The sequence below is a fragment of the Coregonus clupeaformis genome, chromosome 10 (genome assembly GCF_020615455.1).
Source record: "Coregonus clupeaformis isolate EN_2021a chromosome 10, ASM2061545v1, whole genome shotgun sequence".
Lineage (NCBI taxonomy): Eukaryota > Metazoa > Chordata > Actinopteri > Salmoniformes > Salmonidae > Coregonus > Coregonus clupeaformis.
Genome location: NC_059201.1, coordinates 6,138,465 through 6,210,553, shown reverse-complemented (window position 1 = coordinate 6,210,553; position 72,089 = coordinate 6,138,465). Strand labels below are relative to the sequence as shown.

At 44.2% G+C, this 72,089-nt stretch overlaps 2 protein-coding genes across 4 annotated transcripts in view; one reads left to right on the top strand and one right to left on the bottom strand.

The window, feature by feature from the left end:
• Positions 1-26,928, top strand: part of arhgap9 (Rho GTPase activating protein 9) — a 51,839-nt gene extending 24,911 nt beyond the window's left edge. The window contains exons 5-24 of one of the 3 annotated variants that reach the window (XM_041887359.2): positions 1-75; positions 325-491; positions 9,282-9,410; positions 9,671-9,781; positions 10,752-10,841; positions 14,028-14,087; positions 14,637-14,795; positions 15,367-15,468; positions 15,750-15,811; positions 15,917-16,004; positions 16,118-16,213; positions 17,073-17,171; positions 17,595-17,712; positions 18,352-18,471; positions 19,508-19,606; positions 19,968-20,045; positions 20,772-20,825; positions 21,531-21,662; positions 24,251-24,356; positions 25,977-26,928. The exon at positions 1-75 is cut by the window's left edge and continues 144 nt beyond it. In XM_041887359.2, the coding sequence (XP_041743293.1) occupies positions 1-75; positions 325-491; positions 9,282-9,410; positions 9,671-9,781; positions 10,752-10,841; positions 14,028-14,087; positions 14,637-14,795; positions 15,367-15,468; positions 15,750-15,811; positions 15,917-16,004; positions 16,118-16,213; positions 17,073-17,171; positions 17,595-17,712; positions 18,352-18,471; positions 19,508-19,606; positions 19,968-20,045; positions 20,772-20,825; positions 21,531-21,662; positions 24,251-24,356; positions 25,977-26,169 (2,138 nt within the window). In that variant the 3' untranslated portion in view covers positions 26,170-26,928. Of the gene's footprint in view, positions 76-324; positions 492-9,281; positions 9,411-9,670; positions 9,782-10,751; positions 10,842-14,027; positions 14,088-14,636; positions 14,796-15,366; positions 15,469-15,749; positions 15,812-15,916; positions 16,005-16,117; positions 16,214-17,072; positions 17,172-17,594; positions 17,713-18,351; positions 18,472-19,507; positions 19,607-19,967; positions 20,046-20,771; positions 20,838-21,530; positions 21,663-24,250; positions 24,357-25,976 lie in introns of all 3 variants that reach the window. The other 2 variants (XM_041887358.2, XM_041887360.2) reach the window with 2 other exon arrangements.
• A 9,712-nt stretch (positions 26,929-36,640) lies between these two features.
• On the bottom strand, positions 36,641-47,644 carry LOC121575754 (zinc finger E-box-binding homeobox 2-like). Its single transcript, XM_045223214.1, has 9 exons — positions 47,569-47,644; positions 45,566-45,862; positions 43,861-44,082; positions 43,140-43,315; positions 41,667-41,775; positions 40,148-41,490; positions 39,749-39,985; positions 39,366-39,549; positions 36,641-37,375 (listed from the first exon to the last, which is right to left on the bottom strand). The coding sequence occupies exons 1-9, from the start codon at positions 47,642-47,644 to the stop codon at positions 36,735-36,737; spliced, it is 3,285 nt and encodes a 1,094-aa protein (XP_045079149.1). The 3' UTR covers positions 36,641-36,734.
• Positions 47,645-72,089: the final 24,445 nt, after the last annotated feature.

Genomic DNA, 72,089 nt, shown 5'->3' with positions numbered 1-72,089 from the left:
CCTCCTCCCCAGGACACTTGCTGGTCCCTGGGGGCCCCCAGACCTCCATGGGCCCCTCGGCCCCCATCCCCCGTAGTAAGATTTGATTTGATTTGATTTATTTTATACATTCTTTTTTATTTCCTTTTAGTCATTTAGCTGACGTTCTTCTGCAGAGTGACTTACAGTTAGTGCATTAAACTACGTTTAGTAGGGAATAGCAACCACATATTACAGTCAGTGCTACAAGACCCTTCTTCAAAATAGCCGCTACTTAGTACATAGAAGGCTGCAGCAGCCGGAGACAACAGGACAATTAAACAATAATCGATTGTGGTCCTCCAGCTAAGAGCTTCAGCAACCTGCCCCAGAACCCTTACGAGGAGATCGAGGTGGGGGAGATGGGGGTCGGGATGGGACTGAGTGGACGGCGCACACCCATCGGGGGTGTTGCCAGGTCCCTTAGCCAGTGGGACGTGGCCGAGGCCACCCGCAGAAACAGCCATCTGCAGGTAAGAGTGGGCCAAGAGGGCCAACACACAAACACACAGGACAGGACACACACACAGACAGGACACAAACACACAGGACAGGACACACACACACACACAGGACACACATAGAGACAGGACTCACACAGACATACACAGGACACACACACAGACAGGACACACACACAGGACAGGACACACACACACAGACAGGACACCCACAGAGAGAGAGAGACACATACACATACACACACACACAGGACACACACAGGGACACACACAGACATACACAGGACAGGACAGGACAGGGGCGAGAGCTATGCTACTGTAATTAAGATAGTTTGGAACAAGACCAGGGATATAGTGCTGGCGCACCCTCACCTTTTTCCAATTTGAGAAGACACGGAGCTGGTAAAAATATTTCTGGAAAATTATTTCTGAAGCTGAGATCACATAATGATGAATGAGTATTTTACATAACAGAACCGAATATAATAGCATAGCATAGTAGGCCTATAACATGACTGTTACACCAAAAACACCTAATTTCTAGTGAGATTTTAGGATGGTTAGCCGAAGCTGAATAGTCACATTTCTTTTCTCATGTGCCAAAAGTCAATAGGCAGGATATATGCTTTGATTGAGACAAAATACAAGAAAGGCTAATAGTTTGTTAACACTATCTTCTCTAATTCGCTCACCAAACCGTAATTCCAGAAGATCTAAATGCATATTCCCATGACACTAATTGAGATCAATCAAACGATTGGCGTGGAGATGCAGTTTTGTCATTTCACTGGTAAAATGTGAAGAATTATCATTCACGATTGACAGTGATATTGGCCTATTTTGAAGTTAGAGATGCCTAACTTGGTGATTGAGGGTTTTAAACATTTGAGACAATATGTTGTGGGCACAGGCAGACGTTGCAATTGGAGGATGCATTTTATGCATATTCATATTCTAGAATGATATTTAATAGGCTACATCTGTCATATTCTAGAATGATATTCAATAGGCTACATCTGTCATATTCTAGAATGATATTCAATAGGCTACATCTGTCATATTCTAGAATGATATTCAATAGGCTATATCTGTCATATTCTAGAATGATATTCAATAGGCTACATCTGTGTCACGATCGTCAAGCATAGATGTGGACCAAGGCGCAGCGTGTGCAAAATACATCTCTTTATTATGGAAGAGAGAAAAACACGAAACCGAACACTATCCAAAACTTACAAAACAACAAACGACCGTGAAGCTAAATAACGTAAGTGCACAGACAAGCAACAAACGTTCAACTTAGACAATTACCCACAAACACATGATGCCCATGGCTGCCTTAAATATGGCTCCCAATTAGAGACAATAAACCACAGCTGTCTCCAATTGAGAACCAATCTAGGCAGCCATCAACATACAAACACCTAGACAAGACATTACCCCATTAAACCTACAAACCCCTAGACAAACCAAAACACATACTTCACCATGTCACACCCTGACCTAACTAAAATATTAATGAAAACAAAGATAACTAAGGCCAGGGTGTGACATAACCTCCCTTAAGGTGCGAACTCCGGGCGCACCTGCATAAAGTCTAGGGGAGGGTCTGGGTGGGCGTCTGTCCACGGTGGCGGCTCTGGCACTGGTCGTGGTCCCCACCCCACCATAGTCACTACCCGCTTTCGTAGCCTCCTCCAAATGACCACCCTCCAACTTAACCCCACTGGATTAAGGGGGGCAGCACCGGACTAAGAGGCAGCACCGGACTAAGGGGGCAGCACCGGACTAAGGGGCGACTAAGGGCAGCACCGGACTAAGGGGCAGCACCAGGATAAGGAGCAGCACCAGGATAAGGGGGCAGCACCAGGATAAGGGGCAGCACCGGGCTAAGGGGCAGCACCAGGATAAGGGGGCAGCACCAGGATAAGGGGCAGCACCAGGATAAGGGGCAGCACCGGGCTAAGGGGCAGCACCGGACTAAGGGGCAGCATCGGACTGAATGGCGGATCCTGGCTGGCTGGCTCTGGCGGATCCTGGCTGGCTGGCGGATCCTGGCTGGACGGCTTGCCCTGGCGGATCCTGGCTGGACGGCTCCCTCGACGGCTCATGGCTGGCTGACGGATCTGGCTGTTCATGGCTGGCTGACGGATCTGGCTGCTCATGGCTGGCGGAAGGCTCTGGCTGATCCTGTCTGGCGGAAGGCTCTGGCTGATCCTGTCTGGCGGAAGGCTCTGGCTGATCCTGTCTGGCGGAAGGCTCTAGCGGCTCCTGTCTGGCGGAAGGCTTTAGCGGCTCCGGTCTGGCGGACGGCTCTGAAGGCTCAGGGCAGACGGGCGGCTTATGCAGCGCTTGGCAGACGGACAGTTCAGACGGCGTTGGGCAGACGGGCAGTTCAGGCGCCGTTAGGCAGACGGCAGACTCTGGCCGGCCGAGACGCCCTAGAGGCCTGGTGCGTGGTGCCGGAACTGGAGGTACCGGGCTGAGGACACGCATCTCAGGTCTAGTGCGGGGAGAAGGAACACGCCGGGTCGGGCTGGCGACGCGCACCGTAGACTTGGTGCGGGTGGCAGGAACAGGCCGGACCGGGCTGGCGACGCGCACCGTAGGTTTGGTGCGAGTGGCAGGAACAGGCCGGGTCGGGCTGGCGACGTACACCGTGGGTCTGGTACGTGGAGCAGGAACAGGTCGGGCTGGGCTGGCCACGCACACCGTAGGCTTCGTGACGTGGAGCAGGAACAGGCCGGGCTGGGCTGGCGACGCACACCGTAGGCTTTGTGCGTTGAGCAGGAACAGGCCGGGCTGGGCTGGCGACGTTCACCGTAGGCTTCGTGACGTGGAGCAGGAACCGGCCGGGCTGGACTGGCGACGCACACCGTGGGCTTGATGCGTGGAGTAGGAACAGGCCGGTCCGTACTGGGAACACACACCACTGGCCTTAACCGGGGATCAGGAACGGGCCGGACCGGACTGGTAACACACCTCAGTCTCTTACGCCGTGCCTCAACTGCTTCCCTCCCTCTACTCGCCAATGGCTCCCGTAAACCGGTAGCCTTCTCTCCACGTCTCCCTGTGGCAGCCTCCTGCTGCCCAGCCGCCTAAGCCATGTGCCCCCCAAAAACTTTTTTGGGGTTGCCTCTCGTCCTTCCGACGATGGCCCTGCTGACGCCGTTGCTCCTCTCTCAGTCGCCTCTCCACTGTTTCACACCATGGCCGTCGATCCATTCCATCCAGGATTTCCTCCCAAGTCCAAGACCCTTTACCTTCCAAAATCTCCTCCCATGTCCAGACCCTTGGCTCCTGGACACGCCGCTTGGTCCTTTGATGGTGGGTAATTCTGTCACGCTCGTCCAATGAGGGAGACCAAAGCGCAGCGCGTTGAGCGAACATGACTTTATTATATTAAAGTATTGAACACCAAAACAACAAACAATGACGATACGTGAAGTCCACAGTGACAAAGACTGATACGGAACAAAAACCCACCACCACAAGGTGAAAACACACAGTTTAAATATGGCTCCCAATTAGAGACAATAAACCACAGCTGTCTCCAATTGAGAACCAATCTAGGCAGCCATCAACATACAAACACCTAGACAAGACCTTACCCCATTAAACCTACAAACCCCTAGACAAACCAAAACACATACTTCACCATGTCACACCCTGACCTAACTAAAATATTAATGAAAACAAAGATAACTAAGGCCAGGGTGTGACAATCTGTCATATTCTAGAATGATATTCAATAGGCTACATCTGTCATATTCTAGAATGATATTTAATAGGCTGCATCTGTCATATTCTAGAATGATATTCAATAGGCTGCATCTGTCATATTCTAGAATGATATTCAATAGGCTGCATCTGTCATATTCTAGAATGATATTAAATAGGCTACATCTGTCATATTCTAGAATGATATTCAATAGGCTACATCTGTCATATTCTAGAATGATATTCAATAGGCTACATCTGTCATATTCTAGAATGATATTAAATAGGCTACATCTGTCATATTCTAGAATGATATTCAATAGGCTACATCTGTCATATTCTAGAATGATATTCAATAGGCTGCATCTGTCATATTCTAGAATGATATTCAATAGGCTGCATCTGTCATATTCTAGAATGATATTCAATAGGCTACATCTGTCATATTCTAGAATGATATTCAATAGGCTGCATCTGTCATATTCTAGAATGATATTCAATAGGCTACATCTGTCATATTCTAGAATGATATTCAATAGGCTGCATCTGTCATATTCTAGAATGATATTCAATAGGCTGCATCTGTCGGTACACATTTCTATTGAGAAATTATGTCATTTTAAAAAACAGTTGCGCTCCCGCACCTAAAAAAATTTGCACTACACCACTGAAGAAGACACACTCAGACAGGACAAGGGATAGACTAGTGGGAACTTCGATAGCGTATGTGCTGTAGCCAACTCTTCTATCGCTGTCATGCATGGAATAATGATCAGATGATATAATAACAACTATCCCTAATCTCTCATGATAGACTGTTTATGACTCCCGAGTGGCGCAGTGGTCTAAGGCACTGCATCGCAGTGCCAGCTGTGCCACTAGAGATCCTGGTTTGAATCCAGGCTCTGTCGTAGCCGGCCGCGACCGGGAGACCCATGGGGCGGCGCACAATTGGCCCAGCGTCGTCCAGGGTAGGGGAGGGAATGGCCGGCAGGGATGTAGCTCAGTTGGTAGAGCATGGCATTTGCAACGCCAGGGTTGTGGGTTCGATTCCCACGGGGGGCCAGTATGAAAAAGAAAAAAAGAATGTATGCACTCACTAACTGTAAGTCGCTCTGGATAAGAGCGTCTGCTAAATGACTAAAATGTAAAAATGTAAATGTATGACATTACATCGAGTAGCTGGCCAGCACGCACGTGAGATTAGGTAAAACACCAAGATTATCCCTCATCGGGTACAGATGATGAAGGTTGTCGTGAAACAAACATGTTGGTTTGTGATAGAAAATAAACAATTTGGCTTTTCGTTAGAGCCAAGTATCCGTTCACTGGAAAACCAGAATCAGCCACTGCCAAGTTAGATAAGAGACTAGAGGTTCCAAAAGCCACTGTCTGTGAGTCAACATGATTGTTGTGATTTGAACAGAGTTGACATCTAGCCTTTTTTTCTTTCTGTACACGCCATCTCTCTTTCTACTATCTCGCTTATTATCCCTCATTCTCTCTCTCTCTCTCTCTCGCTCTCTCTCTCTCGCTCGCTCTCTCTCTCGCTCTCACTCTCGCTCTCTCTCTCTCTCTCGCTCTCTCGTCTCTGTCCGAGAGCTCTCCCCCTCTCTCCCTCCATCTCTCTCTCTCTCTCTCTCTCTCTCTCTCTCTCTCTCTCTCTTTCTCTCTCTCTCTGAGGTCCTTTCTCCCTCATATCTCTGTCCGAGAGCTCTCCCCGTCTCTCCCTCCATCTCTCTCCTTCTCTCTCAGAGGGCCTTTCTACCTCCCTCCTTCCCTCCTTCCCTCCCTCCCTCCATCTCTCTCTCTCTCTCTTTCTCTCTGAAGGCCTTTCTCCCTCGTGTCTTTAAGCTCAGTAAGCAGGATTAGAGCAACATCCACGTCACAAGCCGCTATTTTCCACACACTGCATCACACACACACACAGCTGGCCGGACTGGTTCGAGGAGCGTTGGCCACTACACCACCTCAAAGACATCGGGCTTCATCCCAAATGGCACCCTATTCCCTATATAGTGTGCTACTTTTGACCAGGGCCCTATGGGCCCTAACACTAAATAGGGAATAGGGTGTCATTTGGGACGAAGCCCAGCTCATAGAACATTCCTCACATTGGAATGTTAATGCTGTCTTTAATATAAGCCACAATAAAAGTTACTGCCATCTCCCAGAATGGCCTAGATAAAAGTCCTGTCATCTCCCAGGATGGCCCAGATAAAAGTTCTGCCATCTCCCAGAATAACCCAGACAAAAGTCCTGTCATCTCCCAGAATAGCCCAGATAAAACAGAATGGCCCAGATAAAAGTCCTGCCATCTCCCTGAATGGCCCAGATAAAAGTCCTGTCATCTCCCAGAATGGCCCAGATAAAAGTCCTGTCATCTCCCAGAATGGCCCAGATAAAAGTCCTGTCATCTCCCAGAATGGCCCAGATAAAAGTTCTGCCATCTCCCAGAATGGCCCAGATATAAGTCCTGCCATCTCCCAAAATGGCCCAGATAAAAGTCTTGCCATCTCCCAGAATGGCCCAGATAAAAGTCTTGCCATCTCCCAGAATGCATAAATGTACGCACGGATACACACACACACATGAATACATGCATGCATGCAAGCACCGACCCACACACACACACATTATACAAGGGTTTAAACAGATCAGGCCTATAGTGAGAGGGGAGGTTAGAGTCAGCTTTAGGTGTTTTGTGTCAGTTGAAGGTAAAACAGCAGTGTGGAAAAACACGTAATTTCCAGAAAACCACAGACACCTCCTCTCCTCACAGGTTACATCGGGTTAAGATACAGGAAACACACACACACACACACACACACACACACACACACACACACACACACACACACACACACAACCCCTCCCTTCCTCCCCCCATACATAAAAGGATTGTTGCGGGGCCTCCCGAGTGACGCAGCGGTCTAAGGCACTGCATCGCAGTGCTAGAGGCGTCACTACAGACCCGGGTTCGATCCCGGGCTGTGTCGCAGCCGACCAGGAGACCCATGAGGCGGCACACAATTTGCCCAGCGTCGTCCAGGTTAGGGGAGGGTTTGGCTGGCCTGGATGTCCTTGTCCCATCGCGCTCTAGCAACTTCTTGTGGCGGGCTGGGCGCATGAAACGCTGTCTTCGGTCACCAGCTGTATGGTGTTTCCTCCGACACATTGGTGCGGCTGGCTTACGGGTTAAGCAAGCAGTGTGTCAAGAAGCAGTGCGGGTCGCGACTTGGCCGGGTTGTGTTTTCGGAGGACGCATGGCTCTCGACCTTTGCCTCTCCCGAGTCCGTATGGGAGTTGCAGCGATGGGACAAGACTGGAACTACCAACTGAGGAGAAAAAAAGCGTAAAAAATGGATTGTTGCACAAACATGCATTTAAACACAGTTGAGTGAACAATTACATTGTTTTGAACTTGAACTTGAATCCAGCCTCCATTGCTAGTTCAAAATCAAATTAAATATTTTTCGTCACATGCTTGGTAAACAACAGGTGTAGACTAACAGTGAAATGCTTACTGACGGGTCCTTTTCCAACAATGCAGAGTTAAAGATACAAATAAAATAAAAAATGAAATACTGACACGAGGAATAACTCATAACAAACAGCACTGAGTCGATGTGCAGGGGTATGAGGTAATTGAGCTAGCTATGTACATATTGGTAGGTACTTGTAGTATTTATAGAGATGCAGTATTATGTGATATTACAAAACTAGTTTATTTATTTATTACCAAATGAGTTTATTTATTTATTTATTACCAAACTAGTTTATTTATTTATTACCAAACTAGTTTATTTATTTATTACCAAACTAGTTTATTTATTTATTTATTACCCAAACTAGTTTATTTATTTATTAATTACCAAATGAGTTTATTTATTTATTTATTACCAAACTAGTTTATTTATTTATTACCAAACTAGTTTATTTATTTATTACCAGTACCAACTAGTTTGGTCTCAGGTGAGTGTAATGTATTATAGGCCTGTGTGCGTGTGCGTGTGCGTGTGCGCGTGCGCGTGCGCGTGCGTGTGTGTGCGTCAGTGGGCAGTCAAGAAGAACCACAAACTGAAGAGGATGTGGCTTCAACAGAAAACAGAGAGAGAGAGCGAGAGAGAGAGAGAGGAGAGCGAGAGAGAGAGGAGAGACAGAGAGAGAGAGAGAGAGAGAGAGGAGAGAGAGAGAGAGAGAGAGAGAGAGAGAGAGAGAGAGAGAAAGAGAGAGAGAGAGAGAGAGAAGAGAGAGAGAGAGAGAGAGAGAGAGAGAAAGAGAGAGAGAGAGAGAGACAGAGAGAGAGAGAGAGAGAGAGAGAGAGAGAGAGAGAGAGAGAGAGAGAGAGAGAGAGAGAGAGAGAGAGAGAGAGAGAGAGAGAGAGAGAGAGAGAGAGAGGAGAGAGAGAGAGAGAGAGAGAGAGAGAGAGAGAGAGAGAGAGAGAGAGAGAGAGAGAGAGAGAGAGAGAGAGAGAGAGAGAGAGAGAGAGAGAGAGAGAGAGAGAGAGAGAGAGAGAGAGAGAGAGAGAGAGAGAGAGAGCTCTCGGACAGAGACGAGAGAGCGAGAGAGAGCGAGAGTGAGAGCGAGAGAGAAACCGAAAAGAGAATGAAAGAAACCGAGAGAAAGACGGATACCCATCCACCTCAACATGTAGTCAGCGAGGCCTAAGGACTGAGCTTGTAGAAAACCTTCATTTACATGCACCAGTGACTAGCTCTAGTGAACTGACTGCTACGTAACATAATATAGGCTATAGGAGGCCATCTGTTGCACTGAAATAGATTGAAAAGTAAATCTGTAATATGGTAAATCATCTTTCCATGAAAGCTGTAGTGATGAGGCTATACGATGCAGCTTTATCCCCATGTTATGTAACGGTAGTCATTCTATTAATGACAGCTGGGGCTGAGTGGCACGTGAGACCTGTAGACTATACTAAACTGTATGATACATACACACACACACATACACACATACACACACACCCTAACCTAACGTTTTCCCCATCAAACTGTGTCCAACGTCATGTAACCTGTTATTGACCTTATACAGTATAACCTCCTCTCTCTCCCCCACCAGGTGTCTCCCCAGTCCTACATTTCCCAGCAGTCTCTCCTGGAGTCTCCTCTATACTCCGCCATTCACCAGGTGAAGAGGCGGAGCCAAGTGGAGCCTCCCAGCCCCGCCCCCGGCCAGCGACCCCTGCAGGTCATTTTGTTTGTTGTATTTCACAGTTTGATTCTGATGAAGGCCGTTGACGATGGAAATGTCATGTTTTTAACTTTAAATGTTTTTAACTTAAAATAACTAATACATTTTAAGTTTGATTGAGAGTCCTTTCAAACAGTAATTTAAAAAATGCACTTAGCAAAGTTGATGTGCATACATAAAGCTATTGAGGAAGACACAAAAAATACACAAAATGACACAAAAAAAGTCCAATACATATTTCCGTTGTGCCCCTGCAGGTGCTGGACCTATGGGAGCAATACTCGGACCCTTCCATGGGGCGATGTTTCTATGTCAACACCGTTACCAAGGAGAGGTCCTGGAAACCCCCCCGCAGAGCCCGTGAACGGGTAACAGACATAACAGGGATATACAGATCACAGGGTCCTATGTTAATTTACAGATATTCAGATCACAGGGTCCTATGTTAATTTACAGATATACAGATCACAGGGTCCTATGTTAATTTACAGATATACAGATCACAGGGTCCTATGTTAATATACAGATATTCAGATCACAGGGTCCTATGTTAATTTACAGATATACAGATCACAGGGTCCTATGTTAATTTACAGATATACAGATCACAGGGTCCTATGTTAATTTACAGATATACAGATCACAGGGTCCTATGTTAATATACAGATATTCAGATCACAGGGTCCTATGTTAATTTACAGATATACAGAACACAGGGTCCTATGTTAATATACAGATATACAGATCACAGGGTCCTATGTTAATATACAGATATACAGATCACAGGGTCCTATGTTAATTTACAGAACACAGGGTCCTATGTTAATTTACAGAACACAGGGTCCTATGTTAATTTACAGAACACAGGGTCCTATGTTAATTTACAGAACACAGGGTCCTATGTTAATTTACAGAACACAGGGTCCTATGTTAATTTACAGAACACAGGGTCCTATGTTAATTTACAGAACACAGGGTCCTATGTTAATTTACAGAACACAGGGTCCTATGTTAATTTACAGATATACAGAACACAGGGTCCTATGTTAATTTACAGTTATACAGAACACAGGGTCCTATGTTAATTTACAGATATACAGATCACAGGGTCCTATGTTAATTTACAGATATTCAGATCACAGGGTCCTATGTTAATATACAGATATTCAGATCACAGGGTCCAATGTTAATTTAAACAGTACACGTATTGTGAAACAGTACAACTATTTTTGGGGACAATAGAGTCTATCAACACTTTTTTTTAATGTTGCCAGCAATGACAAATAGTAGGACAGATGTGCTTTCAAACTAACACCTATACTCTCTTCCCTGCTACAGGCTAGTCCGATGCAGCCACAGACGGTCCCAAGGGACGCCAACCACCTGTCTCTCCCCATCTCAGGCACAGAGAATGGCAACATGAACAGGGTAGGTCCACATGGCAACATGAACAGGGTAGGTCCACATGGCAACATGAACAGGGTAGGTCCACATGGCAACATGAACAGGGTAGGTCCACATGGCAACATGAACAGGGTAGGTCCACATGGCAACATGAACAGGGTAGGTCCACATGGCAACATGAACAGGGTAGGTCCACCTACAGCTTCGTTTTCCTCACAGTATCTGACGTAAAAAAAAAAAAAAAAAAACTGTTACAAGGACTTAATTAAGTGTTGTAATGTGAATGTGTTGCTAGTGTTGTCAACCTCGTGACCATGAACTAATGAAACAGGGAGATGTAGCCTGCACACAACAGCAGGCGGGACCGGAAATGTTTTCTCTAGTGGGGTTTTATTCCTTTATTGCTACTGATTTGTGATTGAGGTATGTTACATGGATGATTTGCAGGTAGAAATGGTAACGGTATAACCTTTTAAATGCTTCCAGTGCTTCAGTATTTTAGCGGCAGAATATTTTCACACGTGGCTTTTTTTGGCGGCACCTTTACCCGGGCCCTTTTAAAGGTAGTAACTCGTAATGGGAGAGTTCAGTGAAATAAATGTATTCAGATATTTGTTTCCTTACTTTGTGAGCAGTCTATGGACTGCTCCTAATCTCTCCTGGACAAATTCTGCGCATAAACTGAATAATCTATCGTGACAGGATAGAATTCACAGGAAAACGAGCATCAGCATTCCGATGTTTGAGTTTTTGTAAACAGATTATTTGGACGTACCAGGATTGGGCGAAGGCGGTGCTTAAACTTCGACAGCTTCGCACATGTGGTGAAATTAGTTTAGAAATTGTATTTTGCGTGTGTGGAGACTTTGCAAACCGGAAATCCCAATTTCTAACAGGTATAGTTAGCGTCTTCGGACTGAAACCGTTACTTTACTAAAGTTACACATCACACTACTACAACAGTGTTACTGTTTTGGAATTAAAATGTTGAATATATTTCCGTAACATCATGTGTTGTGTGCTCATTGTTTAACCATTGATATGTTCTAGGGGCCATTTTGAGACATTAAGGAGCATCAGGTACTGCTGGAATGTCTACCAATGGCATGTACATCTTTTTGTGAGAAATTACACTGGTCACTCAAAACAGTTATAAAGTATTTATAAAGTATAAATAGCCCACACTTTAGATGAGGCCACACAAAAATACTTAACTAGTAAATGGTTTATAAGGACCTATATTAAAGATCTTATGAATGATCCTATGAATCGTTATTAAATACTAAAAGTTGTTTATAAATGTGTGATTAACTAGGTTACTAACATTTACAAATGTGGGAGTAGTGATTAATAAATTATGAATAAACTATTTACTAATCCATTATAAATGCTTTATTATGTGGAGTTATTATAAAGTGCTACCATTTATTCATTCATTTGTTAATTCCTCTGAAATGGCTTGGCGTTTAGCTTATCTCGGTAACAGTAAGAAGTTGATGCGTGTTGATATAATGTAGACAAGGAACGCTACCCAGACACTGAACCAGAGCTTTATGGACACCAAGACTCCACAGGTTGTCAGGATAACACTTTGGCCCTGCCCAGAAACAAGCCCTGACACGCTAGGCGCTTGTGGAGATCTGATAGTGTTGGATAGTTAAAATTCGACCTAGCTTATCAGTGGGCAAGGTGGCGCTAAATCCATACTACGTATGCCTATCTATTCTACAGTGTGCCAGGTGAGTAGGAACCGTGGGTTGTACAGTGTAACAATGAGCAATTACAACAGTTGTTATAGTGTACTTACATGAGTAACCACACAGTGTTGTAAAGTGGGATTGTGTCTGGGCTTCATCCAACTTCAACTCCAACTGACCCGTAGTGCTAGTGTCACCATGGTGACTACAAAGATAAGAGCAGTCAGTGAATTAAAATAAGGTCTCTGTAGATAATTATACTGTTGTCCTTGTTGTTACTGTTAGCGGTCTTATATTGTTGATATGATAATGTATCTGGGTACGTCCCAAATTGCACCCTGTTCCCTATATAGTGCACTACTTTTGACCCTTAGCCTAGGGTGCCATTTGGGATGCTCAGTCTAGGCACATGGCTTCCTGGTTGTGCATAGTGAGAGCGATGGTACATGCTGATAATGTTAATGTTAGGTTCCATATAGAAAGAGGAAGTTTGTGCCGTGAGAGAGAGAGAAGGACAGAGAGAGGTGAATTTCAGGTTGTGGTTCCTTTGTTCAGATGAAAAGGTGCATTGTCAGGAAGGTACACTACATCTGACAGTGGCGTGGACTGACTCTCGTATTGATTACCAAGGGAACATTCGTTTTATAGTTTGGTTTGGTTTTCATCTGGACTCTGATACAGGTGATATAGGCTACTGATGAACAGTGTGACTGTAAGTTCCGTTTTTTTTATTGTGTGTGTGGATGGGTGTGTGTGTGTGTGAGGGAGAGTGAGTGTAACACAGCACTAGCTAATGTATATTTCATCAGTTAGCTTCTACTTTCTTAGACAAAAAGGTGCTCTCTAGAACCTAAAAGGGTTTTTCGGCTGTCCCCATAGGAGATCCCTTTGAAGAACCCTTTTTAGTTGCAGGTAGAACCCTTTTCGGTTACACGTAGAACCCTTTCCACAGAGGGTTCAACATGGAACCCAAAAGGGTTCTAGCTGGAAGCAAATATAGTTCTACCTGGAACCAAAAAGGGTTCTCTTATGGGGACAGCTAAAGAACCCCTTTGGAACCCTTTTTTGTAAGAGTGTAGTCTCACGTTAGTGCTTGTGTCTTCACATTTGCTAGATAACAGACTAGTATGACTGACTGTACAGTACGTCTATGTGTCCCAGTTTGTGACAACAATAAACACGTCAACAAGTTATAGATTTCAGCTGTGATAAAGCTATCTGTGCTTTTCACTATGGGCAACAGCTAATGGGGATCCTAATAAATATGAAATACTAAATACTATTACTGAACTGTGGTGAGGTGAGCATTCTCAGGGATTTTTCAGATTTGTCTGGTCATTGTGAAATATAGTATCAACTGACATGTTTGGAAAGAAAGTGTATTTATGCCTTTTTGTGTTGCGTAATGTGTTGGTCATTCTAGACCAGTGTTTGCTGTAATTTGCCTTTGTAGTGAAGCAAAATACAAATGGACTGTGGACTGTAAGGAAATAGTGTTCTTCCTCTTCTTCAGCTCTCTCCAGACTTCCTGTACGGTGGGCAGAATGCTGACAGTGGCTGGGAGCTGGTGCAGGTGAGATTTGAATGGAATGGAATGTAGAGATTAATGGAATGTGTACAGGGGAAATAACTTCCTGGCAACAAAACAAGGAACTAAAAGTTTAACAATACAACAATAATATCTACATAAACTAATTTCTCCAACGGTGCTATCAGAATCAATCAGCATCCTTTAATTACTTTCTTACATATCCTCTAATAATGTCTGGAATGGATCTAATGGAATGGCATCAAAAACATGGTTTTCATGTGTTTGATACCATTCCATTCCACTCCATTCTACCCATTCCACTCCATTCTACCCATTCCACTCCATTCTACCCATTCCACTCCATTCTACCCATTCCACTCCATTCTACCCATTCCACTCCATTCTACCCATTCCACTCCATTCTACCCATTCCACTCCATTCTACCCATTCCACTCCATTCTACCCATTCCACTCCATTCTACCCATTCCACTCCATTCCAGCCATTATTATGAGCCGTCCTCCCCTCAGCAGCCTCCACTGATATACACAGAGTAGCTGACCTGCCCCTCTCTGTGTTCCTGCCCTGTAGAGCATGCAGAGAGCAGTGTCCTCAGACACCATCAGCACCACAGCTTTCAGTACAGAAGAGTCTCAGGGGGTTGTCCAGCGACGTCACTCTGCCCTACTGCATCATGGGACAGAGCAGCTCAGCCACGCACGATCCATAATACTGCCCGAGAACGGCAAGGTATACACAGACACACACACACACACACACACACACACACACACACACACAGAGCCAGGTAGACAGACACATGCTAGCAGAATGACGCAGACACACACCTATTGTTGTCCAGATAGTCAATTCCTGTTTTACTTCTGGGGGGAATGGTGTTAACAATTGTGATTACCTTTGTGCAAAGGAAGGAAGCAAAGTCTTCTCCCTCACAAACGGAAACTCTAGGCCAAACCCCTCCCTTCCGCTAATTTCACGTGTTTATCATGGCCAAAAAATACATATTTGTTTTCATCAATGTTTACGATAGAGCCAATTCTGACTTTGTGGCTGTATTAACTAGTGGAAACCGTTTATTATCCATATGGGCTTAAAAATCACAGCACCAGTTTAAGCACCGCCTTTGCCCAATCCTGATTCGTCCAAATAATCAATGACAAAAACCCAAAACCAGGAATTACTGGTGCTTGGAATCACATAATTCTACATGGGCCTTGACAGATTCTCACCGTTTCATGTGTCCATGAGAATCTATCCACGAGATATTTGTCAAGACCTAACATGTATGTGTTGTTCCTAGCTTGGCCGGCAGTGCAGAGACCGCTCCTACCCTGGGACCAGTGTGGTGGTGGAGCCTCCGTCTCCAGACAGCTCTCCAGACAGCAATGACAGCTCCACACCAGTGAGACTCACAACCCAATGTCCCCAATGTCCCCAATGTCCCCAATGTCCCCAATGTCCCCAACTGTCCCTCTGCCTCCGCTGTCTCCCAACTGTAACCCCTGTCCCACTGTCCGTCCATGCTTCTAGTGACATTTGGCAACTCTTTCCCCCTGGGTTGTTGCTGTAAATTACAATGTGTTTTCAGTTCACTTACTGTGTGCACCAACGTAGTCATCAGAGCAGCCTGTGAATTATCCCTCTGTATCACCAGTTAATCTCCCCCATCTCTTCCATCCTCAGGAGCTGGAGAAAGCAGGTCTGCTGAATAAGACCAAGATAGCAGAGGGAGGCAGGAAACTGAGGTAGACTGTCCGTGATACGAGGAGGATATAACCTTCTACATCCTGTATCTGCTGTAGAGGTTTGGAACCCTGTGTGTGTGTGTGTTCTCCTGGTGTGTGTTTTAGGAAAAACTGGAATCCGTCGTGGGTGGTTCTGGTTGGGAACAGTCTGGTGTTCTTCAAGGATCCTAAATCACAGACCCCCTCCAGCTGGGTAAGACAGTCATTGAGTTTTAACTATCATAGATCGAGTTGAAATAACTGTTGTTGTTGTTGTTGTTTTTTACGTCTCAAGACTGATTTCTTATTTTGTGTGTTGCTATCCAGAAACCAGGCAACAGTCGTCCGGAGAGCAGTGTAGACCTGAGAGGAGCTGTGGTGCAGTGGACCAATGACCTGTCCAGCAAGAAGAACGTCTTCAAGGTCAGTCACACACCAGGAGGCAGGGATGTCACTCAAACCATCATTTTCTTGTTTGTATAAAATTTCAATGACATTTTTAAGACACTTTATTTCACCCTGTATTTTAGGGAAGTCAAATGTGTCTATTTAAGTCTCACTGAGAGAGAACCGTTTTAGTGGTTTTCTGTGAGAAAAAAAACATTCTCACCTCCTCTTGAGAGGAAGCTCAGTATCTGAATGTAGGCTATGTGTTGTAGCAGTACTCGTTGAGCACCAGGGTCAGGCTATGTGTTGTAGCAGTACTCGATGAGCACCAGGGTCAGGCTATGTGTTGTAGCAGTACTCGATGAGCACCAGGGTTAGGCTATGTGTTGTAGCAGTACTCGATGAGCACCAGGGTTAGGCTATGTGTTGTAGCAGTACTCGATGAGCACCAGGGTTAGGCTATGTGTTGTAGCAGTACTCGATGAGCACCAGGGTTAGGCTATGTGTTGTAGCAGTACTCGATGAGCACCAGGGTTAGGCTATGTGTTGTAGCAGTACTCGATGAGCACCAGGGTTAGGCTATGTGTTGTAGCAGTACTTGATGAGCACCAGGGTCAGGCTATGTGTTGTAGCAGTACTCGATGAGCACCAGGGTTCGAGACAATTCAATTTCAACTCAGTCAATTCAATACATGCCTTAAAATTCCAGTTCAAGAATTGAAAATCGGCATTCATTCTCAATGCAAATTTTGTAATTCCTGAATTGTAATTTGAATTCATTTCCCCGAATTGACTGAATGGAAATTGAATTTTTGGAAGAAGTAGTAGTAAGTAGTAGACTACCTGGGAAGTAGTTTGTGATTTGGGACTAACCCACGGTCTGTTTGTGTGGTAGCTGAGGACAGTGACAGGGAATGAGTTCCTACTGCAGTCAGAGACAGACTCACTGATCAGAGAGTGGTTCAACACCATCCACAGTGTCATCGACAGACTGGTGAGTCTCACACACTGTGTGTGTGTTTGTTGTGTGTGTGTGTGTGTGTGTGTGTGTGTGTGTGCGCGTGTATGTGTGTGTGTGCATGAGCTCTATAACTATTTGCAACAGATATTCAGCCACAGGATGTTGGTGGCACCTTAGCTGGGGAGGACGGGCTCGTGGTAATGACTGGAGTGGAATCAGTGGAATGGTTTCCATGTGTGTGATGTCATTCCATTCGCTCCGTTCCAGCCATTAATATTGGCCGTCCTCCTCTCAGCAGCCTGTATTCAGCTACTCTAGGAGGACAATGGAAGTTCAGTAAAAACCGTTCATAATGATCAAACACCAACTTATTTTAGCGTCTAGCTTTCATCAGGGTGCTTACAGATAGTTAACAAAGTCGTCTGGTACAAGTTGAAATTCTCTTCTCTTCTATAGGATCGGGAGAATCCCCTGGACAATGTCCTGTTGTACTCTCTGAGGAGGGCGGGTAGTGTAGATATGTTGGACCCCAGTGGAGACGAGGAGGACAGAGGAGGGGTATATAAAGCATCACGTGAGTCTCTCCTCCATCTCCTCCATCCAAGGGTACTGTTGCTGTGCTGTGGCTGCCCGTGTGCTTCCTCCTGTGGTGTATGTGTGTGTCTCACGGGGGTAAAAAGCAAAAAGAGACATTTCACATTTCTCTAAAATTGACAATAAAGTTGGTCTATCCTTTTTTCTTGTTCTTCTTGTTACTGGTGCACTCCCTCCTTCTCTCCCCCCTTCACTCTCGCCTTCACTTCATCCTTCTCTCCCCCTTCACTCCCTCCTTCACTTCCTCCTTCTCTCCCCCCTTCACTCTCTCCTTCACTTCCTCCTTCACTCCCTCCTTCTCTCCCCCCTTCACTCTCTCCTTCACTTCCTCCTTCTCTCCCCCTTCACTCTTTCCTTCACTTCCTCCTTCTCTCTCCCTTCACTCTCTCCTTCACTCCCTCCTTCTCTCCCCCCTTCACTCTCTCCTTCACTCCCTCCTTCTCTCACTCCTTCCCTCTCTCCTTCACTTCCTCCTTCACTTTCTCCTTCTTTCCCTCCTTCCCTCTCTCCTTCCCTCCCTTCTTCTCTCCCTCCTTCCCTCTCTCCTTCCCTCCCTTCTTCTCTCCCTCCTTCCCTCCCTCCTTTATCTCTCTCCCTCTTTGCCCCACTCCCGGTGCAGTCCCTCGTTCTGCTTCCAACGTGGAGAACTCAGAGAAGAAGCGTGTTCGGAGCAGACTGAAGAGGTTCATCCTCAAGAGACCTCCACTACAGATCCTACAGGAGAAAGGACTCATCAAGGGTGAGATCACTGACTGTCTCTGTCTCTTTGTTTGTCTCGGTCTTTTACTCACTCTCTCTCTCTCTCTCTCTCTCTCTCTCTCTCTCTCTCTCTCTCTCTCTCTCTCTCTCTCTCTCTCTCTCTCTCTTCTCTCTCTCTCTCTCTCTCCTTCTCTCTCTCTCTCTCTCCCTCCTTCTCTCTCTCTCTCTCTCTCTCCCTCTCTCTCTCTCTCTCTCTCTCTCTCTCTCTCTCTCTCTCTCTCTCTCTCTCTCTCTCTCTCTCTCCCTCTCTCCCTCCTCTCTCTCTCTCTCTCCCTCCCTCTCTCTCTCTCTCTCTCTCTCTCTCTCTCTCTCTCTCTCTCTCTCTCTCTCTCTCTCTCTCTCTCTCTCTCTCTCTCCCTCTCTCTCTCTCTATCTCTCCCTCCTTCTCTCTCTCTCTCTCCCTCCTCTCTCTCTCTCTCTCTCTCTCTCTCTCTCTCTCTCTCTCTCTCTCTCTCTCTCTCTCTCTCTCTCTCTCTCTCTCTCTCTCTCCCTCCTCTCTCTCTCTCTCTCTCTCTCTCTCTCTCTCTCTCTCTCTCTCTCTCTCTCTCTCTCTCTCTCTCTCTCTCTCTCTCTCTCTCTCTCTCACTCTCTCTCTCTGTCTGTCTCTGTCTTGCTCTCTTTCTGACTGAGATCACTCAGAGAATGAGATCACTTAGAGGTAAATCCTAACATCTGCTTCAGTTGAATTTCAACGTAGTTTCCCATTGACATCAATAGATGACTACATGGAAAGTGGAAGTTAGGATTCTCCCCTCAGTGATGTCATTCTAAATGCTAAATCCCTCTGAGAGTAGTGGCAGCTCAATTCCAGGGAACTGGAGATCAATTCAATTCCTTGACATTTCTGTGGTGTTTATTTTCATTGAATAATAATAAGGTGGTGTGGTATCTATGAATGTGTCCGTGGCTCTCACGACCTCATATCTCAGTTTTGTGAGTGTTGACTGCAAGTCGCTTTAGACCAAAATCATCTTTAGTCTTCTAAACCATGCTGCTGTTGTTGTTGTTATTTTCAGACCAGGTGTTTGGCTGTCATCTAGAGATGCTGTGTGAGAGAGAGAAGAACACGGTGCCTCGCTTCGTCAGGCTCTGCACTGAGGCTGTGGAGAGGAGAGGTACAGGCCATAGACGTTAAACAATGGGTACAGTACAGCTTCTGGCACTCCCCTCTGGGTTCCGTTTGGCTGTAGGCAAACAAATCTTTTGTGGAAGAGATGAGAATGTTCACTGCACATTTACAACACCTTGAACTGGTTTATTATTGATAAGGATTTTATGGGTTTTAAGGGTTTTAACCGTCTGTGGTTGTTGCCAGGGTTACATGTAGTACCGGTGTGTTGTTGCCAGGGTTACATGTAGTACCGGTGTGTTGTTGCCAGGGTTACATGTAGTACCGGTGTGTTGTTGCCAGGGTTATATGTCCTACCTGTGTGTTGTTGCCAGGGTTACATTTCCTACCTGTGTGTTGTGATTCAGGTCTGGAGACAGACGGTATCTACAGAGTGAGTGGGAACCTGGCGGTCATCCAGAAACTACGCTTCCTAGTCAACCATGGTGAGGGAGGGAGGGGAGGAGGGAGGAAGGGAGTAAGGAAGAGAGTGAGGAGGAAGGAGGAGAGGGAGGAGGAAGGGATGAAGAGAAGGAGGAGGAAGAGAGGGAGGAGGGAGGAAGAGAGGGAGGAAAAGAGGGAGGAGGAGAGGGAGGAAGAGAGGGAGGAGGGAATAGGAGAGGGAGAGGGAGGAAGAGAGGGAGGAGGGAGGAGGGAGGAGGAGAGGAAGGAAGGAGGAGGGAGGAAGAGAGGGAGGAGGGAGGAGGAGAGGGAGGAGGAGGAAGGGATGAAGAGAAAGAGGAGGAAGAGAGGGAGGAGGGAGGAAGAGAGGGAGGAGGGAGGGAGGAGGAGAGGGAGGAAGAGAGGGAGGAAGAGAGTGAGGAGGGAGGAAGAGAGGGAGGAGGGAGGAGGAGAGGGAGGAAGGAGGAGGGAGGAAGAGAGTGAAGAGGGAGGAGGAGAGGGAGGAGGGAGGAGGAGGGAGGAGGAGAGGGAGGAAGAGAGGGAGGAGGAAGGGGGAGAGGGAGGAGGAAGGGGGAGAGGGAGGAAGAGAGGGAGGAGGGAGGAGGAAGGGGGCATGTTCTGAAATGCATCCTACACTACACATTACATTTTTTTAAAGCCCAGAGTGCTTTATAATGGACATAATTTAGGATTCCACTCTGAACGAGGATATCCTGATTCAGACCTGCTTGACCTGGTAAGCTAAATGACTGTTGGTTGTTTTATTGCAGAGCGAGCGGTGACTACAGACGGACGTTATATGTTCCCTGCGGAGTTGGTACAAGGTAGACCGACAGGTGAAGACTGTAGAGCCAAGGCCACTCACGGTTTTCATCCAAATGCCTATCTGCATATCTGTGTGCACTGTACTCACTGCATACATGCAAAAACACATGTTTGTTTGTCTTGAAGCTTTCCATTTGTCTATTGTGTTGTCTTTGCATCAAATTTTGTTTGAGTAAACTATAAATCCAAGTGGCGTGTGTGTGCTTTACACAGTCCATTGGTGTCACAAAGTGGCTAAAACAGAGTACTGCAGCTTGTGTTTTGTGAAACGCCTTAGCCCAGCTCACCTGACCAATGTTTTGCGATACTCATTTGGACAGCAGATAGAACCTTAAATCAAACTCTTGAAGAAACACCGTTATTGAGTGTACAAATGTATTTGTGGCACTTTTGAAACATTGTTTTGAAACATTGTTCAGGAGGGTCGTATTGTGTTTGCCTTTCTGGCTGCCCTCAGACTATCGCTTCCCTTTCACAGTTTCTTTCTTTCTGCTATCGCTACCAGCCTACGAGCCTGCCGGCCGACCTGTCAATCAAAGTACTGAGAGCGTTTTAACAGTCAAATTCACACGTCCCTCCCTCCACCCCTCCCTCCCTCCACCCCTCTCTTCCTCCCTCCCTCCCTCCCTCCTCTCTCCCCCCCCCTCCCTCCCTCCACCCCTCTCTTCCCCCCTCCCTCCACCCCTCTCTCCTTACTCCAATAGAGAAGTTGAACCTGGACCAGAGTGAATGGGAGGACATCCATGTCATCACAGGAGCCCTAAAGCTGTTCTTCAGAGAGCTTCCTGAACCCCTGGTTCCTTACGGCTTCTTCACAGACATATTAGAGACTGTCAGTGAGTATATACCCTTTCTATTACCTACCTACCTACCTACCTAACTGCCTACCTACCTACCTACCTACCTACCTACCTACCTACCTAACTGCCTACCTACCTACCTACCTACCTACCTACCTACAGTGAGGAAAAAAAGTATTTAGTCAGCCACCAATTGTGCAAGTTCTCCCACTTAAAAAGATGAGAGAGGCATGTAATTTTCATCATAGGTACACGTCAACTATGACAGACAAGATGATAATTTTTTTTCCAGAAAATCACATTGTAGGATTTTTTATGAATTTATTTGCAAATTATGGTGGAAAATAAGTATTTGGTCAATAACAAAAGTTTCTCAATACTTTGTTATATACCCTTTGTTGGCAATGACACAGGTCAAACGTTTTCTGTAAGTCTTCACAAGGTTTTCACACACTGTTGCTGGTATTTTGGCCCATTCAACCATGCAGATCTCCTCTAGAGCAGTGATGTTTTGGGGCTGTCGCTGGGCAACACGGACTTTCAACTCCCTCCAAAGATTTTCTATGGGGTTGAGATCTGGAGACTGGCTAGGCCACTCCAGGACCTTGAAATGCTTCTTACGAAGCCACTCCTTCGTTGCCCGGGCGGTGTGTTTGGGATCATTGTCATGCTGAAAGACCCAGCCATGTTTCATCTTCAATGCCCTTGCTGATGGAAGGAGGTTTTCACTCAAAATCTCACGATACATGGCCCCATTCATTCTTTCCTTTACACGGATCAGTCGTCCTGGTCCCTTTGCAGAAAAACAGCCCCAAAGCATGATGTTTCCACCCCCATGCTTCACAGTAGGTATGGTGTTCTTTGGATGCAACTCAGCATTCTTTGTCCTCCAAACACAACGAGTTGAGTTTTTACCAAAAAGTTCTATTTTGGTTTCATCTGACCATATGACATTCTCCCAATCCTCTTCTGGATCATCCAAATGCATATTCTGGATAGCAAACTTCAGATGGGCCTGGACATGTACTGGCTTAAGCGGGGGGACACGTCTTCCACTGCAGGATTTGAGTCCCTGGCGGCGTAGTGTGATACTGATGGTAGGCTTTGTTACTTTGATCCCAGCTCTCTGCAGGTCATTCACTAGGTCCCCCCCGTGTGGTTCTGGGATTTTTGCTCACCGTTCTTGTGATCATTTTGACCCCACGGGGTGAGATCTTGCGTGGAGCCCCAGATCGAGGGAGATTATCAGTGGTCTTGTATGTCTTCCATTTCCTAATAATTGCTCCCACAGTTGATTTCTTCAAACCAAGCTGCTTACCTATTGCAGATTCAGTCTTCCCAGCCTGGTGCAGGTCTACAATTTTGTTTCTGGTGTCCTTTGACAGCTCTTTGGTCTTGGCCATAGTGGAGTTTGGAGTGTGACTGTTTGAGGTTGTGGACAGGTGTCTTTTATACTGATAACAAGTTCAAACAGGTGCCATTAATACAGGTAACGAGTGGAGGACAGAGGAGCCTCTTAAAGAAGAAGTTACAGGTCTGTGAGAGCCAGAAATCTTGCTTGTTTGTAGGTGACCAAATACTTATTTTCCACCATAATTTGCAAATAAATTCATTAAAAATCCTACAATGTGATTTTCTGGAAAAAAAATCTCAATTTGTCTGTCATAGTTGACGTGTACCTATGATGAAAATTACAGGCCTCTCTCATCTTTTTAAGTGGGAGAACTTGCACAATTGGTGGCTGACTAAATACTTTTTTTCCCCACTGTACCTACCTACCTTCCTACCTACCTACCTACCTACCTTCCTACCTACCTACCTACCTACCTACCTACCTACCTACCTACCTACCTACCTACTTACCTAACTAGCAAACTAACTAACTAATGAACTAACTGCCTGCCTACCTACCTACCTACCTACCTACCTACCTAACTAGCAAACTAGCAAACTAACTAACTAATAACTAACTGCCTACCTACCTGCCTACCTACCTACCTACCTACCTTCCTTCCTACCTACCTACCTACCTACCTACCTACCTACCTACCTACCTACCTACCTACCTACCTACCTAACTAGCAAACTAACGAACGAACTAACTAACTAACTAACTAACTAACTGCCTACCTACCTACCTACCTACCTACCTACCTACCTACCTACCTACCTACCTACCTACCTAACTAGCAAACTAACTGCCTACCTACCTACCTACCTACCTACCTACCTACCTACCTACCTACCTACCTACCTACCTACCTACCTACCTACCTACCTGCCTACCTACCTACCTACCTACCTACCTACCTACCTACCTACCTACCTACCTACCTACCTACCTACCTACCTACCTACCTACCTAGCAAACGACCTACCTACCTACCTACCTACCTACCTACCTACCTACCTACCTAGCAAACTAACTAACTAACTAACTAACTAACTAACTAACTAACTAACTAACTAACTAACTGCCTGCCTACCTACCTACCTACCTACCTAACTAACTAACTAACTAACTAACTAACTAACTGCCTGCCTACCTACCTACCTACCTACCTAGAGTTAGAAGGTTCTGATCTGGAGTGTAATGAGTGTGTCCTACTGTGTGTGTGTTCCAGAGATGTCAGACTACCTGGATAAAGTGGACCGTCTGAAGTGGCTGGTACTGAGCATGCCTCCTCCCAACCAAGACACCATGAGGTTCATGTTCAGCCATCTCAAACGGTACGAGACACCGCACCTCCAAGGGTTCAAAGCCCCTGTCACAATACCCAGTGTACCCTCAAAAATCTGACACATCTAACCACAATCTAATTCCATTTCACCATCTTTCAATTGTGCTGAATGTCCTTCATATGTACATCTGTTGTTTCAGAATCAGCTTTTACTGTTTGTAGAAAAATAATATGCAGCAGGTAATACGACTGACCACCAGAGGGGGTAGTACCCTCGTTCTAAGCAGTTGTCATCCAGCATGTGAATGAACAGTGTGAAGAAGTCTTAGTGAGCAAGGGCTGTGGGTACCAGGGTTATATTTCAGAGAGGACTATGAGGGTGAAAGAGTGAAGGATTTAGGAGAAGTTAAAGACAATAATAACACTGTTCTGCTTCTGCTACTTTATGTTGCTGTCCCCAGGTCTAAAAGACTGACTGTGTTGTGTTCCTGAGTCTGATGTTTGTGCCAGTTTGTGTCTCCTATGAGTCAGTATGTCTGTCAGTCACTGTGTCTCTGTCTATTTCTCTCTCTCTCTCTCTCTCTCTCTCTCTCTCTCTCTCTCTCTCTCTCTCTCTCTCTCTCTCTCTAGCTATCTCTCTCTCTCTCTCTCTCTCTCTCTCTCTGGTTCTCCTTTTTTCATCTGCCGCCTTAAATCAATCCATCTACTTCTCTCCTCTCCTCTCTAAATCTACCTTTCTCTTCTCTTCTCTTCTCTTCTCTTCTCTTCTCTTCTCTTCTCTTCTCTTCTCTTCTCTTCTCTTCTCTTCTCTTCTCTTCTCTTCTCTTCTCTTCTCTTCTCTTCTCTTCTCTTCTCTTCCTCACCTCCTCTCCCCTTCCCTCCTCCCCCTCGCCTCCCCCTCCTCCTCCTCATTACCCCTCTGCCCATCTCCTTTCTCTCTCCTCTGTCCCCTCTCCTCCTCCCCCTCTCCTCCTCCCCCTCTCCTCTCTTCTCCTCCCCCTCTCCTCTCCTCCTCCCCTGGGATCTCTGTGGCTTGTCTGCTGGAAGGAACAGCAACACCACCGCCGCCACCACTGGAACCGCTCTCCTCTCCTCCTCCTCTCCTCTCCTCCTCCTCTCCTCTCCACTCCTCCCCCTCTCCTCTCCTCCGCTCTTTTTCCTCTTCTTTTTTAATGTGGACGTTTTTAGCAATTGCTGGCTGCCTCTGTGGCTCCTCCCCTGGGATCTCTGTGGCTCCTCCCCTGGGATCTCTGTGGCTCGGTGGGAATGGCATTTTTCAAAGAATGCCTCATGCTGTGGCTTTAACCCATTCCTGTGTATGTGTCCAATCACACACACACGCTTGCACACACACACACACACACACACACGTACACGCACGCACACACACACACATGGTCCACACACACACCAATGTCCCGTGAATAAGCACCAGTGTAGCCACTCTCCTGCTGCTCTGTGAATCAACAGGAATAATACAAATGAACAAGCAGTCTCTCAACAGTGACCACTGAGATGAAGCCGTGTGTCATTGGTGGTCACTGGAATGACACAGATGGAGTCAGGCTAATCCACTGTAGACCCCGTAACCATAGTGTACCACCAGTAATCTCTCTCTCTTTCTGTCCCTGTCTGTCTCTTTCTCTCTTTCTCTCTCTCCCTCCCCCAGGGTGATGGAACATTCTGACTCTAACCGGATGTCGACCCAGAACATCGGCATAGTGTTCGGTCCCACCCTGATGCGTCCGGAGAGGGACAATGTTAACATGGCCATCAACATGGTCTACCAGAACCAGGCCGTGGAGCTCATCCTCAATGAGTTCGACCGCATCTTCAGACCCAACAACTATACATCCCTCTGACATCCATTCAGCCCAGAACACTGAACCTAGAACCCACCCAGCCCCAAGGGCTCATTCAGCCCAGAACACTGAACCTAGAACCCACCCAGCCCCAAGGACCCAGTCAGCCCAGAACACCGAACACTGAACCTAGAACCCACCAGCCCCAAGGACCCAGTCTAGAGCCCATCCAGCCCCCATCCCAATCGGCCTGAACCCAACTCAGTTACCTGAACCATCTTTGGACCTAACCGCTCTGGTACTGTATCCTCCAACACCCAAACCCAAACCCAGCCCAGCCTGAGCCAAACACAGAGACCAGAACCAGAAACACCGTGAAAGGACACCAGCTTTTCCTTATGTTCTCCTTACTTACCCCCCGTAGTAACAACCAGTGGTAAAAACATACTGTAGGTGGGTAAACTGATCGCCGGTCGCAGTGAAAAAAGTAGCGCTCCCTTTACTTTCAATGCACTGTTTGGCTAAATAAAAAAGGTGGGTAAACTGCACTTAGTTGCGTTGACCCTCCACTACACCCCCTGGTATCAACACCACCTTAACTAACCTCATCCTCATCGGCACGGAGAAAGACATGCAAAGACATGGGAGCAGGAGGAAAAGCCAATATGGACGATGTACAGTACGTTTCCTCAGCTCCTGTAGTAGTGTAGTAGCAACTACAGCCTAACTCGCCTCCGCCAAACACAACGGCAACAACAAGCTGTTTAATCTTTGTGCCACCGTCCTATAAACTGTCTTCAATAAAGTTATTTCAAAGTTTTCAAATTTGCTCCTTGTCAGACTTTGTGTCATGACTGGAGAATGAATCCAGACTTTAGTTTGGTTATAATGACAGAGCACCGGAATACTTATATTATGTTACCTCAAATCAAATTGTATTGATCGCGTACATATATTCTGCAGATGTTATCGCAGGTGTACCGAAATGCTTATGTTTCTAGCTCCTTACAGTGCAGTATACCTAACAATACAAAACAATAAACACAAATACAAAAAAAATCAAAATTAAGAAATGTCAGAGTCCGGAATATAAATACTATATAAATATATATATTATAAATTATCAATATACTGTATATTGAGTATACAAAACATTAAGGACACCCCCCCCCCCCCCCACCCTTTTCCCTCAGGACAGCCTCGATTTGTCAGGGCATGGACTCTACAAGGTGTCGAAAGCATTCCACAGGGATGCTGGCCCATGTTGACTCCAATGCTTCCCACAGTTGTGTCAAGTTGGCTGGATGTCCTTTGGGTGGTGGACCAATCTTGATACACATGGGAAACTGTTGAGCGTGAAAACCCCAGCAGCGTTGCAGTTCTTGGCACCTATTACCATACCCCGTTCAAAGGCACTTAAATCTTTTGTCTTGTCCATTCACCCTCTGAATGGCACATATACACAATCCATATCTCAATTGTCTCAAGGCTTAAAAATCCTTCTTTAACCTGTCTCCTCCCCTTCATCTACACTGATTGAAGTGGATTTAACAAGTGACATCAAGAAGGGATCATAGCTTTCACCTGGATTCACCTGGTCAGTCTATGTCATGGAAAGAGCAGGTGTCCTTAATGTTTTGTCTACTCAGTGTATAGACTTAGATCAGATGCTGAATCCTCCTATATAATCCAAAGACTAACATGAAAGTGTGTGTATACAGTGCCTTCGGAAAGTATTCAGACCCCTTCAATTTTTCCACATTTTGTTACGTTATACAGCCTTATTCTGAAATTGATTAAATTGTTTTTTCCCTCATCAATCTACACACAATACCCCATAATGACAAAGTGAAAACAGATTTTTAGAAATTTGTGCAAATGTATAACAAATTAAAAACAGAAATACCTTATTTACATAAGTAATCAGACCCTTTGCTATGAGAATCGAAATTGAGCTCAGGTGCATCCTGTTTCCATTGATCATCCTTGAGATGTTTCTACAACTTGATTGGAGAGGACCTGTGGTAAATTCAATTGATTGGACATGATGTGGAAAGACACACATCTGTCTATATAAGGTCCCACAGTTGACAGTGCATGTCAGAGTAAAAACCAAGCCTTGAGGTCAAAGTAATTGTCCGTAGAGCTCCGAGACAGGATTGTATTGAGGCACAGATCTGGGGAAGGTTACCAAAACATTTCTGCAGCATTGAAGGTCCCCAAGAACACAGTGGCCTCCATCATTCTTAAATGGAAGAAGTTTGGAACCAACAAGACTCTTCCTAGAACTGGCCGCCCGGCCAAACTGAGCAATCGGGGAGAAGGGCCTTGGTCAGGGAGGTGACCAAGAACCCGATGGTCACTCTGGCAGAGCTCCAGAGTTCCTCTGTGGAGATGGGAGAACCTTCCAGAAGGACAACTGTCTCTGCAGCACTCCACCAATCAGGCCTTTATGGTAGAGTGGCCAGACAGAAGCCACTCCTCAGTAAAATGCACATGACAGCTCACTTGGAGTTTGCCAAAAGGCACCTAAAGGACTCAGACCATGAGAAAGAAGATTCTCTTGTCTGATGAAACCAAGATTGAACTCTTCGGCCTGAATGCCAAGCGTCACGTCTGAAGGAAACCTGGCACCATCCCTACGGTGAAGTATGGTGGTGCCAGCATCATGCTGTGGGGATGTTTTTCAGCGGCAGGGACTGGGAGACTAGTCAGGATCAAGGGAAAGATGAACGGAGCAAAGTACAGAGAAATCGTTGATGAAAACCTCCTCCAGAGCACTCAGGACCTCAGACTGGGGCGAAGATTCACCTTCCATCAGGACAACGACCCTAAGCACACAGCCAAGACAACTCAGGAGTGGCTTTGGGACAAGTCTCTGATTGTGGTTGACTGGCCCAGCCAGAGCCCGGACTTGAACCCGATCTAATATCTCTGGAGAGACCTGAAAATAGCTATGCAGCGACGCTCCCCATCCAACCTGACAGAGCTTGAGAGGATCTGCAGAGAAGAATCTGAGAAACTCCCCAAATACAGGTGTGCCAAGCTTGTAGCGTCATACCCAAGAAGACTCAAGGCTGTAATCACTGCCAAAGGTGCTTCAACAAAGTACTGAGTAAAGAGTCTGAATACTTATGTAAATGTGATGTCTGTTTTTTATTTGTAGTACATTAGCAGAAATTTCCCCAAAACTGTTTTTGCTTTGTAATTATGGGGTATTGTGTGTAGAAAAAAATAATATATTTTATCAATTTTAGAATAAGGCTGTAACGTAACAAAATATGGAAAAAGTCAAGGGGTCTGAATACTTTCCGAATGCTCTGTATACAGTATATGTATATAATGGTGTGTATGGACAGTTTGTGAAAAGGTTTATACAGCAGTAGTTATATAGGATGAGCCATGGCTAAAATACAGTATATACATATGAAATGAGTAAAGCAGTATGTAAACATTATGAAAGTGACCGGTGATTCCATGTCTATGTACATAGGGCAGCAGCCCCTGAGGTGCAGGGTTGAGTAACGGGTGGTACCCGGCTAGTGACAGTTACGAAGTTCAATTACTGTACTGTCTGTGTAGACCTTTGAATCCCGCTGGTATTATATATATTTGATTTGTGTATTTCAATTTTCATGTTGAAAACCTACCGATTTTATTTTGTGAAACGTTTGTAGATAAGTGTAATATTCTCCCATCAACTTAGAGTAGGGTTAACCAACCCTGTTCCTGGAGAGCTACCCTCCTGTAGGTTTTTTCGCTCCAACCCCAGGTGTTAGTAACCTGATTCATCTCATCAACCTGCTAATGATTAGAATCGGGTGTGCTAGATTAGGGTTGGAGCAAAAACCTACAGGACGGTAGCTCTCCGGGAACAGGGTTGGGCGGTCCTGACTTAGAGCATTTTGGAGTGTCCCCTACTGAAACAGATGGACCCTCGCTGAAGTTAAACGTAAAGTAACAAACGCTGTGAGACAACAGAAAACATAACAACTTGATTGTAAAATGTCCTTCCATGAAAACCGTTGATTAAATGACTTCTACTTCTTCTGTGGTTCAACTGGTAATTAAACTACAGTTTGCTGTAGCTTGGTGGTAGCTGAACTAAATTCAAATCTTGGTAGTGTTTTCAGTAGCTAATTATTTTTATTTTTTGCCATTTAGCTGTGTGGCAAACTACTGGAACTAAGCAGTAGTTTTTTTGCAAGAAGATAATAAAATATGGGTGAAATAAGCAAAAATGTCCTTCTTTTTTTTCCAGACCTGTCTAATTCTCACTTGAAACAGTATTTGTGTTTAATTCTACATTTTGTTAACACCTGGCCCCAGGGTGATATGTTCTTGCAGTTTGCAGTCTATGACATTTCAGATTTAAATATGATAATATATCACGAAGTAGCTTGGCTGTAGTGAATTACTTTTTCAAAGTAGCTTTAGTTAAGTAAACTATATTTTTCTTAAGGGTAGTTTTAGTGTAGCTTAACTTCTTCTAGTGTGAAGTAATTGGTAGTTTGGTAAACTATGATTTCAGAGTAGCTTCCCCAACACCGTTCTTCTGCTTATTAATTTCAGGCTTTGGGTTAGAGTGTTGTCTGTTGTCGAACAGCAGACCTGGGTTTAAATACTATTGGAAATCTTCAAACGCTTTGAGCGTTTCCTCTAACCTGACTGGAGTGCCAGCCTGCCATGTGGGCGGGGGTTTACAGTATTGGGACTTGTCTAATTGGTCCATTAAACCAGGTATGCTCATTCAACCACAGATAAAGTATTTGAACCCAGGTCTGTTCGGGAGCAGTGGGTTGAGTTAGCGTGAGAGATTCTAGACGTGTGGAGGTATGTACGTCTCTTCAGAGACAGCTAGGGCAGACAGCTACCCTGTGATTGGTGGAAACACTGCTTTTAATAAACAGAACTATAGAGGAACTAGAAATGCACATGTATAAAGGGATACTTTGGGATGTTGGCAATGAAGCCCTTTATCTACTTCCCCAGAGTCAGATGAACTAGAGGATATCATTTTTATGTCTCTGAATGTAGTTTGGACTTCCTTCATACTGGATGCAGAGACATAAAAATGGTATCCATGAGTTCATCTGACTCTGGGGAAGTAGCTAAAGGCCCCCCAAAATCCTGAAGTATCCCTTTAAAAAGTGGATTTCCCCCAATTGAACTCCCTCTGAGGGTTTGGTAATACTGAGGGTTTGGTAATACTGAGGGTTTGGTAATACTGAGGGTTTGGTAATACTGATGGTTTGGTAATACTGACGTTTGGTAATACTGAGGGTTTGGTACTATTGAGGGTTTGGTACCAGAACACAGAAGACCTGTCATAAACACTGAGTGTTTGGTAATACGGAGGGTTTGGTAATACTGAGGGTTTGGTAATACTGAGGGTTTGGTAATACTGAGGGTTTGGTAATACTGAGGGTTTGGTAATACTGAGAGTTTGGCAGGAGAAGACAAAACAGAGCAAGAAAGCGAAGTAAAGAGAGTGTGTGTTGGATTTTGATGTTTTATTTGATATATTTATTCCTTTTTATTGTCATATTATTGCACATCTCATGGATGGGAGGAGGGAAAAGGGGGAAATATTTTTCTGTCACCAGCAGAGTGAAGTAGAGTCATTATAATGTTTAATAATGGGAAGAAAGCTTTGTGTGTATTCCAATCATTGTCAGTGCATTGCCAGAGTTGCCCCATTCCGTTTGAGTGCTGGTTCTAGTTTTTGTTTATTGCACTGAGGACCACACAACAGTTTTGGAGTAGGATAACACATATCTATGACCTGAAATGACTGCAGATGATTAGATTCCTATCTGACTTCTAAACAGCCCAAAGTTAGTTACAATTATACATATTGTTTTAAAACCTTGAATTACTATTTTATTTACTCCTAAAATACTCATATAACAAGAGTTCCTATTCACTGTTTATGTGTAGAGACAAAACTATTTGGGATAAAACTAATGACATATTTTATCTCATAAAACACACTGGCAGATGCTTAAAAAATAAATCATTTTAAATATGCAGAAAGCATTTATATTTTGTATATAACTGTAATTATCAACCGTTTATGTTTTTTCTCACTCCAAATCGTGCAAATTTACAGAGATTTATGTGTTAATAAAAACCAATGGAATAAAACTATTGGCAACATTATTTCCTGTGATGTTTTTTTCTTTTTTTCTCAGGCTTGTGGTGATGATCAGTAATGTTAGAATCAGCTGAGAGAGAGAGAGAGAGAGAGAGAGAGAGAAATTGTTAGGCTCAAACATTCACTATTCTAATCAAAAGTTTTTGTCATTAACTATTGCTAGATTCTAAGAAATTATGCGTGTCCCAACTCTTTCAGATACTTTGGAATGTTGACTTGACTTTTCAAGTATTTCACATGACATTTCATTATATAAATGTATGGTATTTTTTTGATCTATTTACAGTTGAATGTTAACTGTTAAATAAAGAACTTCCCAGCTGTTACCAGGCAACTATTAAAGCCGATATGTGCCTGTGGCACAAGCCACGTGTTTCAGGGTAGAAACTATCTTCTCCACTATCTCTGAATCATCATGCAAATGATCTACAAGAAGTCACCCTGCAGCAGAGAATTGAGGAGGCCATATAGGCTTATCTAGAAGCCATTTACCTGAAGAGGAAACTAGTGGCACCCTGACCAGAACACAGAAGACCTGTCATAAACATAGCGTGATTGGTATCTCTGAAGCTGATCATGTGCATTTTTTTAGTCATTTAGCAGACGCTCTTATCCAGAGTGACTCACAGGAGCAATTAGGGTTAAGTGCCTTGCTCAAGGGCACATCGACAGATTTTTCACCTAGTCGGCTCTGGGATTAGAACCAGCGACCTTTCGGTTACTGGCACAACGCTCTTACCCACTAAGCTACCTGCCGTGCATGGAGAGTAAACTTGCATAAACTCAGTTTTAATATTTGTGAATAGGTGTCAGGGACATATGTAATTGTAATAGAAGTGTTTGAAAGAATACATGAAAAGGACAAAGCAATACCCACATTTTTTATTACAAATATATCCACAGGTTAAAAAAATTCTACTAAATGTAATTCAATACAAAATGCATAACTGAGTTGATAAAAAAAAAAAAAAAGCTTGATACAAGTTGTGCCTATATCAACTCAGAGTTTAAAAAGTATATTTGCTTTCTTTGTCCAAGAAAATACAATTTCTTTATCCCAAAAAAATATATAAAAAGCTGGTGGCATCAGGCAGCTGCAGGCTTGCAGCACCAGTTAAACGCTACAGAATCAGATAATTCTGACGTTGGTTGAGTTGTGCATGACTACCTACACCTACTAAATACTGACATGATGAGCTTTCAGTTCATAGTGATAGAGGAAGGCCAAGGGCTCGATTCATTCCGTATCGCTATAACGCGCCTGCAATTTAAAGGTAATTTCCGATTGAGCCGACATATGCAGCGTCAACCGTGAATGTAGTCTACACGAAAGAAGTAACATTGCCTTTAAATTTAAATCGCGCTATATTGGCGATATGGATTACATCGAGCCCTAAGCGGCCACGCATAGAGTTATCCAATACGTTGAATAAAAATTCACTTTCTGCATACAAATTCAAAAGGATTTAATTTAAATTCAATTTCTTTTGGCACTAGTATGGCTCCAGACAGGTAGTCAGTCCACTGAGGATTTTGGTTTGGTCACACCTCAGCTCTCTGTAAAGTCTTATTCCACACACCAGAGCTTTGTCAGATTCACAGATGACTCACGTGGGTGAATATATCTGAGGTAGTTTCACATTGACAGATAAGAGGAAGTATGAAGATGATACATGTTCTAGAATCTGTCCTGGGTCTTGATTGACCCTGTCACCGTGGATACACCCATAGAAATAGAGTTACTGATAGCTCTCGGACAACATCAATTTGAACAGGCATGTCCAGTTATTTGAACAGGCTAGTTATTCTAATACTATGGCAACACCGGCATTGAAATGTGTGACACGTTGCTTCCATTAGGGTGTCGTATACAGCGCCTTCAGAAAGTATTCATACCCCTTTACTTATTCCACATTTTGTTGTGTTATAGCCTTCATTTTTGTCTCATCCATTTACACACAATACCCCATAACGACAAAGTGAAAACATGTTTTTAGAAATGTTTGCAAATCAATTGAAAATTAAATACAGAAATATAAAATGTACATAAGTATTCAGACCCCGTGAGTCAATACTTTGTACAAGCACCTTTGGCAGAGATTACAGCTGTGAGTCTTTCTGGGTAAGTCTCTAAGAGCTTTCCACACCTTTCCACACATTATTTTCACAATTCTTTAAGCTCTGTCAAATTGGTTGTTGATCATTGCTAGACAACTATTTTCAGGTCTCGCCATAGATTGTCAAGCAGATTTAAGTCAAAACTGTAACTAGGCCTCTCGGGAACATTCACTGTCTTATTGGTAAGCAACTCCAGTGTAGATTTGGCCTTGTCTTTTAGGTTATTGTCCTGTTGAAAGGTGAATTCATCTCCCAGTGTGGTGGAAAGCAGACTGAACCAGGTTTTCCTCTAGGATTTTGCCTGTGCTTAGCTCCATTCCATTTCTTTCTTATCTGAAAAACTCCCCAGTCCTTACCGATTACAAGCATACCCATAACACGATGCAGCCACCACTATGCTTGACAATATGGAGAGTGGTATTAAGTAATGTGTTGTATTGGATTTGCCCCAAACAAAACACTTTGTATTCAGGACAATTGTTTTTGCAGTATTACTTTAGTGCCTCACATAGAGTGAGTCCATGAAACGTATTATGTGACTTGTTAAGCACATTCTTTACTCCGGAACTTATTTAGGCTTGCCATAGCATTAGGGTTGCCATAGCAAAGGGGTTGAATACTTATTGACTCAAGATATTTCAGCTTTTCATTTTTTATTAATTTGTAAAAAATTTGAAAAACGTAATTCCACTTTAACATTATGGGATATTGTGTGTAAGCCAGTGACAAAATAAATCTCAATTGTATACATTTTTTAAATTCAGGCTGTAACACAATAAACATTTTGAAAAAATCAAGGGGTGTGAATACTTCCTGAATGCATGGTAGTACAGTACTGTACTTACAGTATATTACATAGAGACAAATATTACATTAAAAAAAAAAAGTAAAACATTGTGAGGCAGTGTAAGTTTCATTTTCTCCTTCATACTCTCGTTTTTCCCATGTGTGTAAAAATACTGTAAAGTACAGAGAGATCATTCACGTACAAGGTTTAAGATGGCTAGCGGCTATCCCACATTTAAAGGCACAGTCCATTTATTGACGTCTTGTATAAAAGCCAGCAAGCATTTGTAGAGTGGCTGGCTTCCCTGTTGATCTTTTAAATCAGGGGTGTCAAACTCAATTTCTGGAAACGTGTTTACATTTTTTTTTTTTTTTGTGCCCAATTTAGACCTAAACAACCAGGTGAGGGGAGTTCTTAACTAATCAATGTGTTCGATCCCCGGGACCACCCATACGTAAAAATGTATGCACACATGACTGTAAGTCGCTTTGGATAAAAGCGTCTGCTAAATGGCATATTATTAATATTATATTATTACATAACTTTACTATATCAATCAAGTACAAGGGAGGAGTGAAAATCCACAGACACTCGGCCCTCCACGAATTGAGTTCGACACCAGTTTTAGATACTGTATTAGCAATTCATTAGTCACTATGGAAACCCCATGGAAGATCTGTATTTGTATGGATATATATTAGTGTCAATATTTCTCATTTTATAATTTTGGCACTAATCTATCGCCATACTAATGCCCATAATTAATGCACAGCTTGACCACAGTCATTATGGATATATACTGAAGCAAATTTGTGGCTTTGGCACAAAATAATACATATTTAATCCTTTATTTTAATTGAAATAATAGTTATTACTTATTGCTTATTAATTTTTTAACAAACAACAGAGACCTCTTCGTCTTTGGAGAATATGATGTAACAAATATAAAACCTTCAAAAGTGAATACTTATATTGGCAAATAAAGAATAATTTATTATACTGATAAGGCAACTGGAAACAAATTGAACAACACTGCTTGCTACAGAACAACATGAAAAACATCACCTTGAGGTTCATACCCATTCAGCCATACCCAGTCACAAGCAGGTAGCGGTCAACTGGTAGCTGTTGTGACAGATGTGTAGGGGTCAATATTGTGGCTTCTCACATACTGACCAGAGTGGATATCATACCATGGCGCTTACTGTCTACTATATTGACGCTATCTGTTCATGTGGTCCTTACTTTGGTTGTGTTCATATTGCTTTGTACAGTGTAGGTTTTGCTTCATTTTGAACAGCGCATGCTTTTATATATTCTCACAAGGCTCTCAATCAGTCTTTGCCCCTGATGCCCCCCTCCCCTTCCCCCCCCACCAACAAAAAGGCACTTCTATTTTCCCACTAGCACTGACTTTGCTGATAAATACTTTGTTGAGGGAAAATGTACATGATACGATTAGTTGTAAGTCGCTCTGGATAAGAGCGTCTCCTAAATGACTAAAATGTTAAATGTTTGCACATGTAGCTAGATGCATTGTTTTGGCGTACTTGTCCGCTGTTGTCATTGTGACAGTGGAGCTTCTGGGCTCAGCTCGTATATGTATGTGTTCTGGTCTCCATTTTGTTCCAACACGTCTCTGTCCCAGTGATGGTTGTTCTCTAGTCTGTAAGTCTCTAGACCAGAACTTTCTCCCTCTCCATTGTCTCTGTCGACCTGCTCTCGGTCTCTCTCATTCCCCACAAGGCTAGAGCACAGCTCCAACCCCAACCCTTCACCAGACCCTGATCCTGACAAACTACACGCCTCCTTCATACGGCCTCCTTTAGTCTCGTCTGTCTCGTCCTCCTCTTCCTCCTCCTCTTCATCTGCTCTCCCTCCTATCCCCCCGTCCAGACTGGCATCACTGAGAAACATTGGGGTGTCCTCCATGGAGAGGGGGGTGCCCCTGGCAACATGGCCCAGATCGGTGGACCCTCCTGGGGTTAGAGGAGGCTCCTCGACCCCCTCCTGTTCCTGGTCCCTGCTACAGTAGGCGTATCGATGGTTCATGTGTTGGGAGTAGGAGCCAGAGTGGGAAAACCGCTTGCCACACTTGTCACACTGGTAGGGCTTCTCTCCAGAGTGCAGCCGACTGTGCTCCATCAGATGGTGCTTGTGCTTGAAGGCCTTCTTGCAGATCTGGCACTCGTGGGGACGTTTACCTGTGGGAATATAACAGAACAGAAACATGCTCAATCCATCGTACTGTAGGTTTCAAAAGACAGAGATTATCCCTAAAAGTCATGATCATACTATCTGGTTGTCTCCCCATCACCTTACTTAGGGCTCTATTCAATCAACATCACGGAAGTTTAGATCACAGCGTGATTGAAATGTAATGGCAATGTTCCCGTGGTCGCAGAGATTGCATTCACGGTAAATGCTGCATACAGTGCCTTGCAAAAGTATTCATCCCCCTTGGCGTTTTTCCTATTTTGTTGCATAACAACCTGTAATTCAAATTGATCTTTATTTGGATTTCATGTAATGGACATACACAAAATAGTCCAAATTGGTGAAGTGAAATGAAAAAAATAAAATGTTTCAAAAAATTCTAAAAAATAAATAATGTAAAAGTGGTGCGTGCATATGTATTCACCCCCTTTGCTATGAAGCCCCTAAATAAGATCTGGTGCAACCAATTACCTTCAGAAGTCACATAATTAGTTCAATAAAGTCCACCTGTGTGCAATCTAAGTGTCACATGATCTGTCACATGATCTCAGTATATATACACCTGTTCTGAAAGGCCCCAGAGTCTGCAACACCACTAAGCAAGGGGCACCACCAAGCAAGCGGCACCATGAAGACCAAGGAGCTCTCCAAACAGGTCAGGGACAAAGTTGTGGAGAAGTACAGATCAGGGTTGGGTTATAAAAAAATATCAGAAACTTTGAACACCCACGGAGCACCATTAAATCCATTATTAAAAAATGGAAAGAATATGGCACCACAGCAAACCTGCCAAGAGAGGGCCGCCCACCAAAACTCACGGACCAGGCAAGGAGGGCATTAATCAGAGAGGCAACAAAGAGACCAAAGATAACCCTGAAGGAGCTGCAAAGCTCCACAGCGGAGATTGGAGTATCTGTCCATAGGACCACTTTAAGCCGTACACTCCACAGAGCTGGGCTTTACGGAAGAGTGGCCAGAAAAAAGCCATTGCTTAAAGAAAAAATAAGCAAACACGTTTGGTGTTCGCCAAAAGGCATGTGGGAGACTCCCCAAACATATGGAAAAAGGTACTCTGGTCAGATGAATTGAGCTTTTTGGCCATCAAGGAAAACGCTATGTCTGGCGCAAACCCAACACCTCTCAACACCCAGAGAACACCATCCCCACCGTGAAGCATGGTGGTGGCAGCATCATGCTGTGGTGATGTTTCCCAGGGACTGGGAAACTGGTCAGAATTGAAGGAATGATGGATGGTGCTAAATACAGGGAACTTCTTGAGGGAAACCTGTTTCAGTCTACCAGAGATTTGAGACTGGGACGGAGGTTCACCTTCCAGCAGGACAATGACCCTAAGCATACTGCTAAAGCAACACTCGAGTGGTTTAAGGGGAAACATTCAAATGTCTTGGAATGGCCTAGTCAAAGCCCAGACCTCAATCCAATTGAGAATCTGTGGTATGACTTAAAGATTGCTGTACACCAGCGGAACCCATCCAACTTGAAGGAGCTGGAGCAGTTTTGCCTTGAAGAATTGGCAAAAATCCTAGTGGCTAGATGTGCCAAGCTTATAGAGACATACCCCAAGAGACGTGCAGCTGTAATTGCTGCAAAAGGTAGCTCTACAAAGAATTTTCACTTTTGGGGTGTGAATAGTTATGCACGCTCAAGTTTTCTGTTTTTTTGTCTTATTTCTTGTTGGTTTCACAAGAAAAAATATTTGAATCTTCAAAGTGGTAGGCATGTTGTATAAATCAAATGATACAAACTCCCCCAAAATCCATTTTAATTCCAGGTTGTAAGGCAACAAAATAGGACAAATGCCAAGGGGGGTGAATACTTTCGCAAGCCACTGTACGTTGGATCAATCGGAAAATTACATTTACATTTCTATCACAGGAATCTGCTGAAGTGTTACTGATTAAACAGAGCTCTTAGTATTAATTATGCTTCATAATTTGTATAAATGTCGCTGCGTACCTGTGTGCTCGTACTTGTGTCGGAGCAGAGAGCTGCTCTTCTGGAAGGTCTTGTTGCAGATGTTGCAGGCGTACAGGCCTTCGTTTGTCTTCTTCAGTCTCTTCCTCCGTAGTCCCCCCTCTCCCTCTCCTCCCTCCTCCATCAGAGAGAGGTAATCCAGACCCCCACAACCCATCAGCTCACCCTGAACACAATACTAATGGTTAGGGGGTTCTGATCTGGTTCTGTTCAGAGGATGTCAGCGTTGTTTTCTCTCTAGCTTCAGTTAATTCTAGTGAAATACATTTGAAAACGTCTTTCTCTGCACTGTGATTGAATTGAAATAAACTTTATACCAATGAAATGTTTTATACCATAACATCTAGGGGAAATATTGTTCTTACCATGAATGCTTGTCTCTCCTGATGGATCCTCTTCAGCACAGCGTCTGTGTCTGACTCCATCATGTAGGCCATAGGGGAGAGGAATCGCTGACTGCTGGCTGGTTGACTGAGGGGCAGGGAGGGGACCTCGTCATGCCCTAAGCCAGCTAGCCCAGCAGGCATCATGGGGTTAAACAGAGGGTATGCACTGTAGATGGAGCCCTCAAACATCGGAGTGCCACTGTAGACTGCTTGATGCTGGTGAGATTAGATTAGTTTAGATTAGATTGACGTTTATTGTCCTAAAAGAGTAAAATCTTACCACAGCTCACACATTGCAAATACATACACCGTATAGAGACACAGTAAATAACAAACAGCACACAGCCAGACATAAATAATACCCCTCCTGTCCCACACCTGTTGACAAGGTGGACTGAGACTCAGCCTCCGGTGGTGCTGCTGGTTCTCTGCTGGCTCTCTGTAGGTCTTCTCTCTCTTTTCTCCCGGACGAGGGTGTCCGTTACTGGGCATGCTGTCCTCCAGGGCTTTCCCCTCCTGGGGCTTGGGGAGGGAGAGATCCAGGGGTTGGTCGTTCTGGGCGCTCCCCGACCCAGGGGTCCTTCCTTTGGGGGCGGTTCGACTCCAAGGGGGGGTGAGAGTGGTGGAGGAAAGGTCCAGGCAGAGGGGCGAGTCGAACCCTGAAGAGGGGAATTGTCTTTGCCCTAGTGGTAGCGGTGAGGACATGTCTGTAGCAGGGTTAGTTGGTGCTGGTTGGCTGGGGCTGCCGCCACTCCCGCCACTCTCCTGGCTAGACCAATAGGATCTCATGGATAGTGAATCTGGGAGGGGCTGTTGGGGGGAGTGCATGGTGACCAGCATCTCCAGAGGGACAGAGTGCCAGCTGGGTCTCTGGAGAGGAGACTTGTCTTTGGAGAAACCATTAGCCATCGCTGGGGGTTTGTGGTTGTTGTCTGGTGGGGGTGGCTGGAGAGGGGGTCTGGAAGAGAAGTAGAGGGGAGAGAGGTGGTCTTTGCTGCGAGGACCTTCAGGCACCTCCATTGCCTGCCGGTTCATCTTACAGAGGTAGCGCTCATGCTGGAGTAATACGGTGGGGCTGGGGAAGAGCTGGGAGCACCAGTGACATGTCACCCCACCTCCACCCCCATACCCCTCACCCGAGCCGGCCCGGTTGCGTTTCAGCGGTTTTGGATAATCTGGCGATGATGCCTTCCTGTCTCGCCCACCGTTGTGAATCACCAGTCTCCCCTCCTCCCTGGCCGAGCCTACACCTCCCTCCTCCCTGCGAAGCATCTCCTGCAGCATCTGCTCAAACTTGCCCCCGGAGCTGGCATGTAGGTACGGTAGCAGGGTGGGGCCCTTGAACACGCTGTTCCGGAGGGAGAGCGCCGCCGTGGGATCCCACAGCCTGCCCAGCTCCCTGCCCGGCTCCTGGCCCCGGAGGACCCCCCTGGCCTGGTCCCCAGGTGGGTACAGCCCCCTCTCTAAGTCCCCTGGTGGCTGACGCTGCTGGGTGTGAAGAGGGTAGGGAGAGCCCTTTCCACTGCTGTTCCTACCGCTGCCTGCTGAGGGTGATGCAGTGGAGGACTGGTAGGTCCCGTGGCTATGTCTGCTGTTATAGCTCTCCCCTCCACCTCCTCCTCCTCCCCCTGTCAAGCACTTCTTACTACTGAGGTGTGAGCTGTAGGATCCGGAGTGAGAGAAGCACTTCTTGCAGTTGGAACATTCATACGGTTTCTCACCTAAAGAAGGAAGAACCGACACGGAACTTCAGTTGAAGGTGCTTTGCGTCGTGCCTAAGAACAGTCCTTAGTCGTGTGTTATTTACCATAATCCACGGGTTCTCATGTCTTATTGCTTTAACATAAAATCGATAAGATTTGATTTTGAATGTTTCATGTAAGAAAACGTGCATTACCACTGTGGATGCGGAGGTGCTCTTTGAGGTGATGTTTGTACTTGAAGGATTTCCCACACTGAAGACACTTGAACTTTCTGCTCTCTATGCCATGGTCAGACCCAGGGTGCTGCACCAATCACAAACACACATTCAGTCTAGTTCTAGTCAACAGGAGATTGACAGTCAACTCTGAGATTGCATATCATGCCTGTTCTACAGTCAAACTACAGTGCATTCGGAAAGTATTCAGACCCTTTGACCTTTTCCACATTTTGTTATGTTACAGCCTTATTCTAAAATGGATTAAATAAAAAAAATCCTCATCAATATACACACAATATCCCATGATGACAAAGAAAAAATACATGTTTTTTTTGTGTGTGTGCAAATGTATTTAAAATAAAAAACAGAAATACCTTATTTACATAAGTATTCAGACCCTTTGCTATGAGACTCGAAATTGAGCTCAGGTGCATCCTGTTTCCATTGGCCAGACGGAAGCAACTCCTCAGTAAAAGGCAATGACAGCCCGCTTGGAGTTTGCCAAAAGGCACCTAAAGGACAGACCATGAGAAACAAGATTCTGTGGTCTGATGAAACCAAGATTGAACTCTTTGGCCTGAATGCCAAGAATCACGTCTGGAGGAAACCTGGCACCATCCCTACGGTGAAGCATGGTGGTGCCAGCATCATGCTGTGGGGATGTCTTTCAGCAGCAGGGACTAGGAGACTAGTCAGGATTGAGGGAAAGATGAACGGAGCAAAGTACAGAGAGATCCTTGATGAAAACCTACAGAGCGCTCATGACCTCAGACTGAGACGAAGGTTCACCTTCCAACAGGACAACGACCCTAAGCACACAGCCAAGACAACGCAGGTGTGGCTTCAGGACAAGTCTCTGAATGTCCTTGAGTGGCCCAGCAAGAGCCCGGACTTGAACCCGATTGAACATCTCTGGAGAGACCTGAAAATAGCTGTGCAGCGACGCTCCCCATCCAACCTGACAGAGCTTGACAGGATCTGCAGCGAAGAATGGGAGAAACTCCCCAAATACAGGTGTGCCAAGCTTGTAGCGTCATACCCAAGAAGACTCGAGGCTGTAATCGCTGCCAAAGATGCTTCAACAAAGTACTGAGTAAAGGGTCTGAATACTTATGGAAATGTGATATTTAAGTTATTTATTTGTAATACATTTGTTAAAATTTCTAAAAACCAGTTTTTGCTTTGTCATTATGGGGTATTGTGTGTAGATTGATGAGGGGGAAAAAAACGATTTAATCCATTTTAGAATAAGGCCGTAACAAAATGTGGAAAAAGTCAAGGGGTCCGAATAATTTCCGAATGCACTGTATATGAACTAACATAACACTTTTTTTGGAGTCATTAGATTGCTGGTCATATCAGTCTCGAAAGACCTTAAAACGAGTGGCCCCTTTGTAGTAGGTGGACTCAAAAAGGAATGGGATTTTTATATTTCTTCCAGTGTCTCACCTTGCCCTGTCCCTGACTGTGCATGTGTCGTTCCATCTGAGCCCTATAGTGCCCGCCTTCCCACTCGTGGCGAAACCTGATGTGCTGGCGTAGGGACCCTCCTCGGTGGAAGGTACGCTGGCAGAACGGACAAGCCTCTAGGTTCCTCAGAGCATCAGGACTCAAAGGGACACCATCTAGGATACACAGAGCCAGACAGAGAGGTCAAAGGGACACCATCTAGGACACACATAGCCAGACAGAGAGGTCAAAGGGACACCATCTAGGAGTCAAAGGGACACCATCTAGGACACACAGAGCCAGACAGAGAGGTCAAAGGGACACCATCTAGGACACACAGAGCCAGACAGAGAGGTCAAAGGGACACCATCTAGGACACACAGAGCCAGACAGAGAGGTCAAAGGGACACCATCTAGGACACACAGAGCCAGACAGAGAGGTCAAAGGGACACCATCTAGGACACACAGAGCCAGACAGAGAGGACCACTTAACACGTTTGTTAACTATAAATTCAAGATCACACAATGTCCAGGACTCAAACTATAGTCGACAGCCATCAAGGAATACATGTATCTGGCCGTTAATGACATAAGGCTGATAGCAGCTCTACGGATATTGTAAATGTAACCTGTTATACTCAAATTAGCCTTGTGGGCTCTATCAACGGAGATTTGGGGAAATGCGAGGTGTGTTTATAATGATGCATAGCCATAGCCTACCTGGTCTCTCAGGTGAGCGCTGAGCCCCAGGAGACCAGAGGGGAGGGAGGTCATCATGGAGGTGCAGGCTGCCAGGGTGGTACATGGCTGAGGCAGGGCTTCTGCCGTTGGGGGGCAGGTGGTTGTGGTGTGAGGCAGGTTGGTGGGAGGATGCCTTTCTCAGCTGCAGCAGGAAGTCATAGTGGGCCAAGTCCTCCAAGGCCCTGCTGTCTGACCTCTGACCTGCTGGGGAACAGAGACAGAGAGGGAGAGAGTGGGATAACTAGTCATAAACTCTCTACTAAACAACTTTACTCTTCACTGCCCTATTACCAGATATAAGAGACACAGAGGGAGCGATTTTTCAGCTCTGCTATGAGCAGAGTAAGAGACAAGTGCTATAAAGCCTTTGAAGAGCCTAAATGAGGTTGTGCCTGGCAGAGTTGATAGGCCTCTCTGTGTTACAATGTTAATATTGTCAATGTATCACTTAATTTCCAAAGTACACTTTGGCAATATGTACATTGTTAAGTCATGCCAATAAAGCAAATTGAATTGAATTGAATTGAATTGAATTGAGAGAGAGAGAGAGAGAGAGAGAGAGAGAGAGAGAGAGAGAGAGAGAGAGAGAGAGAGAGAGAGAGAGAGAGAGAGAGAGAGAGGGAGAAAGATAGAGAGAGGGATGAGAGGGGAGAGAGAGAGAGAGAGAGAGAGAGAGAGAGAGAGAGAGAGAGAGAGAGAGAGCGAGAGAGAGAGAGAGGGAGGAGAGGGAGAGAGAGAGAGAGAGAGAGAGAGAGAGAGAGAGAGAGAGAGAGAGAGAGAGAGAGAGAGATAGAGAGAGAGAGAGGGATAGAGAGAGAGAGAGAGAGAGAGAGAGAGAGAGAGAGAGAGAGAGAGAGAGAGAGAGAGAGAGAGAGAGAGAGAGAGAGAGAGAGAGAGAGAGAGAGAGAGAGAGAGAGAGAGAGAGAGAGAGAGAGAGAGAGAGAGAGAGAGAGAGAGAGAGAGAGAGAGAGAGAGAGAGAGAGAGAGAGAGAGAGAGAGAGAGAGAGAGAGAGAGAGAGAGAGAGAGAGAGAGAGAGAGAGAGAGAGAGAGAGAGAGAGACGAGAGAGAGACAGAGAGAGAGAGAGAGAGAGAGAGAGAGAGAGAGAGAGCGAGAGAGAGACAGTCCAAAGTGATTGTTAGGCGAGCCGTGTAAGATCCCAGCTCTAAATAAAAGTGTGTGTGTCTCTGAGCTAAAAGAAAGGTAGTGATTTCAGTATCGTAACGTCACCTCTTTGATGCATGGAAATATTATGACATTGTGGTGGGATGACTCTTCTGTCATGCTGCATCCTACATGCATTTTCAAAGACGCCAATGGAGATGAAAAAGCCCACAGGCTGGTTCGAAAATGCCATGGTTTCATAAGACTGTGATAAGTCAAAAAGCATCTCAGTACTGATCCAGGATCAGGTCAGATTATTTATGATTATGTAAAAATCCTACTCTGAGACTCTTTATGATTACAAATCAAATCACATTTTATTTGTCACGTTTCGTAAACAACAGGTGTCGACTAACAGTGAAATGCTTACTAACAGGCCCTTCCCAACAATGAAGTGAGAAAAAATAGAGAAATAGTAGAAAAATTGAAAAATTATATCACAAGGAATAAATAGAATAACAATAAATACAGTAATGATTACAAACTGGGTGTGAACTAGGCCTATATGCTGATAAACTTACTGTAGGTCATGAGAGATTCCTGCTCCCTGTCCATAGTTATCCCACTCTCAGGTCCCTCCTCTTCCTCTTCTACCCAGTGGTCCTCCTTGGGGCTGGGGCTTTGGGGCCGGGTTGACTGGCCCCTGGGGCTGGGGGTACCTCCTGGCTCGGTCCCTTCCACGTCCCCCTCACCGTCGCTGGGGGTCAGACTGGTCTTGTCCAGACTGCCCTGGTAGTCCTGGGGCTCCAGGCTCCACAGATCCACCTCAACACCATCCTCCTCCTCCGAGCCCAGAGAACTGACCCATTCGATGTCCACTGTGGAGAGAGAGCGAGAGAGAGAGAGAGAGAGAGAGTGAGAGAGAATGAGAGAGAGAGAGAGAGAGAAAGAGAGAGAGAGAGAGAGAGAGAGAGAGAGAGAGAGAGAGAGAGAGAGAGAGAGAAAGGGAGAGAGCGAGAGAGAGGAAGGGAGAGCGAGAGAGCGAGAGAGATAGAGAGCGAGGGGGGGAGAGAGAGAGAGTGAGAAAGAGAGAGAGAGAGAGAGAGAGAGAGAGAGAGAGAGAGAGAGAGAGAGAGAGAGAGAGAGAGAGAGAGAGAGAGAGAGAGAGAGAGAGAGGACATTTTATTTCTCTTTTTAGAATACCAAATGAAATAAAGTAACATAAAATAACAATGCACAAAGAAACCTTACATTAAAAACGTTGCAACCAATTACCCTCAAGAGTTATATTATTAGTTCAAGTGGTGACTATTTTCACACGGTTCAAAGAACTCTCCTCATATTTCTGACAGTGTGTTACATCATTTGTGTGGTTTTTACATATCTAACACAGTGAAAGAACATTTAACAAATTCCAAACTGACAGCAATAGCTGGAGTGTATAAAATTCAACAGCAAACTGTGAGACTGGTATTTTATCCACTCAAATCAGAGACGGACTATAAAAAGACAGTTATTTCCATCACAGAGACAATAGATGATGATCACAAGCACAAATCACACATCTGCGAGGGACTGTAAAAGCCCCTTTTTCCCATCACATAGACAACAAATGAAGACGCAGGGGATTTCAAATGTATTTCCCAAGATCCTCTGATGGCTCTCTTTCCCCCCCCCCCCCTTCGCTCTGATTGGCAATATCTAATCTGATTGGCAATATCTAATCATTACCACATAGAACCATACATTCTCTTAGATGTGTTTATCACTACATAGAACCATTCATCTTGATGGGTCTATACAATATACATTATTGCACAGAACCCTTCACTGATGTGTGTGGCTTTGACAATAGTTTCCCAAAATATATGTGCAGCATTGACACAGGAATATGTTAACCTACTACAGTATTGGTCTTCTTGAGTTTCTTTTGTAATAACACTGTTCATGAAACACATCAAATGAAGGCAAAACACCAACAAATAAACATACTGTCAACATAAACACAAAAGTTGATGCCCTATAAAAATGAAAACTCAGAGAGGGTTTTGTAGAGTACAGTATGTGTATAGACTGAATGAGATATGATTTATTTATTTTAACGTTTCCGAATGCTTCCATGTACTCAGTTCATATGCGTAAACCTTACCTAACAACAAATTCAACTGTTACATGTGAATTATTTTCGTCTTCTCTATGACTGTTACCGGATGTTGATAATAAAGTGGTTTACTGGTATGTTTAACTCTTTAAATCTATAGTTATGACTGGACTCCTATTTTCTTCTCTTCTATTTAAATATAAATATCTAGGTATGACTTGTAAAGAAAAGTACAATTGAAAGGACCCCTGAGGTTTTTCAGTATTATATGATTGTGTTCATAATTAATAATAATTATATAGTTATATATAGTTCATAATAATAGTGAGCAGATCAGTTCATGTTTGAGGAGCCCACTGCCATTTTAGAAGAAAAAAAGTTTTGGTCGAAAGAGTCATCTTTATGGCCCGGCACACTTGCATCGTTCTCACTGACTGGATATACCGAAGAGCTGAGGTGACTAAATTGAGGCGTGACCTTTACCGTTATGACTGTGATGCTTTTGACTGTCGTGGAGAGGTGGGCCAATGGGCTTGGAGGGGCAGCCCACAGGATGCATTTTAATCATCATCACCTCAGCTCTGCTCTGCTCTCTCGCATGCTCCAGCTGACCTGCACGGTTCACAATGCACCCCGCTAACTTCACGAGTCATCAACACTCTACTAAACAACTTTACTCTTCACTGCCCTATTACCAGATATGAGAGACACAGAGGGAGCGATTTTTCAGCTCTGCTATGAGCAGAGTTAAGAGACAAGTGCTATAAAGCCTTTGAAGAGCCTAAATGAGGTTGTGACTGGCAGAGTTGATAGGCCTCTCTGTCTGTCTAATCACTGAAGCTGATGTCAGTACTGTCATGGTATGACTGATACAACACAGATATTAATATGGTGAGTGTTCTTGTTGTCAGACAGTCATCAAAACAGTCCCCTGAGTGCTGACTTATCAGCCTCACAAATGATGCAGCATTGAGAGCATGATAACCGGTTACAACATGACTCAGGCATCCCATCCCACGTAACATGCTAAATGGCTCTCCTCTCCTGTCCTTCTCTCCTTCTCTCTTCTCCTTCTCTTCTCCTTCTCTCCTCCCCTCTCCTCTCCTATCCTTCTCTCCTCTCATCTCCTCTCCTTTCCTCGCCTTCTCTCCTCGCCTTCTCCTCCCTCTCCTTCTCTCCTCCTCTCCTCTCCTCTCCTCTCCTCTCCTCTCCTCTCCTCTCCTCTCCTCTCCTCTCCTCTCCTCTCCTCTCTCTCCTCTCCTCTCCTCTCCTCTTCTCTTCTCTTCCTTCTTCTCTCTCTCCTCTCTTCTCTCCTCTCCTCTCTCCTCTCTCCTCTCCTCTCCTCTCTCTCCTCTCCTCTCTCTCCTCTCCTCTCTCCCTCTCCTCTCCCTCTCCTCTCCTCTCCTCTCCTCTCCTCTCCTCTCCTCTCCTCTCCTCTCCTCTCCTCTCCTCTCCTCTCCTCTCCTCTCCTCTCCTCGCCAGCCCCCTGCACCGTTCAACCTCTTGGATTTATATGTTCTGACTCAATATAAAAGAGTGAAGAATGCACTCGCTATTCAAATAAATAAATCAAGTGTTCAGATAATGAAAGCCATCCCCGGGCCGGGCCGTGCGATGCTGCTTTAATGACAGCACATGCGGCACACTGTCACTCACTGTCATGGGAGAGAAAATTAGATTGAATTTGGGAGGTAATGCGGACCAGACCAGGGCTCTCTCTCTCTCTGCTTGGTTGGGGTCTGACTGTATGCTAGCATCCAAAATTGCACTCTATTCCCTATATAGTGCACTACTTTTGACCAGAGCACCATGGGCCCTGGTAAAAAGTAGTGCACTAAATAAGGAAAAGGGTGCCATTTGGGATACACTCCGTTTTTTTTTTTTTACAGAGAAACCCCTGCAGGGATAAGAGTCTAACCTCAACAACATGCTGTAACATGGATCATATCCGTACCTCCCTCCCTCCTTCCTTCCCTCCCTCCCTCCCTCCCTCCCTCCCTCCCTCCTGTCTTTTCAGCGAACAGATTTGATCTCAGTTTCATCCCCTGTAAAAGCAATGTAATGAAGTCTCTCTCTCTTCATAGCTCTGCGTGATCTCAGTGAAGGAAGATACTGGACGAGCTAACAAGCCAAACTCTGGAGCCATATACAAACTCGGAAGCCATATACAATCTCTGGAGCCATATACAAACTCTGGAGCCATATATAAACTCTGGAGCCATATACAAAACTCTAGAGCCATATACAAAACTCTGGAGTCATATACAAACTCTGAAGCCATATACAAACTCTGCAGCCATATACAAACTCTGGAGTCATACACTGTACTGTATCCTCTTCTTAAACCACGTGGTGTGGCAACCCATGCCAGGCTATGGTACCAGGGTTCTGTTCTGGACTTGATCAATCAATTTGGGAAGTGTTGTTTCGTAACAAAGTTGACTATAAAATAGATACGAGTTACTTGTATTTTTCAAATAGTGTTATCTACCGCTATCCCTGTCTCTGTCACTCCGTCATTATAGGGCTGTGTTAAGGCAGTATAATCAAAACAATTTGGAAATGCAACTAAACACTTGCTTTTAGGACTCCATATCACATCTATATATATATATATATATATATATATATATATATATATATATATATAATAATGTAATAACCCAACAATGTAGAAGATTGACAAATATATTTTAAAAACGATATCATTAAAAGGACCTTATAAAAAGTGAGCGGAAATGGTCTGCTCAAATATTACAATGAAATATATTGTATTATGAAATTGAAATAATATTTGTTTAAATTTGTTCCTCATTTTGATTTGATTGTAAACATATCACGGCGTGACAATGTTTAGGAGATCTGTACGGACTTCATGACTTCTTAAGGAAGTAAAAAATAAACGTCTACGAAAGGAAGAAGAAACCGTATTACAGTAAATCAATTCATCCATTACAGTTAAAAAGACAGATGAAAGAAAGAGGACCATGTTTGTTCATTTTAAATGGCGGCGGGGAAAAGGAGTGACTCACTATATGGAGATCAAGGGAAATCTTGCAATATGCACATGCAATAATAGAATGGGCCATTTTAAAGTTACCCCAATAAAATAAAAAAGGGTGACACTTCCACGACGATTTGGATAAAATGGAAAATATACACAAACACACTCCAAATGTCTGCATTCTTTTACTCAGCACACCCAGACAAGATGCCTTTGCACTCTCATACGGGCAACTATTCTTCTGATATAACATCAATAAAATAAATATGTTTCTCAACTCTCTGAAGAACTAGAAATGAAATTGACAATTGGCCAGCGGTGACATGCAAGTCGTAAGACGAGGCCACATTGACAGTAATGGAAACTGTAAAGGTGGGTGAGCAAAACACTTGCTCTACAGTACAGCAATGAAATAGTGATGAAAGTAATCTACAGTAATTGACCTTGCTTGTGCAATTACAATAAAAATAATCTCACTGAAATCAATGGGGATGTGTTTTAATAATAATAATATAATAATAATAATAATTAATAATAATGTGTTTTAAGAAATATTCTAGCTCCTCATACATTAATAATAATAATAATAATAATAATAATAATTGTGATAACTATATAATTGTTTTGTCTCATATGTTAAAAAACTAACAACCAAAAGGTCAAATGCTACATTTCACGAGCCACGGAGTTAGGCAGACACACACAGACAAACCAGAGCAAGCAGGAAATATAGTTACAGTAGCATACCTATGATCACAGCAGCAAAGACGGAAATCCGTACTGTATTTATCCATAGTTCAGCAGTGTTGATGAATATGATGAAGAGGATGAAGATAATTATTTAGGACATTTTAGAGATCAACTTGCCCAAAACACTAACACAGTGCAATGTCTGATTATAGTAAATACCAAAGCGGCTATTTGGCATTCTTACAATGAGTCAGAGGCATGGTGCACCACATCTAAGAGCAAACACCGCCCACTCCATCTCTTCTATCAACACTGTCAGTTTGTCTGTCAGGCAAGCAGGTCCACTGCCTACTCTGTCCTCGTTTGGCTTGGTCTGACAGACAGACAGACAGGTCCACTGCTCTCTCTCTGTCCTCGTTTGGCCTGGTCTGACAGACAGACAGGTCCACTGCTCTCTCTCTGTCCTCGTTTGGCCTGGTCTGACAGACAGACAGGTCCACTGCGCTCTCTCTCTCTGTCCTCGTTTGGCCTGGTCTGACAGACAGACAGGTCCACTGCGCTCTCTCTCTCTGTCCTCGTTTGGCCTGGTCTGACTGAAGCCAGAGAGCCAGAACATTATATCAAAGCAGTATACAGTATAGAATATGTCTATTTGTCTATAAATTATAAACTGGTAATAGATTAAGATATCAACTACTGTACTGGCCACACATATTCAACGTATATGCAGAATATTTGTTTTTATTGTTCAATCGATTGGTGATAGAAGAGGAAAATAAATCTGAACGAATTACTTTGCATCAAGACACATAACTGGAAGATTCATTGTTGATAAAGCCTTATATTTACCTGCAGCTTTATGACATTCTTCCTATCTATTCACAGTAACAAAAATATACCTGCAGGTTATTAACAGTACAGATACTGTACAGCAAGTGTCTATATTTTCTACAACATCAGTTGCATGATTGATAGGAGTGGAAAGCATTAGTTATCATTAGTAATAGCGTGTTGATCAGTAATGTCTTTATGGAGCGCGTGGCTTCTCTCTGCAAATGCGTGGGTGTGGATGTGTTTGTGGGAGAAAAGAGATAACGAAAGAGAAAAAAAAAAGAGAGAGAGAGAGAGAGAGGGGGAGAGAGAGAGAGAGAGGGGAGAGAGAGAGAGAGAGAGAGAGAGAGAGAGAGAGAGAGAGAGAGAGAGAGAGAGAGAGAGAGAGAGAGAGAGAGAGAGAGAGAGAGAGAGAGAGAGAGAGAGAGAGACTTTTTGTCTTACTTTAAAGGTGCACTATGCAGAAATCACTCCGCCATTTCCTGGCTGCTAAAATTCTAATAGTTTGCCTAATTTCAGTTTATGTGACAAAACAAGCAAGTATAGTGTAAAGATATAGTGTAGACTTGCTTTCAATGAGAATGACAGATCAATAACTCACATTTCTATGTGCATTCGGTCGGGTCGCCCCAAAAAGTTACACATTGCAGCTTTAATGAGACATCCTCACTACACTAAAAAGACAGCAAACACATCCCCCACAAAACCATAAAAACACATCGCGTGCCACAACAACCTCCACACAATGACATTACAGTACACTACACCCTACAGAGAGAGGCAGAGAAAGCGCGAGAGAGAGAGAGAGAGAGAGAGAGAGAGAGAGAGAGAGATCCTTTCAGATCCTCCCACGGATATTGAAATGAGAGAAGATAGTATGGGGAAAGTCCCTGAGCAACCTCTGAGCACATATAGCTCACAGCACGACCAGCAAATCAGCTAGGACTCTAGACCTACTGCATCAAGTCAGCTAGGAGTCCAGACCTACTGCATCAAGTCAGCTAGGACTCCAGACCTACTGCATCAAGTCAGCTAGGACTCTAGACCTACTGCATCAAGTCAGCTAGGAGTCCAGACCTACTGCATCAAGTCAGCTAGGAGTCCAGACCTACTGCATCAAGTCAGCTAGGAGTCCAGACCTACTGCATCAAGTCAGCTAGGAGTCCAGACCTACTGCATCAAGTCAGCTAGGACTCCGGACCTACTGCATATAGTCAGCTAGGAGTCCAGACCTACTGCATCTAGTCAGCTAGGAGTCCAGATCTACTGCATCAAGTCAACTAAGAGTCCAGACCTACTGCATCTAGTCAGCTAGGAGTCCAGACCTACTGCATCTAGTCAGCTAGGAGTCCAGACCTACTGCATCAAGTCAGCTAGGAGACCAGACCTACTGCATTGAGTCAGCTAGGAGTCCAGACCTACTGCATCTAGTCAGCTAGGAGTCCAGACCTACTGCATCTAGTCAGCTAGGAGTCCAGACCTACTGCATCTAGTCAGCTAGGAGTCCAGACCTACTGCATCTAGTCAGCTAGGAGTCCAGACCTACTGCATCAAGTCAGCTAGGAGACCAACCTACTGCATTGAGTCAGCTAGGAGTCCAGACCTACTGCATCTAGTCAGCTAGAAGTCCAGACCTATTACATCGAGTTAGCTAGGAGTCCAGACCTACTGCATAAAAAGACACTCAGCGCAGCATCATAGATCAGTCACTCTTGTGATGTCCTCAGAAAGCATGATGTAATAGTTCAATTGACATCCCCCTATCAAGGCATCCATGCCCAGATTGCTGTCAGAGATGGATAGATGAACAGAGAAAAAAAGAAAAACAGAAAGAAGGGAGGAGGAATGGAGGAATGGAGCACCTTGTGTCTGTCCTGCCATAGGTTGAGTGTATATGTATGAGTTAATGCCCACATAGTCGATGGTGTGGTACCCTGATACCCACTAAACCAGGCGACCCCACATGGGGTTGCGACCCCTAGTTTGGAAAGCCTAAACTCAGTACAGGAAGAGGCCTCCCTCCGGTCTGCTCTGAACCAATCAGAGTCCCCCTTCCGGTCTGCTCTGAACCAACTAGAGGCCCCCCTCCGGTCTGCTCTGAACCAACCAGAGGCCCCCCTCCGGTCTGCTCTGAACCAACCAGAGTCCCCCCTCTGTTCTGCTCTGAACCAATCATAGTCCCCCCTCTGGTCTGCTCTGAACCAACCAGAGTCCTCCCTCCAGTCTGCTCTGAACCAACCATAGCCCCCCCGTTCTGCTCTGGTGAGACAGAAACAATGTACATATTATACAGTTGAGACTTATGCAGGCAAGGGAACGCCTAGCCCTCCTCCAGGGGACGTCATAAGGATTTGTTTTTTAGCGGCTGGATGTAGAATTATTGCAATGAGGATTGTGGGGATGTAAAGTTGAAACAAAAACCGGGTTGAAAAACTTTGCTCTTAAGAAATGATATTGTACTCACATTTCACTGGGAGGTTTTAAACATACAACAACAACAAAAAAGTTCAAAAGTCCACATGCCTACAAATGGAAAGACGAACTGTCTGATTGCATAGCCCTCATCAACACGTTTCAACTCAGAAGTCTTCTGCATTCAACATGACAGTGAGATAGATTAGAAGATGAAAGTGCAGAGTACCTATCTACTGTATCTATCTAGCTACAACAGTGATCGGGGATCGGGGATCGGGGATCAGTGATCAGTGATCGGGAATCAGGGATCAGGGATCTGGGCCTCATGAAGAAAATGCACAGCAACACTCAGTTCTTCACCAAACCACAGAAGGGCTTACAATGGATCTGTACTCTTGTTCAACTCCTTTTGACTTTACACTGTTTTACTGTGAAGAGAGGGGAGAGATGCTAAGCACTGACAAGGAGATAGGCTGAGCACTGTGAAAGAGATGGCTGCACTGTGAAGGAAAGAGGCTGCACTGTGAAGGAAAGAGGCTGCACTGTGAAGGAAAGAGGCTGCACTGTGAAGGAAAGAGACTGAGCACTGTAAAGGAGAGAGTCTGAGCACTGTGAAGGTGATGAGCTGCACTGTGAAGGAGAGAGGCTGAGCACTGTGAAGGAGAGAGGCTGAGCACTGTGAAGGAGAGAGGCTGAGCACTGTGAATGAGGTATACTGAGCACTGTGAAGGAAAGAGACTGAGCACTGTGAAGGAGGTAGGCTGAGCACTGTGAAGGAGAGAGGCTGCACTGTGAAGGAGAGAGGCTGAGCACTGTGAAGCAGAGAAGCTGCACTGCGAAGGAGAGAGGCTGAGCACTGTGAAGGAGAGAGGCTGAGCACTGTGAAGGAAAGAGGCTGAGCACTGTGAAGGAGAGAGACTGCACTGTGAAGGAGAGAGGCTGCGCACTGTGAATGAGAGAGGCTGAGCACTGTGAAGGAGAGAGGCTGAGCACTGTGAAGGAGAGAGGCTGAGCACTGTGAAGAAGAGAGGATGAGCACTGTGAAGGAGAGAGGCTGAGCAATGTGAAGGAAAGAGGCTGAGCACTGTGAAGAAGAGAGGCTGAACACTGTGAAGGAGAGAGACTGAGCACTGTGAAGGAGAGAGGCTGAGCAATGTGAAGGAGAGAGGCTGAGCACTATGAAGGAGAGGCTGAGCACTGTGAAGGAGAGAGGCTGAGCACTGTGAAAGAGAGAGGCTGAGCACTATGAAGAAGAGAGGCTGAGCACTGTGAAGGAGAGAGGCTGAGCACTGTGAAGGAGAGAGGCTGAGCACTGTGAAGAAGAGAGGCTGAGCACTGTGAAGGAGAGAGGCTGAGCACTGTGAAGGAGAGAGGCTGAGCACTGTGAAGAAGAGAGGCTGAGCACTGTGAAGGAAAGAGGCTGAGCACTGTGAAGGAGAGAGGCTGAGCACTGTGAAGGAGAGAGGCTGAGCACTGTGAAGGAGAGAGGCTGAGCACTGTGAAGGAGAGAGGCTGAGCACTGTGAAGGAGAGAGGCTGAGCACTGTGAAGGAGAGAGGCTGAGCACTGTGAAGAAGAGAGGCTGAGCACTGTGAAGGAGAGAGGCTGAGCATTGTGAAGGAGAGAGGCTGAGCACTGTGAACGAGAGAGGCTGAGCACTGTGAAGGAGAGAGGCTGAGCACTGTGAAGGAGAGAGGCTGAGCACTGTGAAGGAGAGAGGCTGAGCACTGTGAAGGAGAGAGGCTGAGCACTGTGAAGGAGAGAGGCTGAGCACTGTGAAGTAGAGAGGCTGAGCAATGTGAAGTAGAGAGGCTGAGCACTGTGTGAGAAAGACAGGGGGAGAGATGAGACAAATAGATAAAGAAAATGTATTTTCAAGTCTTCGACAAGGACTTCACATAAACAACAATTAGCGGAAATCATCTTGACAGCAAACCAAGAAACCACACTAGTCCTTTCTCACCATTTCAACTAATCCTCTAAATATGTGTGTGTGTATGCTTGTGTGCGTGCACGAGTGTGTGAATGTGTGAGTGTGTGTGCGTGTTCGCGCATGTGCACAAGTGTGCGCAAGAGTGTGTGTGTGCATGCATATGTGTGTGTGTGTGTAGATCATGTTGGTGATTGGAATTGGTGAGCAAGGAGTGTACACTATTTTGAGGCGTCCTGCCCTACCCATGTGCGGCTGTGCCTTGCCTGAGCTCTGCTCTGTTCCGTGCACGTTGGGTTGGGTAGGAATGCAGTAAGGGCATGGTGGGACCCATCCCACACGCTGACCACAACACAAATACACACACACACACACTGAACCACACCGCATATGAATCAAAAACCCAACTCCAGTTGAGCTCATTAATTGCTCTGTCATCTCAAAGTCTCTCACACTACTCTATAAATGCCTTACTACACATGAAAGTGCTTCACTGCATCTTCCAGTTCTTTCTGATGTGGGCTTTTTACTTTATACATTTGAACAAAACCACACAATGGTGGTTCTGTGTCTAGAATATTAAAACAATCTCATGGGGGAACACAAAAGGTTTTAATATGGTAGTCCTAAATAAACCTCCCCTTTGAGTTGAACAGATATATAATGTGGGATAGTTCTGTGTTTCCATTCTAGTTGAGTTGCAACTTATTTTCTGTTGGGGCTGAGGTTTGGATGGTATGTCTGCTATTCACAACACGTTGAGTACATCCCAAATGTAGTGCACTACTTTTGACCAGGACCCATAGGGCTCTGGTCAAAAGTAGTGCACTATATAGGGAATAGGGTGCCATTTGGGACGCAAGCTTTGTCTTTTTATGCTCTTAAACATCTTCATGAGATTTGGAATGTCCTCACACACTAAGGAATAAAATGTTACATTCAAATCAACAAAGACTGCTTAGTCTATACAACAGAAGCACATTTAAACATCCAGTAAAGATTGTTTCCATCGTCAAATACCTATTAAGATTGCTTCTTTGAGTTGTTCTGTGCTGCATGTTACTCTTGGGTATCTCAGCACATCAGTAAGAAGGAAAATAAACCCTGTGTCCCGGTCTCCCTGTGTCCCGGTCCCCCTGTGTCCTGGTCTTCCTGTGTCCCTGTCTGCCTGTGTCCCGGTCTCCCTGTGTCCCGGTCTCCCTGTGTCCCTGTGTCCCTGTCTCCCTGTGTCCCTGTCTCCATGTGTCCCTGTCTCCATGTCTCCCTGTCTCCATGTGTCCCTGTCTCCATGTCTCCATGTGTCCCTGTCTCCATGTGTCCCGGTCTCCCTGTGTCTCTGTCTCCCTGTGTCCCTGTCTCCCTGTGTCCCTGACTCCCTGTCTCCCTGTCTCCATGTGTCCCGGTCTCCCTGTGTCCCTGTCTCCCTGTGTCCCTGTCTCCCTGTGTCCCTGTCTCCCTGTGTCCCTGTCTCCCTGTGTCCCTGGCTCCCTGTGTCCTGGCCTCCCTGTGTCCCTGTCTCCCTGTGTCCCTGTCTCCCTGTGTCCCTGACTCCCTGTCTCCATGTGTCCCGGTCTCCCTGTGTCCCTGTGTCCCTGTCTCCCTGTGTCCCTATCTCCCTGTGTCCCTGTCTCCCTGTGTCCCTGTCTCCCTGTGTCCATAGCCTCAGGAAGTAGTAGCACCCCCTGAAAAATCATAATATATATATATTTTTTAAACAGTAGTGCACTGGGCCTTTACTAGTCCTGTATTAGCAGACCGATATTAGTGCAGTACTTAGGGTTTATAGGACTCTGGCCAAAAGTACTGCTGTAAATGGGGGGATAGAGTGGGATTTAGACATTTAACCTGTTTATTTATTGGTTGGTTGTCCCTATCTGTGCATGCAGTCATAGAGCATAGCTTAACCACCATACAGCTGCAGTATGCCACTTCCACGCTCTCCCTGCTTTAATACAGCCTAGGCACCACCCTCTGTTACATATTGGTATTACATCAATGTGCATCAATAGGCTACCCTCTTCCAAAATACATCACACAATCTCTATCTCAATGAGCAATAAGAATATCAATGTTGTCCTAATGCATTCTTTCAAGGTTTGAAAAAGGTCTTAAGAGTACCATCACATTGAGCTATATCTGTACGCATCTGGCTAATATTGTCCTGATCTAACACAAACACATGTGATGGGCTTGCTGTAGGTGTGATCACACACACACTGGCGTAGTATATACTGTAGTGTTAAGTGACTCATGTGCTCTGTAATAAAGGTCAGTTTTGTAGCTGCTGAAGTGTTGAAGTGTTTTCTAGACTTTGAATTGATGTCTAATAAAACGAAAGAAAGGACTGCTATACTATACTATACTATACTATACTATACTATACTATACTATACTATACCAAACTATATGATACTATATTATATTATACTATATGATACTATATTATACTATCCTATATTATACTATATTATACCAAACTATATTATAATATATTATACTATACTATACTATACTATACTATACTATACTATACCATACTATACTATACCGAACTATATTATATTATATTATACTATACCAAACTATATTATACTATATTATATTATACTATATGATACTATATTATACTATACTATATTATACTATATTATACTATACTGTATTATACTATACTATATGATAATATATGATACTATATACAACTATATTATACAACACTATACCAAACTATATTATGCTATATTATATTATACTATATGATACTATATGATACTATACTATATTATACTATACTATATGATACTATATTATACTATACTATACCAAACTATATGATACTATATTATATTATACTATATGATACTATATTATACTATACTATATTATACTATACTATATTATATTATACTATACCAAACTATATTATACTATATTATATTATACTTTCTGATACTATATTATACTATACTATATTATACTATACTATGATACGGTATATTATACTATACTATATTTAAGCAATAAGGCCCGAGGAGGTGTGGCATATGGCCAATATACCACAGCTAAGGGCTGAGTGCCTGGACACAGCCCTTAGCCGTGGTATATTGGCCATACATCACAACCCCCAGAGGTGCCTTATTGCTATAATAAACTGGTTACCAACGTAATTAGAGCAGTAAAAATAAATGTTTTGTCATACCCATGGTATACGGTCTGATATACCATGACTGTCAGCCAATCAGCATTCAGGGCTTGAACCACACAGTTTATAATATATTATAATATTATATAGTACATTATACTATACTATATTATATTATACTATATGATACTATATTATACTATACTATATTAAACTATACTATACTAAACTATAGTATACTATACTATGATATCCTACAGTGAGGGAAAAAAGTATTTGATCCCCTGCTGATTTTGTACATTTGCCCACTGACAAAGAAATGGTCAGTCTATAATTTTAATGGTAGGTTTATTTGAACAGTGAGAGACAGAATAACAAAAAAAAAATCCAGAAAAACGCATGTCAAAAATGTTATAAATTGATTTGCATTTTAATGAGGGAAATAAGTATTTGACCCCCTCTCAATCAGAAAGATTTCTGGCTCCCAGGTGTCTTTTATACAGGTAACGAGCTGAGATCAGAAGCACACTCTTAAAGGGAGTGCTCCTAATCTCAGCTTGTTACCTGTATAAAAGACACCTGTCCACAGAAGCAATCAATCAATCAGATTCCAAACTCTCCACCATGGCCAAGACCAAAGAGCTCTCCAAGGATGCTCAGGGACAAGATTGTAGACCTACACAAAGCTGGAATGGGCTACAAGACCATCGCCAAGCAGCTTGGTGAGAAGGTGACAACAGTTGGTGCGATTATTCGCAAATGGAAGAAACACAAAAGAACTGTCAATCTCCCTCGTCCTGGGGCTCCATGCAAGATCTCACCTCGTGGAGTTGCAATGATCATGAGAACGGTGAGGAATCAGCCCAGAACTACACGGGAGGATCTTGTCAATGATCTCAAGGCAGCTGGGACCATAGTCACCAAGAAAACAATTGGTAACACACTACGCCGTGAAGGACTGAAATCCTGCAGTGCCCGCAAGGTCCCCCTGCTCAAGAAAGCACATATACATGGCCGTCTGAAGTTTGCCAATGAAAATCTGAATGATTCAGAGGAGAACTGGGTGAAAGTGTTGTGGTCAGATGAGACCAAAACCGAGCTCTTTGGCATCAACTCAACTCGCCGTGTTTGGAGGAGGAGGAATGCTGCCTATGACCCCAAGAACACCATCCCCACCGTCAAACATGGAGGTGGAAACATTATGCTTTGGGGGTGTTTTTCTGCTAAGGGGACAGGACAACTTCACCGCATCAAATCTTGAGTGAGAACCTCCTTCCCTCAGCCAGGGCATTGAAAATGGGTCGTGGATGGGTATTCCAGCATGACAATGACCCAAAACACACGGCCAAGGCAACAAAGGAGTGGCTCAAGAAGAAGCACATTAAGGTCCTGGAGTTGCCTAGCCAAATCTGTGGAGGGAGCTGAAGATTCGAGTTGCCAAACGTCATCCTCGAAACCTTAATGACTTGGAGAAGATCTGCAAAGAGGAGTGGGACAAAATCCCTCCTGAGATGTGTGCAAACCTGATGGCCAACTACAAGAAACGTCTGACCTCTGTGATTGCCAACAAGGGTTTTGCCACCAAGTACTAAGTCATGTTTTGCAGAGGGGTCAAATACTTATTTCCCTCATTAAAATGCTAATCAATTTATAACATTTTTGACATGCGTTTTTCTGGATTTTTTTGTTGTTATTCTGTCTCTCACTGTTCAAATAAACCTACCATTAAAATTATAGACTGATCATGTCTTTGTCAGTGGGCAAACGTACAAAATCAGCAGGGGATCAAATACTTTTTTCCCTCACTGTATATTATACTATATGATACTATATGATACTATATTATACTATACTATATGATATATTATTCTATACTATATTATACTATACTATGATACAGTATATTATACTATATTATATTATACTATATGATACTATATTATACTATACTATACTAAACTATATTATACTATACTATATTATGATATCCTATATGATACTATATGATACTATACTATATTATACTATATGATATATTATACTATATTATACTATACTATGATACAGTATATTATACTATACTATGATATAGTATATTATACTATACGATATTATACTATACTATATTATACTATATGATACTGTGTGTATATGTCTGTGTATGTCTGTGTGTGTATGTGTGTGTGTATGTGTGTGTATGTGTGTGTGTGTGTGTGTGTTTGTGAATGTGTATGTGTATGTGTGTGTACGTGTGTGTGTGTGTGTGTGTGCAGTCATGTGTGAGTGATAGATGGTGAGCATCTACATCTACCAGTACATGAGCTTGCTAGCACCAATGTGTGTTGTAGTGTGTGTGTGTTGTAGTGTATGTGTTGTAGTGTGTGTGTTGTAGTGTGTGTGTGTTGTAGTGTGTGGGGTGTGTGTATTTGTATGTGTGTGGTGGTGTGTGTGTGTGTGTGAAGCGGCGTCAACACCTTATCAAAATCTACTAATTAAACAGCAGAGAGAGAGAGAACTGGAGCGAGAGAGAGACAAGGAGAGAGAGAGAGAGAGAGAGAGAGAGAGAGAGAGAGAGAGAGAGAGAGAGAGAGAGAGAGAGAGAGAGAGAGAGAGAGAGAGAGAGAGACAGAGAGAGAGAGTGAGAGAGAGTGAGAGAATGAGAGAGTGTGAGAGAACGGGAGAGAGTGTGTGGTGTGTGTGCGAGTGTGTGCGTGCACGTGCGCACATGTATGTGGTGAGGGATACAAAAATATTTAAGAAAAAAAATACATCTATTTCAACCAGAAAAAAAGGAAGGGTTTAAAAAGCCCTGTGACTGGGGTTAGAGCTGTGTTAAGTCAAAGCAGAAGTTGTGTGCCTGGCCATGGGGCTTTGATGGCTGCGCTGTGGTGTTTGAAGTGGTCAGCAGGGGGATGGGAGCAGCGTGTGGCGTCAGTGGGACAGAGGGGAGGATGGGGGAGGCTGGGTGGCGACAGCACAGGGCTGGGGACCAGGGGGGGGGGGGGGGGGAGGAAGGAGAGAGCGAGAGGTTAGCGTGGAAGGAGGGAGAGAAGAGAGAGAGAGAAGAGGACAGAGAGAGGAGAGGGAGATTGTGACAGAGCAGCTCTGAGGGGGAGCCAGGGTGGCGACAGCATGGGACTGACGGGGACCCAACTAAGGTGGAAAGAGAGCAAAGGAGAGAGGGGGACAGAGAGAAAAAGGGTACAGAGAAGGAGTGAGGAGGAGAAGAAACAAAAGAGAGACGAAGGCGAAGGAAGAAGGAAGGAGGAAGAAGAAGAAAGAATAAGGAAGAAGGGAGAAGAAGGAAGAAGAAGGAGGAAGAAGGAGGAAGAAGGGAGAAGAAGGGAGAAGAAGGAAGAAGAAGAAGGAAGAAGGGAGAAGAAGGAAGAAGAAGGGAGAAGAAGGAAGAAGGAAGAGGGAAGAAAAAAGAAGAAGGGAGAAGGGAGAAGAAGGGAGAAGGAAGCAGGAAGAAGGAAGAAGGAGCAGGAAAAAGGAAGAAGGAAGAAGGAAGAAGAAGGAAGAAGGGAGAAGGGAGAAGGAAGAAGAAGGGAGAAGAAGGAAGAAGAAGGAAGAAGGAAGAAGGAAGAAGAAAGAAGAAGGGAGAAGAAGGAAGAAGAAGGAAGAAGGAAGAAGAAGGAAGAAGGGAGAAGGGAAAAGGAAGAAGGAAGAAGGAGGAAGAAGGGAGAAGGGAGAAGGGAGAAGAAGGAAGCAGGAAGAAGGAAGAAGGAGAAGGAAAAAGGAAGAAGGAAGAAGGAAGAATAATAATATAATAATATGCCATTTGGCAGACGCTTTTATCCAAAGCGACTTACAGTCATGCATGCATACATTTTTGTGTATGGGTGGTCCCGGGGATCGAACCCACTACCTTGGCGTTACAAGCGCCGTGCTCTACCAGCTGAGCTACAGAGGGAGAAGGGAGAAGAGAGAAGGGAGAAGAAGGAAGAAGAAGGGAGAAGGGAGAAGGGAGAAGAAGGAAGAAGAAGGGAGAAGAAGGAAGAAGAAGGAAGGAGAAGGTAGAAGGAAGAAGGGAGAAGGAAGAAGGGAGAAGGGAGAAGAAGGAAGAAGGGAGAAGAAGGAAGAAGGAAGAAGGAAGAAGGGAGAAGGAAGGAAGAAGGAAGAAGAAGGAAGAAGAAAGAAGGAAGAAGGGAGAAGGAAGGAAGAAGAAGGAAGAAGGAAGGAGAAGGTAGAAGGAAGAAGGAAGAAGGAAGAAGAAGGAAGAAGGGAGAAGGAAGAAGGGAGAAGGGAGAAGAAGGAAGAAGGGAGAAGAAGGAAGAAGGAAGAAGGGAGAAGGGAGAAGGAAGGAAGAAGGAAGAAGAAGGAAGAAGAAAGAAGGAAGAAGGGAGAAGGAAGGAAGAATAAGGAAGAAGGAAGAAGGAAGAAGGGAGAAGGGCGAATGCGTGCCACTGCCCAGAATGGCGTAGTTATTAGACTTCCCCTCCAGTGTGTGTGTGTGTGTCCAGTCAGTCCTCCTGGCTGCCATGATGGAGACATTCACTGCTGAATCATAACTACACTGTTTTCCTTAGGCTCCATGACCACCGTGACGAGTGTATGAATGACAAGAAAGAAGTCAATTTGGGTTTCAATATGTTCTTCTTATTCTGTATGTGTTGCTAATGTTGACCCCGAACCCTGCTACCAGTTACCATGACCTGTGCATAGAGCTGTGCGATATGGCCAAAATATCATATGACTGTATTTTTTATGGACGGTTTGATGGTATTTGGTGGTATTTTATGTTTTGGAATAATACAACTTCTAAATGTGCTTTATGAGTGCGTGACCCTAGGGTGGCAACACATACATTCTAAGTGATTTCAATAGGTATTTCGCCATTCTGATTGTTTTACTCTGTTCAATTCAACTTCAACCAAAAATAATTTCTGCATTTCCTGCACTCATTTCAGATCATTTTCACACTTCCATGTAGGGCTGCACGATATGGGCAAACAATCTAGGTCTTATTTTTAACAAAATGTTGCAATTGCGATTTGACTTGCGATGTTGAGCAAAATACTTGGGTGAACTGTTAGAATCATGGAAATAATTATAATTATAATTCTAATTCTATAGTTAGAATATAATAATGGGAACTTTGAAAACAGTGTTGTTTGACATGACAACGAATGAAAATGCCAGGGAGTTATTGTGACAGGGTAGGAACCAAATTGTTAATAAGTATTTGCTAGGGGACCCTATAGTCTTTGGCTACATTTAATGTTTTCTCTTAGCTACTTCATGTAGCGAACAAATTAATGCTTTGCGTATTCCTCTTTGATTTAGAAGATACTGTTGCACAAACAACATGTTGATTTAGGTCTACACCATCCCTGGTATTACCACGCTGTATAGCTAGTTATGTTTGCTCTGACTCAGTACATTAATTAGCTAGCTAGCCAGCTAACTAGCGATTAGCATTGGTGGCTAACACGATTCAGGTCCAACTTGCTAAGAAAAGACAAACTAGCTGTTTGCAGATGTAAGAAACAAACTAATAGTGTAATTATAGAACGATAGTGGATTTACATTAAGAAGCAAAGTGAAAACAGCATCGTTGTCATCAATATTGTTGCATGTGCTGCATTGACCATACAGACTGAACGCAAGTGTCTCATTGTCGAGGAACAACAAATGCGCTCCTTGAGTGACAGGGGGCGGGGTAGGTCTGTGTCGAAATCTGCATGGAGAGAGAGAGCGGAGAGAGATGACTCAAGTAGCAGAGTAAACTATCAAAATGGACGTATCACATTTAACAAACCAAACATTCAAATACCATTATAGAAGGTAAAGTAAAAAACCAAACCGGTATATCGTAAAATACGGTATACTGCCCAGCCCTATCTGTGCATGAAAAAAGGTATTTTGCGTATATGACAGTCTGTTCCTCCTTCATATCTGCTTTATATTTAGCGTATGTTGAACAAACAGATCTGCCCCCTCTTTCTTCATCATTAGCGATTTCTCAATAGAAACTGAAAAAGATAACTGCTTCTCACTCTGTCTCTCTCTCACGGTGATAGCCAAGGGTTGAAGATGAGTGACCTTCATTCCTCAATACAACAAAATAAAGATAACTGATGTTTTACATCATAAATTAAATTCCTAAAAGATAGGTAGTGCTATTCTCTCTCACCGTGATAGATTAAAGATTAACTGACGACAGTAAGGCGACCCTGACGTTTCCTTTCTCACACACAGCTTCCGGCCTCCAGGATCCTGTCCCCCTTATCATACCTGAACTACACTGATTATTAGGCCAAGATTATCCAATCATAATGTCTAATCTGTTCTCTTTCAATTCTGTAGAGTTCTCCATTTATAACATAACCGTGTAGCTCTCTATGGTTAAAATGTATCCTTAACCACAGATCTAGGATCAGATTACCCTAAACCCCAATCAACATTCACCATTAAAGTACATGAACACATAACTGACCCGTTATCAGTGATTAGGAACAACTTCTACTCAGTTAGAATCTGGCAAATTGCTCTACATAAATAATAATGTGTTGTTGTTCAGGTACTGTAAACCCAGCTTCTAGTCAGCATCTCAAATGGCACCCTATTCCCTATATATAGTGCACTACTTTTAGTGCACTATAAAGGGAATAGGGTGTCAATTGGGTTGCACACAGTCTTCCTTTATCAGTCATACCACAGATGAAGGGCAGCTGAAGGAATGTGTTCCCTCCTCTCTCTCCCCCCATAATGTTTTCCCTCCTCTCTCCCTCCATAATGTGTTCCCTCCTTCTCTCTCTCCCCCATAATGTTTTCCCTCCTCTCCCCCCCATGTGTTCCCTCCTTCTCTCTCTCTCCCCCATAATGTGTTCCCTCCTTCTCTCCCCCTCATGTGTTCCCTCCTTCTCTCTCTCCCCCATAATGTGTTCCCTCCTTCTCTCTCTCCCCCATAATGTGTTCCCTCCTTCTCTCTCCCCTTCTCTCTCTCCCCCATAATGTGTTCCCTCCCCCATAATGTGTTCCATCCCCCCATAATGTGTTCCCTCCTTCTCTCTCTCTTCCATAATGTGTTCCCTCTCTCTCCCCATAATGTGTTCCCTCCTTCTCTCTCCCCTTCTCTCTCTCCCAATAATGTGTTCCCTCCTTCTCTCTCTCTTCCATAATGTGTTCTCTCCCTGTAGGTGGGAGTGAGGGTACGTCAGGGCAGCTGGTGTGCCGGGCCTACCAAGCTGGTACCTGTTGTTGACAGGTGCTGAGTGGTGGGAGTAGTAGACAACAGTCTGCCAATGCCATGCTCTTAATGCCACCTCAGAGTTCACAACCTCACCTGAACTGGGCCCGGTTTCCCAAAAGCATCTTAAGGCTGTGTTCATCATTAGAACCTTCGTAGGAGCATCGTTAAATCGCCGAGCTGTTTCCCAAAACGCTTGTAATCTAACGCCCGCCTCAGACCAGCTAAGTGCGTCGTTACACATTTTCCACCCTCCTGCATCACTTTATACACAGAAGATCTTTGCTAAACATAGAATCACATGGGTTATCCCTCTGTGACCTCCGGTAACTTCAGAACAAAGTTGACTACAAATACAAAGTTGCTAATGCATTTGCAATTGTTACAAACAAGCGAGCTAGAAAAATATGCTTAAAATTTAAACCGAGATGACTGCATTAAATTATAAATACAGTAGACTATAGGCCTATTTCAATCGTATTGAAATACATTTAATGTTCAATCAATTTAGTTATATTTTGCTACTTGCAGGCCACAGTCTAATTTGTCTCAATATATTTAATGATGTGCAGCCGAACATGTGCGCAATGATGTGCCAAATCTTGATTTAGTGCATTATTATAGGGTAAGCATTAGAATAAGCTGCCTCAATATGTGAAGCCATAGGTGGTTATCTCTGATCCATCATCAGAATTGTGGAATAATTCAAATGTTAAGGTAAGATTTGAATGGAGAAAGCTGATCTGAGAGCAGCGTTGGCTTTCTTTTCATCCTATCAGTATCGACACATGCCTCAAAGACTCACTTAGTGAACGTTCTCTTTGCGTGGTGTTTTGGGAAACGTATGTTACATCTTAGTCCTGGCTGTAGGAAAGATTAATCATTAAAGCACTCGTAAGCCTAAGTTCGAGGTCCTGGACTGTAGCAACACCCTCAGAAACTAGTGTGAGAGAGTGTGTTGGGAGACAAAGAGACAGAGAGAGTGAGATGAGCCAGAGACAGTGAGATGAGCCAGAGACAGAGAGATGAGCCAGAGACAGAGAGAGTGAGATGAGCCAGAGACGAGCCAGAGAGAGTGCGATGAGCCAGAGACAGAGAGAGTGCGATGAGCCAGAGACAGAGAGAGTAGGATGAGACAAAGACAAAGACATGAGACAAAGACAAAGACAGATGAGACAGAGAGAGAGATGAGAGAGAGAGAGAGAGAGAAGGATGAGACAAAGACAAAGACAGAGTAGGATGAAACAAAGACAGAGAGATGAGACAAAGACACAGAGAGTGAGATGAGACAAAGACAGACAGAGTGAGAGTGAGATGAGACAGACACAGAGTGAGAGGACACAAAGAAACAGAGTAACAGAATGAGCGAGAGACAGAAGGAGAGACAAGGCAGCAAACAGCCAGGTCCATTCCTAGCAGGTGTTTACAGCACTGTTGAGGTCGTTACGCTCCCCAGCTAAAGAAAACAAATAATGTCGCTCAAACAGAAAGGGGAACTAACAAAGAGTCACTGGCAACAACCAAAACTAAACATGTGGGGCTCCAGGAGGGGTCCTGAAAGACACTCATGAGGGTGTCCACTGGAAGTTGACAACAACTGGAACCTAAAAGACACCCACCATGAGCGCCCACTAAATTTGCCCAAGAAGAGGCAAAAAAAAAGACAAACCCAAACCAAACTTAAAAACAGGAAGCAAGCCAAAAAGTGGAGCAAAACAAAAACAGGGAAGATCAGATAAAGGATTGTTTGTCTGGAAATCAAACTAGGGCGGGCCAACTAAAAGTGTTGACCCTCCACATCTCTCAAGACAACTGGAGTACTGGGCCAGTCACTCTTAAATAGCACCTGGGCCAGCACAGGTGAAACACCTTCCCACTAACGAGATGGCAACCAGCACAGGTGTAACACATACTGACTAACGAGGTGACACCAATCGTTGTGCCCTACGAGCTAACGAGATATATGTGCTAAAGTCCAACCTCAAAAACAAAAGCCTGTAACACCTTCCCCCTTAAGACAACAAATATATCCTATATTTCTGTTGAACAAGTTCGCTTACCACCAACAGGAAACAACTTCCATTGAACAACATAATCAACTTAAATGCGTCACTACACAAATGCGTTGCCTTCTCCAATGTAAACATCGCGTTAAAAAAATTAAATATAAAGACAAAACACACTGTTTTATATTTTATATTGTTGCCTAAAACTCTCATCCACCTGGAACTAGCACAACCAAAACAATACTCATCTCCAACACGGAAAAATTTGCAATCCAAATAAAATGTGAGCCAGGGCTGCTGGTTAAACGCAAAACACAAAAAACAAATTGACTGCCCACCCTTGAAAGACAATCAGCAACCAAGTTATCCTTCCACGGACATGTTTGATTTCAAGGGGAAACTCCTGCAATATCCATAGTAACGTTCTTCTCGTGATTTTCCTCAGTGGAATGGCCTCAGGGAAACGAGTGACAGTGCATATGATGGTCAAGAGAAACTGGTTACCACTCTTTGCTTTGGGCAAAGGACCAACACCACCAGAACCCTGCAGAAAGGTTTGTCAAAAGCAGAAATAGGCTGCAAAGGTGCAACCTGCACAACTTTGTTCGGTTTACCCGTCCGCTGGCAAACATAAAAGGATTTATTGTGAGCCACAACATCCTGTTTCAGACCAGGCCAAATGTAGTTCCGCAAGATACGGTCATACGTCTTGTTGACCCCAAGATGGCCTGCCAAACTACTATCGTGAGACAACATCAGTATCTCTTGTCGAAGTGCAACTGGAACGACAATTTGAGATACACTGGGACAAATGCCTTGCCCAGAAGTGGGGTGAGAACGCCATTTCCTCATTAGAACACCATCTTTGTCAAAGTAACCCACACAATCTTCATCAAACTCCTCCTCTGGACGTATCTCAGCAAAATGAGGGGAGAGGGCAACATCTTTAATCTGTTCTGCAATCAGCTGCTTCCTAGACATCGAACTGTCAACTGTTGGGACCCTCTCTCTTCCTTCAGCGGTCCTACAAACTCACTCACCTTTGGGGCTTTCAAAGAAGAGGTCAACTCAGGAGGTTTACGGAAATCAGGACCACCCATAAACGTCTCGGACAGATCGACCATGGTGAGATCGCTGACATCCTCCTCAACACTAGACTTGCTTTCCGGCGACTTTCTTAGACACACCACGTGTAACAGCACATGCTGGGAACACTCTAGGGTACGTTTCTGATAACCCACCAGATCCGTTATACTATATATTATACTATATATATATCATACTATTATTATACTATATATTATAATATTATTATACTATATATTACACTATTATTATCCTATATATTATACTATATATCATACGTTTTTAATCATCTCATCATATCTTCATGCTGTATGAATAGAAACATATCTAAAGACTTGTCATATCTAAATGAGTCTGAGGCCACAGGAAATACCGTTGAAGACTCGAAGGTGTGAATGTGGCCTGTGAACAGTAGTATAGCCACACACGCACACCTCCTGAGTGATATGGTTATTCATGTATTATTTGCAGAGGTGGCATCACAGATTCAAAAGTGGTGTGGCAAAAACTTTTTTCTGGGGCCTGATCGGGTAAAACTCTGGGTCCTGTTCGTAGGCTATGACAAAAATATTATTATTATAAAGGATAGGTTCCCTTTTCGTCTCTGCTATGGCTATAGGGCTGGGGTTTTTTCTTGTCGGGTAATGTGAATTAGAAACACTCCTGGCCTAAGGTGGATCAAACCATTTCAAACTACCACATTGGTGTTATTCATTCTGAAGCTGATATCAAAAGAGCCAGAGACAACTTCAATGGACAACATACTCTGTAGTTTAGTGAACTACTATAGCAGGCATTGTGCAAAAAAAATGGTTACAATGTCTTTAAATATTAATTTCACTCTAAACACACAATGTTAAGCAGTGGACTTATAAAAAAAAAAAATGCACAGGTTTCAATGTAGAAAAGTATTTTAATGTTATGTCATAAAACCTATTATTTGCAATTATTCATTCTGTAACCTTTACGTAAGGCAGGGTTACATTTAACACTATTACACAGTAGACTTTGTAACAAAGTTAGTTTTATGTGTAAATCATAAACCACTAACCTTGTCTTGTTGTCCTAGTCTCCATCTGACCTTGTCTTGTTGTCCTAGTCTCCATCTGACCTTGTCTTGTTGTCCTAGTCTCCATCTGGCCTTGTCTTGTTGTCCTAGTCTCCATCTGACCTTGTCTTGTTGTCCTAGTCTCCATCTGACCTTGTCTTGTTGTCCTAGTCTCCATCTGACCTTGTCTTGTTGTCCTAGTCTCCATCTGACCTTGTCTTGTTGTCCTAGTCTCCATCTGGCCTTGTCTTGTTGTCCTAGTCTCCATCTGACCTTGTCTTGTTGTCCTAGTCTCCATCTGACCTTGTCTTGTTGTCCTAGTCTCCATCTGGCCTTGTCTTGTTGTCCTAGTCTCCATCTGGCCTTGTCTTGTTGTCCTAGTCTCCATCTGACCTTGTCTTGTTGTCCTAGTCTCCATCTGACCTTGTCTTGTTGTCCTAGTCTCCATCTGACCTTGTCTTGTTGTCCTAGTCTCCATCTGACCTTGTCTTGTTGTCCTAGTCTCCATCTGACCTTGTCTTGTTGTCCTAGTCTCCATCTGACCTTGTCTTGTTGTCCTAGTCTCCATCTGACCTTGTCTTGTTGTCCTAGTCTCCATCTGGCCTTGTCTTGTTGTCCTAGTCTCCATCTGGCCTTGTCTTGTTGTCCTAGTCTCCATCTGACCTTGTCTTGTTGTCCTAGTCTCCATCTGACCTTGTCTTGTTGTCCTAGTCTCCATCTGGCCTTGTCTTGTTGTCCTAGTCTCCATCTGACCTTGTCTTGTTGTCCTAGTCTCCATCTGGCCTTGTCTTGTTGTCCTAGTCTCCATCTGACCTTGTCTTGTTGTCCTAGTCTCCATCTGACCTTGTCTTGTTGTCCTAGTCTCCATCTGACCTTGTCTTGTTGTCCTAGTCTCCATCTGACCTTGTCTTGTTGTCCTAGTCTCCATCTGACCTTGTCTTGTTGTCCTAGTCTCCATCTGGCCTTGTCTTGTTGTCCTAGTCTCCATCTGGCCTTGTCTTGTTGTCCTAGTCTCCATCTGACCTTGTCTTGTTGTCCTAGTCTCCATCTGACCTTGTCTTGTTGTCCTAGTCTCCATCTGGCCTTGTCTTGTTGTCCTAGTCTCCATCTGGCCCACCAGAGGTTTATTCCCTGGCGCCCACTGTAGGACTGATTGGCTGTAAACTCCATATATTCAATCATTAAATCAACTACTTTCAACATTTTCATTGAAAATAATTGTATTGAATGTCACTCATTCTATTGCACTCTATTGTAACCAAACCTGCATTACCAGTTCATATAGTAGGTGTCACTGACTGTCTTGACTGTCTCTGTACTTGTGTATAGCCATCCATCTGTTAGGGTTGGACAAATATGTTCATATTGTCTGTGTAGACTGCTCTGTGGCGGAATTTGTAGTTTTTTTTTACTTTTAAGACAGTTACATTTGCTCCACAAACATTTGTGAATAATCACCAGCAGTGGAAATAAAATAATATGCCAGTGAACATTACTGGACTAACAAACTGACTGACTAACAGTTTGAGTAACTTCAGTATCCCTTGGCCTTGGGTAGCAGCAGCAGATCGTTTCATCTTCTTTATCCTGCGCCAAACACATTTATTCAGTGAGTCTAAATTATTAACGTTAACTGCTGGCTGCATGATTGCATCAACCTA

Bases quoted from the DNA above. Each gene is read 5' to 3' on its own strand.
- LOC121575754 (XM_045223214.1), bottom strand. From the start codon at position 47,644: ATGCATCCTGTGGGCTGCCCCTCCAAGCCCATTGGCCCACCTCTCCAC. The intron at 43,316-43,860 runs GTAGGCTATGGC...TGTGTATCCTAG, and splicing joins GCGCTCACCTGAGAGACCAG to ATGGTGTCCCTTTGAGTCCT. The intron at 39,550-39,748 runs GTAAGAACAATA...TATTGTGTTCAG, and splicing joins AGGAGAGACAAGCATTCATG to GGTGAGCTGATGGGTTGTGG.